Source organism: Mustela erminea, chromosome 2 (genome assembly GCF_009829155.1).
Source record: "Mustela erminea isolate mMusErm1 chromosome 2, mMusErm1.Pri, whole genome shotgun sequence".
NCBI classification, from domain to species: domain Eukaryota; kingdom Metazoa; phylum Chordata; class Mammalia; order Carnivora; family Mustelidae; genus Mustela; species Mustela erminea.
The window spans coordinates 160317132-160389220 of NC_045615.1; the positions used below are offsets into that span (position 1 = coordinate 160317132).

General features: G+C 40.2%; 1 protein-coding gene and 1 long non-coding RNA gene across 2 annotated transcripts; one reads left to right on the top strand and one right to left on the bottom strand.

Moving 5' to 3' along the window:
* Positions 1–17194: 17194 nt before the first annotated feature.
* LOC116585240 lies at positions 17195–34138 on the bottom strand. The gene is made up of 4 exons (XR_004283510.1): positions 33073–34138; positions 20754–20893; positions 17592–17666; positions 17195–17269 (listed from the first exon to the last, which is right to left on the bottom strand). It is a non-coding gene; the product is annotated as an uncharacterized LOC116585240 (long non-coding RNA).
* Positions 34139–47545: 13407 nt separating this feature from the next.
* CXCL13 (C-X-C motif chemokine ligand 13) lies at positions 47546–55659 on the top strand. Its single transcript, XM_032334672.1, has 4 exons — positions 47546–47639; positions 49221–49353; positions 53684–53761; positions 54051–55659. Exons 1-4 carry the CDS (start codon positions 47576–47578, stop codon positions 54103–54105), a joined length of 330 nt encoding a protein of 109 aa, XP_032190563.1. The 5' UTR covers positions 47546–47575; the 3' UTR covers positions 54106–55659.
* Positions 55660–72089: the final 16430 nt, after the last annotated feature.

Here is a 72089-nt window from a genome sequence, read left to right on the forward strand (position 1 = left end):
GTGAAATTCTGTCTAGGGCAAAGACATTGGAGAATCACTGCAACAGACCCCTCCCCCAGAAGATAACAAAAAACATCCAGCCAAGACCAAGGTCACCTATCAATGAGATCTGCAAAACTTCAGAGCTATGGGAATACAGCACATGAAATTCATGGATTTTTCCATGATTGTTTAGTCTTTCAAAGTTAAATTTAAAAATCTTCTTAAATTGTCATTGTTATAGTCATATTCTATCCCATCATTGTATTTAACTTAATTTTTTTATACATATAGGTTTTTCCTTTCTTTAAAATTTTGGTATGCAGTTTCTACTAACAGACCAAAATATACCCTAAATCAAGTACATGGCTTTGGTCTAGTCTCTAGTGATCAACCTGATCACATTTTTTCCTCTTTTAACTTTTTTTTTAACCAACTTCTTATCTTATGAATTCCTTTATTAGAATCTTTGTGAACTTTCATCTTTACAGTCATATTCCATCCCTTCATCATGTTTACCCTTATTTTTCTATATATACGTTTTTCTTTCTTTAAAATTTTGTGAGGCAGTTTCTTTTAACAGACAAAAATATACCCAAAATGAACTGTGTGGCTCTGTTTTTTCATCAGTCTAATAATATATACATATTTTTTTCTTTTCTTTTTTTCCTCCATTCTTTTCCCCCAGTTTTGGGTCTCTTCTCATTTGGTTAGTGTATATTTTTCTGGGGTCCTTACTACACTTTTCGTATTTTGTTCTCTCATTCATCTATTCTTATCTGGATAAAATCACAAGGTGGAAAAACCTTAAAAAAAAGAAAACAAGAGGCAGTATCTATGGCTAGGGACCTAATCAATATGGACATTAATAAGATGTCAGAACTATAGTGCAGAATGATGATTATCAAAAAAGCATGGAAGATGCTAAAGAATCCTTTACTGGGGAAATAAAAGCCTTTTCTGGAGAAATAAAAGAACTAAAATCTAACCAAATCAAAATTTAAAAAGCTATTAATAAGGAGCAATAAAAAAAATGGAGGCTCTTACTGCTAGGATAAATGAGGCAGAAGAGAGAATTAGTAATATAGAAGACCACATGATGGAGACTGAAGAAGCCGAGCAAAAGAGAGACAAACAACTACTGGACCACAGGGGATAATGTGAGAGATAAGTCATACCATAAGATGAAACAATGTTAGAATAATTGGGATTCCAGAAGAAGAAGAAAGAGAGAGGGGGGCAGGAGGTATATTGGAGCAAATTATAGCATGGAATTTCCCTAATTTGGTGAAGGCAACAAGCATCAAAACCCAGGAGACACAGAGAATGCCCCTCAAAAATCAATAAAAATAGGTCTACATCCTGTCATCTAATAGTAAAACTTCAAAATCTCAGTGACAAAGGGGAAATCCTGAAGGCAGCTTGGGAAAAGAGGTCTGGAACATACAATAATAGAAATATTAGATTGCTAGCAGACCTATCCACAAAGACCTGGCAGACCAGAAAGGACTAGCATGTTATATTCAGAGCTCTAAATGAGAAAAATATGCAGCCAAGAATATTATATCTAGCTAGACTGGAACTAAAAACAGAAGGAGAGATAAAAACTTTAAGGACAAACAAAAACTAGAAGAATTTGCAAATACCAATCCAGCCCTGCAGGAAATATTGAAAGGGGTCCTCTAAGCAAAGAGAGAACTTAAACTAACATAGACCAGAAGGGAAGAGAGACAATATAGAGAGTAACAGTCAGCTTATAGGCAATACAATGGCACTAAATTTGTATCTTTCAATAGTTACCCTGACTGTAAATGGGTTAAATTTCTCAATCAAAAGTCACAGCATAGCAGAATGGATTAAAAAAAAAAAAAAAAGACCTACTGATATACTGTCTGCAAGAAACTCATTTTGACCCAAAGACACCTCCAGACTGAAAGTGAGGGGGTGGAAAACAATTTACCATGCTAATGGACATCAAAAGAGAGCTCAGGTGGCAATCCTTTTATCAGATAAATTAGATTTTAAGCTAAAGACTATAAGAGATGAGGAAGGACAGTATATTATACCTAAAGGGTCCGTCCAACAAGAAGATCTTACAATTTTAAATATCTATGCCCCTAACATGGAAGGAAACAGTCAACTATATAAACTAATTAATAACAAAATCAAAGAAACACAACAATAATACAATACTAGTAGGGGGGTTTAACACCCCACTCACTGAAATGGACAGATCACCTAAGCAAAAGATCAACAAGGAAATAAAGGCTTTAAATGACACACTGGACCAGATGGACATCACAGATATATTCTGAACATTCCATCCCAAAGCAACAAAATGCACATTCTTCTCTTGTGCACAGGGAATATTCTCCAGAATAGAGCACATCCTGGGTCACAAATCAGGTCTCAACTGGTACCAAAAGACTGGGATCACTTCCTGCATATTTTCAGACCACGATGCTTTAAAACTAGAACTCAACCACAGGACGGAAGTTGGAAAGAACTCAAGTACATGCAGGCTAAAGAGCATCCTACTAAAGAATGAATGGGACAACCAGGAAATTCAAGAAGAATTTTAAAATCTCATAGAAATAAATGAAAATGAAAACAAAACTGTTCAAAATCCTTGGGACACAGCAAAGGGGACCCTGAGAGGAAAGTATATAGCAATACATGCCTTTCTCAAGAAACAAGAAATAAGAAAGTCCTCAAGTACATAACCTAACCCTACACCTTATTGGAGCTGGAGAAAAAACAGCACAGAAAGCCTAAACCCAGCAGGAGAAGAGAAATCATAAAGATCAGGGCAGAAATCAATGATATAGGAACCAAAAAACACTAGTTAAACAAAACTAGGAACTGGTTCTTTGAAAGAATAAATAAGATAGATAAACTCCTGGCCAGATTTATCAAAAAGAAAATAGAAAGGACCCAAATTGATAAAATCATGATGAAAGAGAAGAAATCACAACCAATGCTGAAGAATTACAAACAATAATAAGAACATATTATGAGCAACTCCACACCAGCAAATTTGACAATCTGGAAGAAATTGATACATTCCTAGAGACATATAAGCAATCAAAACTGAACCAGGAAGAAATAGAAAACCTGAACAGACCCATAACCAGTAAGGAGATTGAAGCTGTCATCAAAAACCTCCAAACAAGAGCCCAGGACCAGACGGCTTCCCAGGGGAATTCTACCAAACATTTAAAGAAGAATTAACACCTATTCTTCTGAAACTGTTCCAAAAATTGGAAATGGAAGGAAAACTTCCAAACTCATTTTATGAGGCCAGTATTACCTTGATCCCAAAACCAGACAAGGATCCCATCAAACAAGAGAATTACAGACCAATATCTTTGACGAACACAGATGTGAAAATTCTCTCCAAAATACTAGCCAATAGGATCCAACAGTATATTAAAAGGATTATTCACCACAACCAAGTGGGATTCATTCAAGGGCTGCAAGGTTGGTTCAACATCTGCAAATCAATCAATGTGATACAATACATTCATAAAAGAAAGAACAAGAACCACTTGATACTCTCAATAGATGAAGAAAAAGCAAAGAAAAAGCATTTGACTAAGGACAGCATCCTTTCTTGATCAAAACACTTCACAGTGTAGGGATAGAGAGTACATACCTCAATATCATCAAAGCCATCTATGAAAATCCTACAGTGAATATCATTCACAATGGGGAAAAACAGAGCTTTCCCCCTGAAGTCAGGAACATGGCAGGGATGTCTACTATTACCACTGCTATTCAACATAGTACTAGAAGTCCTAGCCTCAGCAATCAGACAATAAAATGAAATAAAATGCATCTGAATAAGCAAAGAAGAAGATGATATGATACTTTTTGTGACAATCATCTTCGAAGATGATATGATACTTTTTGTGACAATCCAAAGACTCCACCCCAAAACTGCTAGGACTCATAAAGGAATTCAGTAAAGTGTCAGAGTATAAAATCAATGTATAGAAATCATACATTGATTTTATACTCGGGTCACTATACACCAACAGCAAGGCAGAAGAAAGAGAAATTAAGGAGTCAATCCCATTTACAATTGCACCCAAAACCATAAGATACCTTGGAATAAACCTAACCAAAGAGGCAAAGAACCTGTACTCAGAAAATTATAAAGTACTCATGAAAGAATTTGAGGCAGACACACACGAAAAAGGAAAAAACGTTCCATGCTCATGGATTGGAAGAACAAATATTGTGAAAATGTCGATGCTACCTAAAGCAATCTATACATTTAATGCAATCCCTATGAAAATGGCATTAATTTTTTAAAAGATGGAACAAATAATCCTAAAATTTATATGGAACCAGAAAAGACCCTGAATAGCCAAAGTTGGTGGCATCACAATTCCAGACTTCAAGCTCTATTACAAATCATCAAGACAGTATGGTACTGGCACAAAGACAAACACATAGATCAATGGAACAGAATAGAGAGCCCAGAGATCCACCCTCAACTCTCTATGGTCAACTAATCTTTGACAAAGCAGGAAAGAATGTCCAATGGAAAGAAGTCTCTTCAACAAATGGTGTTGGGAAAATTGGACAGCCACATGCAGAAGAATGAAACTGGACTATTTTCTTACACTACACAAAAAAAATAGACTCAAAGTAGATGAAAGACCTCAGTTTGAGACAGGAATACATCAAAATTCTTGAGGAGAACACAGGCAGCAACCTCTTCAATCTCAGCCACAGCAACTTCTTCCTAGAAACATCACAAAGAGAAGGAAGGCAGGGCAAAAATGAACTACTGGGACTTCATCAAGATGAAAAGCTTTTGCACAGCAAAGGAAACAGTCAACAAAACCAAAAGACAACTGACAGAATGGGAGAAGATATTTGCAAAAATGTATCACATAAAGAGTTAGTATCCAAAATCTATAAAGAACTTATCAAATTTAACACCCAAAGAACAAATAATACAATTAAGAAATGGACAGAAAATATGAACATACATTTCTGCAAAGAAGACATCCAAAGGGCCAATAGACAGATGAAAAATTGCTCCATGTCCCTCGGAATCAAGGAAATACAAATCAAAACCACCTTAAGATTACCACCTCACACCAGTCAGAATGGCTCAAATTAACCAGTCAGGAAATGACAGATTTTGGCAAGGATGCAGAGACAGGGGAACCTTCCTGTGCTGTTGGTGGGAATGCAAACTGGTGTAGCCATGCTGGAAAACAGTATGGAGGTTCCTCAAAAAGTTGAAAACAGAGCTATCCTTCGACTCAGCAATTGTACTACTAGGTATTTACCCTAAAGATATAAATGTAGTGATCCGAAGGGGCATGTGCACCTGAATGTTTAGAGCAGCAATGTCCGCAATAGCCAAACTATGGAAAGAACCTAGATGTCCATCAACAGATGAGTGCATAAAGAAGAATGTACACACACACACACACACACTAGAATACTATGTAGCCATCAAAAACCCTGAAATATTGCCATTTTCAATGACGTGGATGGAACTACAGGGTATTATGCTAAGCAAAATAAGTCAATCAGTGAAAGACAATTATATTATCTCTCTGATATGAGGAATTTGAGAGGCAGGGTGAGGGGTTATGGGGGGCAGAGAGAGAACAAATGAAACAAGATGGGACCAGGGAGAGAGAAAAACCATAAGAGACTCAATCTCAGGAAACAAACTGAGGGTTGCTGGGGGGTGGGGGTGGGGAAGGGATAGGGTGACTGGGTTATGGACATTGGGGACAGTATGTACTACGTTGAGTGCTGTGAATTGTGTGAGATTGATTATTAACAGACCTATACCCCTGAAGCAAATAATACATTAATTGTTAATAAAAATTTTTTAAATGATGTATTTGCTAATACAAAATGGGACTGTGTCTTACTTTTTGCTGAGAGCTAAAAAAGCACCCAACAATGAGATCCAAAATGAGGTTCTGTCTGCCTATGCAGAATTTGCAAAGGAGTTGGTTATAGACAAGTTTTTCCCCTTGGCAACATGCAGGCCTTGTATATATATAAGTGAGAGTTAAGAATTTGGTAAAAAAAAGAAAATTGGAAACTAAAACAAAAAGATTTCTTTGGAGATGGTCATTAGTGTGCTGCCCTATCTCGTGAAAATGGCAGGAAGCTTTGATGAACTCTGCATTTGATCTATATCCCCTGTAGTTTTTTGCACAGAGTGAAATACTCCTGAAGGATCTAAAGGCAAGAAGCTGTGGTTAATTAGCCAGAGGCAAGAGAGCTCAATGAAGCTTTGGGAGCCAGGGGCACTTCCTTTCATAGCTTAGTGTTCCTTGTGGTCCATGATCAAGAAAAAGCTTGGAGCTATTTCAAATTCTGCCCCAAGGACTGCCCTAGAAGGGTGGTTACTTCAACTGAGAGATGGAACATCCAATTTCTGGGGTTTGAGTGAGGATATACAAGCAGTTATCCAGAAGAAAATGTACCACCTATGTCAGAGGAGGTTCTTTTCAATATCCTGGGGGTGGTCTCCAAATAACCCCCAAAGACATTATTGAACGTATATCTGCCATGGCCTGAGGAAACCCAAGTAAGACTACCTGAGTGCCAGCTGAGTCCATTCCTCCTGCTAAGCACATCCGAGTCCCCATCTTCACCTTAGGCTCTAGCCCTATAGGAGCCTGAGGCAGCGGGGTGAGTGGGAAAATAGGGGCAGCGACCTGGGGAGGGAGATGGAGAAGCTGCCCATAACTCTGGAGCAAGCTTATGCTGGAGGAAGGGGAATATTTAACTTTAAAGTAAATTTTGAGGAGGGCATGTATTGCATGGAGCACTGGGTGTGGTGCATAAACAATGAATCTCAGAACACTGAAAAATTTTAAATTTAAAAATAAATAAAAGTACCTGAATGTAAATTAGAAACATCTTCACACACACACACACACACACACACACACACACACACACACATACAAACACACAACATACACACAGACAAGGAAATTTGAGTTTTGACAGGGTATAAATACTGCAACTAGCTTTTATTTCTCTGGAAGTGACCAGAGGACTTCACTATTTGGGATTTACCAGAGAAGTCACGAGGATGTCCCAGATTTCTTCCAAGGGGCAAGGAAGAACTTGTTCTACAGAGCAAGACAGAACAGGTAGTGGGGAGAATAGAATAATAACCTCTGATCACAGCCTTGAGACCCCCTGTTCAACTCAGTGTCTCACGTGACTTGTTCTTCCCTCAGACCAAGCTCTGTTTAAGGACAAGGACTATCCTATCCAATTTTGTTTCTTAAAAAGTTCTTAGTGTACAGGCAATTGGTAAAAGTCTAGGAGTTAAAATATGGACAGTAGAAATTGTTATACTTTAGTACATATTTAATCCTTTACATCTAGACCTTAAATCAGTTCCCTACTTAATCAATTCCAAAGCATTATAAAACAAGTACCTGTACTGCATGCTGAAGAGAGGAAATAGTTTATCAAAAGAGTAATTACTAAACAATATTCACTGGCGAGATTGTGTTACTTTACATTTTTAGTACCATTTTCTCCAACTGTTAATCAATCCCTTTATATTTTCCAGATGTAGTGCTGATAGGATTTTAACTTCTAGCCCAACATTGTAAGATAAGCAATTAATTTTGGAACATCCCTTAAATGTATTTCCCTCTGAGATAACAGACAGGCCTATCAAGGGAATCCAAAGTGCTTTTCATAGCATGAGAAATTTTAGGCTCGGTTCAACTCCAAGGATTCTTTATCTCTAACTTCAGACTGAGGTAGAATGCTATAAATATTCTATATGCACATATGTGCATACACACTACTCTAAGCATTTTGGGGTCCCAGTATTCTCCCTTGTGAAGATTGGCCCAGTCTATTAAGTTCCTCAGGTCCAAAGTATTTTATCTAATTATCTCTGGTTATTCTGGGTTTATTGCTCTTATTCAAAGGAGTGAAAGACTATGAACAAATTGATTCTGTTAATGATGTGAGAGGTTGATTGCGTCAGCCCACAAACTCTACTACCTGTTTAATATCCAGAGCTGTTGTCTATCATTCCTTTTAGCACGGGGCAACCCTGCTTTGGAATTTGTTTTTAAGTATTAACGGCTAAGGAATGCATGTGGTGAAGGTCCACTTCCAGTTAAGACATGAAAGCCTTCTTGCCTGGGTGATCACAATGTGTTCAGAGAACCAACCATTCAGTACACTTTTCTTTGACCAAGACTTTAAAAGCTGACTCAACTTCATCTGTGAATTTTATTTTTAGGCTTAGATTCTTCAGTGTCGAGAAGGGGAATAGTTGGCTAACTATTGTTTCTTCATTATTTTCTCATTAGTTTTATCTCAAACAAGCTCCTTCTATCAACTCAGGGTAGGGTAACATTAATTTTAGTGACAAAATTTGTAGGTCATTTTATAGAAATTAGAAAACGCAAAGAATCAAACAGTAATTCCTATAATTCTATCATTACATATTGCTGCTGTTACTACTTGTATTAGTTTCCTAGGGCTGAAATAACAGAAATTTATTTTTTCACAGTTCTAGAGGCAAGAAGTCCAAGATCAAGGTGTTAACAGGGTTGCGGTTTCTTCTGAGCCTCTCTCTCTTTGGTTTGTAAATAGTCATCTTATGCTTGGGTCTTCTCATGGTTTTCCCTCTGTTTTTATCTGTGTCTCAATTTTCTCTTCTTATAAAGATAGCAGTCAGATTAGATTAGGGTTCATGCTAATGACGTCACTTAACTTTAATACCTCTCTAAAGAACTTAACCTCCAAATACAGTCACATTCTAACGGCCTTAGGGTTAGGACTTCAACATATAAATTGGGGCGGGGTGGGGAGGACACAATTCAGTCCATAACACTACTTTAGACTATGTTCTCATATGCCTTAATCATACGTAAACATTTTTTACTTATGAATTGGATTGTGTATCAGATAACATATAATAACATACTAAATAAAATTTTTTTCTATGTTAAATATACGGTTACTATGCTTAGCAGCTGAATGCCGACTCACCCTAAAATGGACCTTCGTACTTACTGAGCATTTCACATGGTAAATTATGATGCATGTCTTAGCTTAATCCTAATGATGGTGATAGTGATGATAATAGATGAATTTAAAAAGAAAATGACAGAAAATACATTCAGGAGGGGGGAAGCCTGTGGTAACTGGAAATCTGGATAAAATAACATGGAAATGTTCCCATTCATTCACCAAATCACAATTTATTACACAGTTGGCATTTAGCCCAGGGGCCAGGACTTCAAGTGAGAAAAGATACAAAACCCCTGGCCTAATGGAGGTTACACAACATATAAGTGAAAACAGTGACAAGCAAACAGGTAAGCAAAATTGCGAACTGGGATAAACATAAAAGGAAGGAAACCCAAACGTCAGAGAGACCGGCAGAGGGAGCATACTAAGGAATTCAGTGGAGACTTTCCTGAAGAAGTTACCTTTAAGCAGAGATTCAGCTTTGAGAACAGCCAGCCACACGGAGAACAAAGCAGATTGATTACAGAGCTATTGTGTTTTCTGGCCGCATAAGAAAAGTTTGGCATTCTTGAAATGCTAATTTAGAAGGCTGGTGGGGCTGCAGGAAGGTGAGCAAATTGGTTTCCTTTTGTGAACATCAGGGACTGCAACTTTGGCAAACAAGTCCCCTAAGGGTGAAAGGGAGGGTCAGTAGATAGACTTCACCCACATTAAACACTTAAAAATACACCCGTAACACATTTCACCAAGGAAACAGACGGTAAGCATATAAGAAGATATCCCATATCATTAGTCAATAGGGAAGTGCAAATTAAAATCACAAAGACATGCCACCACATACCTATTGTTCAGCTAAAATTAAAAAAAGCAATAATTCCAAATGTAGTGAAGACTTGGGAAGACTGCACGACTCATGCATTGCCGGAAGGAACATAACATGATACAGCCAATAGAGAAAACAACTTGGCAGTTTTTTTTTTTTTAATGAAATATGCAACTAGCATACAAGCCAACAGTTACACTCCTAAGCATTTATCCCAGACAACTGTTTACAAAAACCTGAGTATTGTATTTATAAAAGCTTTATTTATAATAGCACAAAACTGGAAACAACCCAGTTGTTCTACAATAGGTGAATGATTAAACAGAGGTACAACCATACCATGGAGTACTATCCAATGATAAGAAGGACAAATTATTGATATGCTCAATAACCTGGATGAGTATTCAGAGAATTATGCTGTGTGAATAAAGCCAATCCCAAAGCTTACATACTATATGATTCCACTTATGTAACATTCCTGAAATGACTAAATTATAGAAAGGAAGAACAAATTAGTGGTTATCAGGAGGTAAGGAAGGAGTGGCATAGAAGAAAGTGTGTGTGGCTACAAAAGGGCAATATATGGGATCCTTCTGGTAAGAAAATATTCTATATATTGACTGTATCTATGTCAATATCCTGGTTATAATATTGCACTATAGTTTTGCAAGACGTTACCATTGAGAGAAACTGAGAACAAGTCTCTATTACCCTTTTTAAAAAATTATGACTGCTTTCACATTTTTTATTGTGTTATGTTGGTCACCATAAAATTACTCTTACAGCTGCATGTAATTTTAAAAATTAATTTGAAATATATATCTCTGAGAATAAAGGGGAATTTGAGTTGGGATCTATTTCAAATTTTTCATAAATGACAAAGGTCCAAGGAGTGTAGACCTTAAATGTATCACTTCTCATTTCCTGCAAAAGTTTCCATACCTACAAAGTAAGGGGTTCAGGTATAAATAGGTTCAAAGGTCCTTTTTTATTTCTATAATTCCATAAGACAGTGAGGTATACACATTTGTGGAACCTTGTTTTCAGTGTTACCATATTTATCAATGACCATGTGAAAATGTTATGGAAACAGCACAGCCGCCTTTCTAGCATCACTCCAGAAGTAGACCCTGCCTTTCTACCCTACTAAAAACTGTTTTGCATACTACAGTAAGATTAATGGAGTTTTAGAGGGGGAAACACTGAGCAATGTTTCTGCTGCCTAAAGAGATCTCCCCATGCATATTATCTAATGATATCCTCTTTCATAGAAAGAGTGAGGAGCAGGGAGTAAAGAAGTTCTTTGAGACGACACACACACTCTGGTGAAGAAAATACATTTACACAAGAGGAACTGGGGACATTTTAGGAACTCTGTTCTGGATCTGATTATTTATTTTTTTAAGTCCTGGGGGTACTCTGAATATCAGTTGTATGACATAATCTTTTTTCCCACATTTTCATAAATTCTACAATATATTTCTTTCTGTTTTAGGCAAGCCTTTCCAATTGAGCCACACCTCTATAAACTTAGTTCTCAAGCCTCAATCTTGTGACCCACCGCATTTTCCAAAGATGATTCTCCCGTCTACATGCTTTTCTTAGTATGACCTGGACATTTCTCCCATCATGTGTTGGCATCTGTATTATATCACTTCCCCTTTATCTGGGCAGAGCTTTGTGGCTGTCTTGACCAATAGAGTATGATGAGAGTGGCACTATACAACTCCCAATGCTAAAACTATTTTTTAAAAAGCTATGCATTTCCATCTGTTTTTTGGGGGAGACAATCACTATTGGAACCCAACTATTATACTGTGAAGAAGCCCAGACTCGCCCAGGTGTAGAGGTTATATGGAGATGTTTTGGCCAAATGTTCAGTTGAGGTCCCAGCCAATAACTAACACCCGTTGCTAGACATGTGAATGAACAGGTTTTTAGGTAATAAACTCCAGGCTGTGATGCCAGCTTTAGCCTTTGGGTCCAAGATAAGACACTAAACATAGGGGGGCAAAAACAAGCCATCCAACCACGCTTTTTTTGAATTCCTGACCCACAAAATATGTGAGCCTAATAAAGTGGCTATTTAATACCACTAAATTTGGGGTAGTTTGTTAAGCAGGTATAAATAACTATACAGCTTGTTAGAATACATACCCTGGTTCACCTTCTCCCTAGCCTTCTGTTGGTGCTCCTACTGATCCAAACCAACTGGAATACAGAGAGTAAGGAGTCCATTGATGCAACCCATGGAAGGAAGCAGGTGGAGTGTAAAATCTGGAGAAATTGGCAGATACCCAGTAGAGCTGGGAATCTCATTTATATTCTGCTTTATTTCAGTGATAATATAAAGTAAACAGGATGAAAGCTAAAATGCCTAAATTTGGTACAAGATAGAACAAATAGTAAACAGGAATAATTTAACCATTTTTTTTTTTTAATCCATAAAACGAGGGATTTGAAGAGGTTTCTAATTCCCTTTTGGCTCTGGCATTTATCATGAAGAAGTACTAGAGCTTAATCACTAAAAGCATAGATTCTGGTTACATACTATCCAAAACCATCCACAGATTAAGTATAATCCCTACCAAAATTCCAATGACATTTTTTTCATAGAAAAAAAATCCTAAAATTCATATGAAACTACAAAAGACGATTAATAGCAAAAGTAATTCTGAGAAGGAACATAAAGTTGGATGCATCATACTATATTTAACTTATAATAAAAAGCTTTGATAATCAAAATAGTATAGTATTGGCATAAAAATAGACATATAGGCCATTGAAACAGAATTAAGAAGCCAGAAATAAACCCTCACAAAACAATCAACTAACATTTGACAGGGAAGCCAAGAATACTCAATGAGGAAATACAGTCTCTTCAATAGATAGTGTTGGTAAGCAAGAAAAACACATGCAGAAGGAAGAAAATGTATCCCTGTCTTAACCTAATCACAAAAACTAACTCAAAGTAATTAAAGATGTAATCACAAAACTCCTAGAAACCTCAAAAACTCCTGAAACCACAAAACTCCTAGAAGAAGACGTAGGGAAAAAGTTCAATACCCTAGGTCTTGACAATAATTTTTTTATATGATCAAAAGCATAAGCAACAAAAGCAAATATTAATAAGGAGGACTAGTAGGGCAATTTCTGGGTTGTACAATAGCTCCATTTTTAAATTCTTGAGATTTACCCCAAGGATACAAATGTAGTGATCTGACGGGGCACCTGTATCTCAATGTTTATAGCAGCAATGTCCACAATAGCCAAACTGTGGAAAGAACCCAGAAGTCAATCTACAGAGATGAATGGATATCTATAAATGAATGAAATTATACACACACACCACACAGCTTCTTCATCCATATATATAATGGAATATTACTCACCAATCAAAAAGGATGATATCTTACCCTTTACATTAACATGGATGGAACTGGAGGGTATTATGCTGAGTGAAACAAGTCCTACAGAAAAGACAATTATCAGATGGTTTCACTCACAAATGGGATATAAGAAGCAGTGCAGAGATTTTGAACAGCTGTGTTTTCATTTTCACTTGTTCCCATGGATTTTTAAAATTCTTCTTTAATTTCCTGACTAACCTATTCATTCTTTAGTAGGATGCTCTTTAGCCTCCATATATTTGAGTTCTTTCCAACTTTCTTCTTGTGACTGAATTCCACTTTCAAAGCACTGTGGTCTGAAAATATGGAGAGAATGATCCCAATCTTTTGATACTGGTTGAGACCTGATTTGTGACCCAGGATTTGGTCTATTCCAGAGAATGTTCCATGTGCCCTAGAGAAGAATGTGTGTTCTATTGCTTTGGGATGGAATGTTCTTCAACAAATAGTGTTGGGAAAATTAGACAGCCACATGCAGAAGAATGAGACTGGGCCATTTCCTTAAACTATGCACAAAAATAGACTCAAAATGGATGAAAGACCTCAATGTGAGAGAGGAATCCATCAAAAATCCTTAAGGAGAACACAGGCAGCAACCTCTTCGACCTCAGCTGCAGCAACTTCTTCCTAGAAACATCACCAAAGGCAAGGGAAGCAAGGGCAAAAATAAACTATTGGGTTTTCATCAAGAACAAAAGCTTTCGCACAGCAGAGGAAACAGTCAACAAAACCAAAAGACAACTGACAGACTGAGTGAAGATATTTGCAAACATCGTATCAGATAAAGGGCTAGTATCCAAAATCTATAAAGAGCTTAGCAAACTCAACAACCAAAGAACAAATAATCCAATCAAGAAATGGGCAGAAGACAACAGATATTTCTGCAAAGAAGACATCCAGATGGCCAATAGACACATGAAAAAGTGCTCCACATCACTTGGCATCAGGAAAATACAAATCAAAACCACAATGAGATATGACCTCACACCACTCAGAGTGGCTAAAATTAACCAGATGTTGGCAAGGATGCAAAGAAAGGGGAACCCTCCTACCCTGTTGGTGGGAATACAAGCTGATGCAGCCACTCTGGAAAACAACATTGAGGTTCCTCAAAAAGTTGAAAATAGAGCTACCCTTCGATCCAGCAATTGCACTCCTGGGTATCTACCCTAAAGATACAAATGTAGTGATCTGAAGGGGCACGTGCACCTGAATGTTTATAGCAGCAATGTCCACAATAGCCAAACTATAGAAAGAACCTAGATGTCCATCAGCAGATGAATGGATAAAGAATGGTACATATACAGTGGAATACTATGCAGCCATCAAAAGAAATGAAATCTTATCATATGATCTCTCTGATATGAGGAATTTGAGAGGCAGAGTGGGGGGTTTGAGGGTAGGGAAGGAAAAAATGAAACAAGATGGGATCAGGATGGAGACGAACCATAAGAGACTCTTAATCTTACAAAACACTGAGGATTGTTGGAGGTGGGCGAGGGTAAGGATAGGGTGGTTGGGTTTTGAACATTGGGGAAGGTATCTGCTATGAATGCTGTGAAATGTGTAGGTCTCATGATTCACAGACCTGTACCCCTGGGGCAAATAATACATGGTATGTTAATAAAAATAATTTTAAAAAAAGAAATTAAAAACAGAGCTACTCTATGACCCTGCAATTGAACTACTGGGTATTTACTCCAAAGATACAGATGTAGTGAAAAGAAGGGCCATCTGTACCCCAATGTTCATAGAAGCAATGGCCACAACTGCCAAACCATGGAAAGAGGCAAGATGCCCTTCAACAGACGAATGGATAAGGAAGATGTGGTCCATATACACTATGGAGTATGATGCCTCCATCAGAAAGGATGAATACCCAACTTTTGCATCAACATGAACTGGACTGGAGATTATGCTGAGTGAAGTAAGTCAAGCAGAGAAAGTCACTTATCATGGTTTCACTTACTTGTGGAGCATAAGGAATAACACGGAGGATATTAGGAGAAGGAAAGGAAACGTGAATTGGGGGAAATCGAAGGGGGAGACAAAACATGAGAGACTGTGGACTCTGCAAAACAAACTGAATATTTTGGAAGGGAGGGTGGGGGTATGGGTGAGCCTTTATTTAGGAGGGCACATATTGCATGGAGTACTGGGTGCAGTGCATAAACAATGAATCTTGGAACACTGAAAAAAATATAATTAAACTTTAAAAATAAAGGATATATAGATTTCTTCATTTATTTTAGAGGGACAGAGCAAGTGAGTGAACAGGGTTGGGAGGAAGAGGGTATGGGCAAAGGTAAAGGGAGAATCTTAAGCAGACTCCCCACTGAGCACAGAGCTCAACATGAGGCTTGGTCCCTGGGATCATGATCTGAGCTGAAATCAAGAGTCTGGTGCTTAATGAGCTGAGCCACCCAGGTGCCCCTCCTTTCATGAATTTGCTAATCATCAATTCTTTTTAGATATCCTGAAATCATCATTTTATGTATAAGAAACTAGAGATTTAAGGTGAATAAGGTGAATGGTGTTTCTGAGTCCCACAGCTAGCACTGGTTGAAATATGTATGTGAACCCGGATCTGACTCCACATTTCATAATTTTAATGATTATACTATTAGCCACCTGCTCTTTTACCTCCATTACCCTCAGCTGAGAGTCAGTAAGTACATTGTGTGCCACTGTTACTAACCAAGCCCTATTAATGACAACACATACTCCTAGAAGGTGCCTTTTTTGGTAAAGATTATTTTTCAGAGGGGAGAGAAAAAAAAAAAAGAGCACAAGCAGGCAGAGTGGCAGGCAGAGTAGGCAGAGGGAGAAGCAGGCTCCTGCTGAGCAAGGAACCTGATGTGGGACTGTATCCCAGGACCCTGGGATCATGGCTTGAGCTGAAAACAGACGCTTAACAAATTGAGCCACCCAGGCATCCCAGCAGTGCCCTTATTGAGGCATATTTTATAAAATCATTTCTCTAAAGTTATGACTACTTCCCTATGCCCTCCCACAATAGTCAAAGGAAGACTTAACCTGTCTTCTAAAAGCTCACCTGAAATCCTCCCCTTCCAACAGTATTTTCCCCAGATATTGCAGACCAAAATAAACTCCCTGTGCCTGACAAATCTCTCCCACTAAGGAGGATAATTCACATCTTTACTGTTCAGTATCTTCATTTATGGGTCTATCTGTTCCCCTTGACAAACTAACAGCACATAACTTGCTTTTACGTTTCTGCCCTTCCTAATATATTGCACATAGGAGACATATCAAAGCACATCACATTAATTTTGTATTAGTGCCATGTGTCATGAATTACTTAGAAATGGGTTTTGGGATCTCTTCTTTTTCCTCATTCTCTAGTAATGATGCAATTTTTGCCTTTTCTTAGGTTTCCCACAGTGCCAAAATCCTTATCTATTCTATATAATTTTCATTCTGCCCTTTGTCTCTTGTGTAACTCTGCTCTGGGAACCCCAGGCAGTTAAGTTTATTAGCAGTGATTAACACAGCTGGTTATTTTCCAAATAAGGCTAACGTACAACACTCCTGTGAATGTGTTCAAACTTTTTTTTTTTAACTATGATTAAACTCAACAGATCCAGAGAAAATGTTTTATGACTTACTGTATATAGTTGTGAAAGAGAAATTTTAGAATGGTTTAAAATCTTGCTGTGTGAAGAATGGTCCATGGGCCAGCAGCATCAATATCACCTGGGAGCTTGTTAGAAATGCAGAATCTCCTTCCCCATAAGTTATGTGGAGTCAGAGTCTCTTCTTCTAGCAAGATTTTCAAGTGATTGCAATGAATATTTAGTTTTGAGAAATACCGATTTAAAAAAAAAAAACAATTAAATGGCACTGTATATATAAATGGCAATGTCTGTTGCCTTACAAAATTCTAATAATCCCAGCAACACTTAAGGTAGGTAAATGGTGATATTTCTATGTTAACTTACCACAAACCATTCTTCTAATAAGTTGTGCTGATTTCAAGATCTCAAGACCTAAACTTGTTTGCTCTGAAGACTCTCTTTCCAACGTTCTATTGCAGATACAACAGACAATATGAGCATCTTCCCATCCCTAAGACCATACCATCCCAGAATGCACCGGCTGGATTTAGCCCTGCCCCCTCTCAGCGGTTCTCAATCAGTGATTGATGGCTGTTGGTGTCTAAGTTCCCCACCTCCTTGAGCCCCCAGGTGAGATAATTCTGGGGTGTGTGCTTTAATATCTCAGAGTTTCTTTGCAGGATTAATTTCCAATTGACCACTGTGATAGATGGCTTAATAATTCATCATTTGAGGCCAACTTTCCTACTTTCCCTGAGCTTCCCAACAAACCACCAATCATTAAATCCTTACTTCAGGTTCCATCTCTGGAAGGAATCAGCACAAAGATAGCAGAAAAGTCAGCTTGGTTTTCCGGAAAGATTCCTCCTACAACAAAAGCAACACTGAGAAGTGAATAACCTGCTTTCATATAGTGAATATAACATCATGAGTTACAGTGAAATTTTTTATAAGACTGGTGACAACTGAAAGATGAGACCCTGTGATCTCTATTAAAATAAAAATATCATTGGGGGATCCAAGAAAAAAAATTAACTCCTTCCCCGGTAGAGAGAGAGAAAGAGATGTGATTTCCTTCTAAAGGAATCTGTTACATGAATCTTTAGACAGACTCTCTTTTGTTTACAACTATTATCTGTGGGAAGATTAAACAAATGTCTTTGGAACATACTTACTTTCTGTCCCTATAACCTTCACACATAAAAGTAAGGGAAATTTTAACTGAACAAACGTGAGTTCACCCCTTGGTGAGTCAGACACTGCACCAAGTTGTCACACAAAGAAAACTTTATATGCAACGAATAAGATCCCAGGGATGCTTTCCAAAGCCATGACTCCTGAGAGAGGGTGAGTGGATGACTTTTGTTTATGATGAGGATGAATATTTTTTAAATTTAAATTCAAGTAGCCAGCATATGGTATATCACTAGTTTTTGGTATAATAGTCAATGATTCTGTAGTTGTGTATAACGCTCAGTGCTCATCACACCATGTGCTCTCTTTAATGCCCATCTCCCAGTGACCCCATCCCCACACACCTCCCTTTCCACAACCCTCAGTTTTTATTCCCCTAGAGTCAAGGGTCTCTCCTGGTTTGGCTCCTTCTCTGATTTCTTCCCATGCAGTTTCCTCTCCCTTCCCCTCTGATCCTCTCTGCTATTTCTTAGAATGTCTGTGCTTCCCAGAGCAATCTAAACATTCAATGCAATTCCTATCAAAATACCATTGACATGTTTCACAGAGCTAGAACAAATAATCCTAAAATTTGTATGGAACTAGAAAAGACTCCAAATAGCCAGAAGAATATTGAAAAAGAAAACTGAAGCTGGTGGCATCACAATTCTGGACTCCAAACTATATAACAAAGCTGTGATCATCAAGACAGCATGGTACTGGCACAAAAACATACACAAAAATCAATGGAACAGAAGAGAGAACCCAGAAGTAGACCCTCAACTCTATGGTCAACTAATCTTTGATAAATCAGGAAAGAATATCCAATGGAAAAAGGTCTCTTCAATAAATGGTGCTGGGAATATTGGACAGCCACATGCAGAAGAATGAAATTGGACCATTGCCTTATACCATACACAAAAATAGACTCAAAATGGATGAAAGACCTCATTGTGAGAAAGGAGAGGAGATCATAGGCTGTAACCTCTTTAACCTCAGCCACAGCAACTTCTTTTTTTTTTAATTTAATTTTATTTTTTTCAGTGTTCCAAAATTCATTGTTTATGCACCACACCCATTGCTCCATGCAATACATGCCCTCCTTAATACCCACCACCACGCCAACCTAACCCCCAACTCCCCTCCTCTAACCAAAGAGCCACAGCAGCTTCTTGCTAGACATGTCCCCAAAGGCAAGGGAAACAAAAGCAAAAATGAAATATTGGGACTTCATCAAGATAAAAAGCTTCTGCATAGCAAGGGAAACAGTCAACAAAATTAAAAGGCAACCAATGGAATGGGAGAAGATATTTGCAAATGACATAACAGATAAAGGGCTGGTATCCAAGATCTATAGGATGAATATTTTAGATAGGGAAGCCTTGTCATCCTATGTAGAGGCAGACATAAGACTGAACATGCACCTTAAGGAAACATGCCTATACATACATAGTATATCATGTAGGAGGCTGAGACGCCTCCTTGGATGGAAATTTAACTATTATAATGAGGTAAAGGCAATGGCCAGTCATGGGGGGTGGGGTCACTCCACAGTCCATTTGTGCAGGCCTTTGAGAAGAGATGGGGGGTTAGCGCAAAGGATGTGGGCCGTTGCCATGACCTGAGGGATAGCTTCAGGTTTCATTTGCCTGAGTTAAGAGGTAAGCCAGAAAGAAGAGCTTAAGGAAAATATAAGACAAATATTAGTGAGTACAAGCAGCTAAATAGCAAAGTTAGGTCTTGGGGTATAGCAGGTGACAAATATCTCACTGTGTAAATGGAATATCCAATCTTGATTGTGACATAAATAAAGCAAAGGTTTTAAATATGTTTGTGCTCAGGGCCAGTTTCATGATTCTGCACTTATTTTAATGCTTTTCTGTCCCTACCTTGAAATTCTTAATAATTGTGAACAAGGCACCTACATCTTCATTTTGCAATGGGTCCTGAAAATTATGTAGCCAGTCCTGTTTGTACTCATTTGAAATCATTTGAAATACAGATTTTCAAGATACAAGAAGGAGAAATCAAACTAAAAGAACTATAGGAGTTGAAAAAATTGTCTTTGGGAAAACTAAAACCAACACAGTTGAAGTTTCTAGAAACTTCTGGGTGTAGCGCTTATGGTTTGCTGCACAGAGAAGGAAAGCAATGGTACCCGGAAATGACGTGGTACTTCTCAAACTGACATATGCATATGTGTGATTGCAGAGGACAGATGTTAGATTTGGAGTCAGCAAGGAAAATGGAGATGACCCAGAAAATTACGAGCAAAAGGAGAAAGCTGTTTGAGCTAGCTGTTCTGCATCAGACAAGGGAACAGACTGTTCCTAATGACATCTTGTATTTACCAAACATTACCGTATCTGTCACAGTTTTAAGGGACTTACAGTCATTATCTTGCTTAATCCTTACAGGACCCCTGTGAGGCAGGTGCTATTATTGTCCCTCTGTCACCGGTGAGGAAATTTGGGACAAAATGAGAGTAAGTGAGTGCCTAGGCTCTTGCACCTCGCAAGTCCTGGAGCCTGGCTTTGAACTCTGGCAAACTCTAGAGCCCAAATTCTTAATTACAGACTGCAGAGAGCCCCCATGCCCAGTGAAATGTCTTCGTATTTGCAGAGGTGAATGAAGGAGATACAGTGCTGAAGGGCCCCCAGTGGAGAAGTGAAAGGGGAAAGGCCAAGTCCCAAGTGGTGCAATCCTTAGTGCTGCAAAGTTCCCCATTCCCCCAGGGGTGGGGGATGGGGTGGGGGCTGCAGAACATAAACAGCCACAGACCTTGAGGAGCCCAAGCGGGGTTTTCCTGGATCCATTTTGCTTCACAAGCACATTTTCCATGGATTTTCACCAGGCTTAGTCGGGTTGTCAGTGGTCTTCAAACTGTTCCACTGAGTTCAGCTGGCAGAATCAAAGGTCTTCTGGGGAGAGAGAGGAGGGGCTTGGGTTCCTGCTGATTAAGACTTGGACAGTTATACTTCCACCTAGTTTAGTCTAAATCACAGGAATGATGAGTAAGAATCTGCAACACAAAACAAGTTTCTGCAGGTAGAAATTAAAGTTTAAAAACCATTGCTCTGGCTGTTACTTCAAAACAACTGGGGGGAAAATGGATTAGCTGTAGGTTGACCGCATGTCCCTCCTCCTCCCCAAACACAACTCATGTTCAACCTGGGTCGGCAGACAAAAGTTGATATTGGTATTTGGTGTTTGTGGAACCCTGGGCAGAACATATTTGGATCTTCTCTGTACCAAAAGCTCACTGTGTGTTTGTTCCTGGCTTAAGAAAGTTTACTTGAGGGGTACCTGTGTGCCTCAGTCAGTTAAGTGTCTGCCTTCAGCCCAGGTCATGATCTTAGGGTCCTGGGACCAAGCTGGAGTCAGGCTCTCTGCTCAGCAGGGAGTCTACTTCTCCCTCTGCCCGCCCCCCCCAAGCCATCTCTGTCTCTCTCTCAAATAAATAAAATCTTAAAAAAAAAAAAGTTTCTCTTAATTGTTTGCACAAGGTCCTTAAAAATATATGTATATATATAAAATAGTCAAATAACTGTTGGATATTGTAGGAAAGGAGAGGAAGGAAGAGTTAGTTCCAGGTGTGGAATGAAAGGAATGTCATTTAAGTGCTTCTGAGAGGGCCTTATATGGAGATTGATCTCTCTCTCTCTCTCAGTCCCCACCTCCACCCGCCCTCTAAAACAAAACAAAAGAAATGAAATCCACTGAGTGAATATGTCATTAGTTTCCCAAGAGAAGATGAAAATAACTGCTTCATAGAAACAGGAACAAACCCCATGATGTACCTTGAAAAGCCTTCTTTGAGGGCAGGAACTTGGTTTTTAAATATTTTCCGGGAGGTCTCTCATATCCCACACTCTTCAACATCTGGGCCTGTGTCAAACTCTATAGACCTTTGTTTATGATCCCGACAGACTTCTGTGTGATTCACCTCATGTTTGAGGATGACCGTGCACCATCCGTACTGATATAATTCTGAAAGAATGTTCTCCATAAGCAGTGTTGGTGGACAGCCCAATGTGTATAGGCCTCGGGATAATCCAAGTACTTACTATAAAATAAATATATTTAAAATTTTCTAAAATATCCAGAGCTGGAAATGTATGGCCCTACCTCTTGAACAAACTGGTGGTCGCCTGAAGGGAGGTGGGAGGGAATAGCAAAATACGGAAAGGGAATGCAGAGGTATAAGCTTCCGATTATGAAATACACAAGTCACAGAGATGCAAAGTATATGACTCTGACTATTTCTATAGTCAATAATAGTGTAATAACACGATGACAGATGGTGACTACACTTATGGTGAGCACTGAGTAATGTACACAATTGTTGAATCCCTGTGTCTACCTCTGAAACTAATATAACCTTGTGCAGTAATTATGCTTCAATAAAAGAGATAAACAGGTTACAAAAACAAACCATTGCAGAAAACTTTGACTTTCTATTTGGCATTGTTCCTTCAAATAACAGGGATTAGAGAAGAGACCGAGTTTAAGACAGTGAAACTAGTAGTTAAAACTACTGCTATGTTTTTATTCACTGAACCATACCTTTCTTTTCCCCTTTTTAAGAAAATTATTGTTATGATAAAATATAAATACTGGGAAATTTACCATACACCTTGCTTTAAATTATAAAAATAAATTTTTAGAATGTGAAATGTGAAAATCGAGATCTTTGAAGGGTCTTTTTCAATTTATAACTTCTGTTTTTCCTACAAGCACATAAACTACTGAAATATTTCAGAACATCCTGTCCCTCCCTCTCCTAATTTTAGAGCATGTTCCCTTGTCTCCTTTTATACTAAATCAGCATCTTAAATAGCAACGAGTAAAATTTATCAACCAGTCATCTGCGAACTCAAAAACACAACTGTAAGCATGGTTTTAGGTGTTCGACAAGTTGTTACCTCTTGAGTTAGGTTGCAAATTATGATATTAAAGAAAATTCAGGATTCCAGGATAATGTCCCAAATTTTCATATTAAGAATAGTAACCACTCTCCCACAAATATTTCTTGGCATGGTTTATAATCCATTCAGAGCTTTTCACAAGATGGAGGGATGCTCTTTTCTCCTCTGTATCAGGAACTATCGAACCACTAAAGCAGCATATAGTTAAGGTGGGCTGCCCCATAAAACATAAGCAGAAGTGTTAGATGGCTGTCTCTGGGCATTCCTTAAAGGACAGTGAGAGGCAGCTTTTGAACTTATTTCATCATCTTTTCTTCCATCTGCTGCCTCCACCGAGAATGTGAGGCCAGAGCGGCAGCACTGCAGGGTCCACACTCTGGGAGACAGTGGGGCAGGAAGGGAATGCACTGAGTGGCAGACCCTGAAGAACATCTCCACGCGGCATAGGAAGGCCTTCGTCCAAACCCATGCCTAGCAGAAGATGCACATCAGCACTCTTAATTGTGGCTTTCAGATGCCCATCGGATCCTACGTGTACCCTCTCGAAATACTTTTTGTTTGGAAGGCTCTTCACGAATCTCTGCCTGGGTGGGATTTTGGAAAGCTAGAGTGGGGCCGCCTCTGTGATGAGGCTGGTGTTACTGGTGTCACCCCATCACAGATGAGCGTCCTCTGCCCATCCAAGGTCATCCCTGGGTCCAAGTGCATGCTCAAACTGGTGAAACGACCATCATCAGACCTAATTATATTCTCACTGGAAAGTCATGGTGTGCTGTGCTGCTGGAAGCCCCCAGGAGTCTTGCCATCTTTGTTAGCTGTGTGTCCAACTCGTGCCCCATACTTTAAACGGGCTTCTTTTCTCTTGTGGTTTTCTTGAAAATTCCATAGTCCTGTCCCCTGGTAGGCTGTTGATGATCTTCTTTTCCCCATGAGTGCTAACCCCTTGAAATTCGACCTGCTAGCTCCCTCAGGAACGGTATACTCAGCTGCCCTGAAAATGCTCTGCTTCTTTGCAGAGAATGACGGTCTTCTTCTTTGGATGATTGTCTTTATTATAATCAGATAACCATAGAGGTCTTGGGTCCAGGCACCCAGGATCCTTGGATTATTCTCTCTCTTTCATGCTTATTCTGGCAATGCTAGTAACTAGAATTAAGGATTTACTCAAGGATCACACACCAAAGAACAGCTGTGTAACCCAGCATGACACTTTTATCTTTTAGCAATAGGCAGGCACAGGCACAATCTGACACAGCCGAGCTTATGCATACCAGCGACCTCTCAGCCCTGGTGCAGACGATCAAAATCAAAGCTTTCCCACAGACTGATCCTTGAGGTGTCCACACATGCAGCTCAGAATACCTTCAGGACTTTGTTCTGGCTTTGTCTTTCCTTCATTTCCAGAGGATGGTTTTCAAATCTTACGGGCTCTTCCCTCCTCACCTTGGTATTGGACTTCCTTTCACTGAGATTAAAGGCCTTCCAAATTCTTCATATTCCTAATTCTTCCCTTGAAAAATACCACTGCCTAGTGTCCCAACATAACATGCAATTCCGTTTAAATGAAATGTCCAGAATAGGCGAGTCTACAGAGACAGAAAGTAGATCAGTGATTGCCTTGGGGTGAGGAAGGAGGCAGATAGAGGAGTCATAACTAAAGGGTCCAAGATCTCTTTTTGATGATGAAAATGCGTTAGAGCTCTCTGTGGTAATGGTTGCATGTGTCTGTGAATTTGCTAAAAACAACTAAAACTTTACTAACGTTTACTAATGTTTTCATTACTCTACTAAAACTCTTTTATTAAAGGTCATTAGTGAATCATGCACTTTAAATGGGCGAGCTGTATTTGTGAATTTTATCTCAGTAAAACTGTTAAACACCATGCCAGCAACGATGGTCTAGAGAAACAGGTACTAAAACAGGCTTTCGAATGGTTGCTGCTTGATTAAATATTGGTATTTTTATTTACTTCTGCTTAAGTCAGTCATCAAAACTTTAAAAATAAAGGGATCTCACATAAAAATCCAGCTTCTTGAGATCAGGATCTCCAGTATGAGCAGCTCCATATCCCCGCATGGGGACAAGTGCCTGGCTCTTAGCTGCTCAGGTCCCCTGGGAGGAAACTCCAGTCCTCGGAGGCACCTCATCCCACTGACTTGTTCATTACGTTATTTACTGAGCACCTATTAGGCATCACGGACCTTTCCTCTCAGGACAGAAGCCTCACAAACCTCTATAATCTCTTTTTACCACCTTCTTTCTTTTCAGCCTAGAGACTTTTCCTGCCATCTATCAGCATAAACGACTTCACGCAGCTGAACAGTCTTTGGTTGATCGTGCGACTTTCTCAAGTCAGCTGTTTTATCTTCCCCTTTATTTTCACCTACAAACTTGTCAGGTCTAACTTATATTCGCTGCCATTTCTTTACCTCCTACTCCTTTGCTGACGATTTTGGTTTTCGTTACTCTAACCGAAACTCAGTTATTAAAGGTCATTAGAAAAGAGCAGTAAATCATCGAGTCTAATGCTCTTTTCTTAATTCTCACTTTCTTCAATGATTTGCCATTCTTCTGCCCAGAAAATATAGAAAAATAGAAAAGGAAAGAAATCATCATCTACTCCCCTAACACAGCAATTTTAAAACCCCAAGAAAATGAGTTTTCTTTTATTTTCCCCAGACAGAACTCTTCTGACATTTCATGGATCTTCGCTCAAAGACTACCCCCTTCCCTGTATGTATCGAGCTGCCCCCCTCATTCAACAAATAATTAACTCAAGCAGGCTGTTATGTTCAGAGGAAATTATACTTAGATACTGAAATTGTCTTTACCAATACTTTATTTAACCCAGGTTCACTGTAGGAATTATAATTTATAATAATAATATTTCATGAACCAATAGGACACAGGATCATGTTTCTTCATAAGCTAAAAAGAAATGAAATGCTCCAAACCAATGATAGACTAAGTACACTGTTCTTCCAGATAAGGGGGAGATAAAAGAAACAAAGTCCAAATTTAGGTGAGGTGTACCTTTCTACAAGCTGGTTCTTGGAAGAGTCAGCTTAGCCAACCAAGAGGTGATGTCCTGCAGTCAGCACAAAGCAAAAGTCCCGTATTGCTAGAGCCCATTGCTAAGGGAATGAAGTGTCTGGTGTTGGCAGACGAGATGATCTCCTTCATCATGCTGCCTCATGGTTTTCACCACTGACAGCAAAGAGCTTCTTTGCCACAGTAGGAGCTATTGCCTTAAGGTCTCCAGAGAGCTACTGAGATACCCAAACGGGAGCCTGGCCCAGACCAGTCACTCTTGGTAAGTCCCCACAAATTCTCAGTATTTAAAGTTTAAATGACTATTACATCATAGCCACTCTTCCACATGTTCTTACTGATAAGTCCCCAGAGGCACTGACAACAGCTACTGAGCGCTCATCAAGAACAGATGACCACAACACCCCGACACAGCTTGTTCAATGTAGACACGTTCACCTCTAGATCAAAACAACTTCACTTAAGTCACAAACAAGTGGATTTGGAATCATAACAACCCAATATATAACATGAGCCCTGGGGCAAAAAAGACACTCTCCTCATAGAATTTATAGTCCGGTGGAGTATTACATGAATGTATAATGTTCAACTGGGCAGAACTCCAAAAGAAATCACATGGTTCTTAGAAACCACAAAGACAAAGGAAGGTGACATAGGTGGAACGGGTGGTGGGATCAGGGAAGGTGTCCATGGGCAAGTCATGTTTGTCCCGTTAACTTCGATGAATCCTTTGCTTCTCCCCTCATAGCAAATGAGTGGGCGGGGGAGAGGGATGGAGAGAGGGAGGAGGCATTCCAGGCAGAAAAATATGTCCAGCATATAGGCAGGACAAAGAGAATACAGGGTGAGGCTAGAGAGATTGGACAGGATCTTCTAAGTCATCGTAAGAGTTCTGTTATTTATCCTAAAAGTAATAGTAAGGCATTGAAAGTTACATACAAGGGAGAGGACATAACCACATCAATTTTTTTAAATGGTTCTGTTGCACTGTGTGGAGGATTAGTACAAGAGCCATAGAAGAGAGAAGTCACAGTTAGTAGGCTATTGACAAGGGTAGGTGAGAATTAATGGTCGCCAGAATCCACAGAGAGTTCAATAAACAGAAGAAGAAGGCATGTGGACTTTTGAGATACCTCCAACTTTCAGAAAAATCTCGAGACTTTGTCACCATGCCCTCCAGACTCAAGACAAAAGTATTCATATCTAGGTCATGCTGAGGATACTGTTGCTCATGGTGTTGTCAGGGTTGGAGGTGTTCTTACGTAAGGAACAAAGGCTTAAAACACTTTCTTTCAGTTAAACAGAATAATCTGACTGTGACAGGCTCCCTCCGCACTCCTTCCTGAGGTCAGAAGACCATGAAAGGCTACAGATAGACTGGGGAGCTTGTTAGAAAAGCTACCTGAAGCCTTGAGCTAGAAGAACAAAAGTTTCTCTTGTGGTTCACTCTTGGTCCATCTGGACCACCTGGCTAGGTTTAGGCCCAAACCTCAGTCCTTTGAGAACTGGAAAGAGCTCAACGCAAAGGCAAAATCCCACAGAGACACCTTTCCATTCTTTACCTGCGGACACATTCTTCTCCTTGCTCCCTTGTTCCTGCCCGCTTTATGGTCTGACAAATATCATCTCCGTGTGACCACGGCTGAGCCCATTACTACAGACGGCGATGAAAAGATAGGAGAGTAACGGATGCGGAAATAGTTTCCCCCATGAACCCCTCAAGCTTTCCAGAATAAACTACTCCTTCCCTTTCGCTTCATTTGCATTTCAATTAGGACTTTCTCGACAGCACTTCTTGTGGGGTACTGAGGGGTCCTTTCCCTGGATCCCAGATGCGCTTGCAGTGAGGATATAAAAAGCTGTAAGGCTTTGTTGTTACTTCACCAGATTAAATTATGATGTTGCACTGACTAGGCCTCTGACTGGCAGAGAAAGCACTAGATGCTCATCCCCATCGAGGCTCTTCTCAGGCCGTATGGGGAGAACCTGGTGGAAGTAAGGAAGGCACTGAGGATAACTGTCTGTCTGAAATGTACTCTTCAAAGACGAGGTGGGTTTATTTGGTGTTTGCTGTGACTGTTTATCTGCTCTGTTTTGTTCATTAGTGCAGGTTTTTGTTGCTGTTGTCTTAGATTTCAATAGGCCCACCTGAAGGAGTTTGTGGTTCACCCTCTCCCTTCATTCCAACTTTCCTCCTTTAAAATTAAGTAAGTGGCAGCCATGGTAGGAACTAGAAAAATGAGCCAACGTTGCCACTGAAATTATTCTAGCTAAGGTCCAAAAATGAAGGGGCAAGGGGGTTTCATGACGGAGGTGCATCCCATGTCACTGATTGAAGACACTACATTTGAGCTTAGGGCCAACACACAGATGAATGGCATTGTTCCAAGGCCTACAATAGCATTTAAACATTATTCCTCAGAATAAATGATGACCAAAATAAATGGATACCCAGGATTCGTATCCCAACCACTGGCTAATACTTACCTATCCAGCTCTTTTGACCATTCAATACTTTTCAAATCACCTTGGTCTACTTGTCATTCCACCAACATGCCCTGTCTCGGTAGATGGTGGATGAAACCAGTGTGGGTTCAGAATAAGAAAGAAGGCCATTCCAGACCTTTTGTTATTTTATGTTAACATTGTTCCAACAGGTAGAGAAAAGAGAAAATATTCTTTCTTTGGTTGCTACCTGAAATCAAAATAATCTCAGAATTTGACAGAAAGAAAAGAAGATCTTTCCAGAGCCTTCTAAAAACCTGAATTATCTTTAGAAGATACATTCTTTCCAACAGTGTTGGAAAATTCACTGAAGAGAAGTGATGGTTCAGTTGGACTTTCTGGGGCACAAGAATGCCAAGGAATCACCTGAGAGAGAAGGAGAATTATTCCAGCCCACAATATCCAGCGCACTGACTAACTGAAGAATTCGTGGAGAGGGTATAACTGCTGAAAGGAGAAGGACTTCCAGCCCTTCGGCAAGTGAGGAGACAAGTAGGACATCCTGACCTACTGGCTTTACTCTAGGCTTTGCTTAATGGCAAGAGTAAGGAGATAGAGCAGACATTGCAACCCGAGCATTTAAAATTCAATTAGAGGGCGCCTGGGTGGCTCAGTGGGTTAAAGCCCCTGCCTTCGGCTCAGGTCATGGTCCCAGGGTCCTGGAATCGAGGCCCACATTGGGCTCTCTGCTCAGCAGGGAGCCTATTTCCTCCTCTCTCTCTGCCTGCCTCTCTGCCTACTTGTGATCGCTGTCTGTCAAATAAATAAATAAATAAATTTAAAAAAAATAATAAAATTCAATTAGATCCCAAAGTTGCTTTAATGACAGCTATAACTTATACCTTTCCAGAACCTACTCTATGCTCTAGAGGCTCTTCCTTCTCCAAAGACTGCAAAGTGAAGACACAGAGCTGGCTGAGCACACTGTGTCGCAGTATGCCCAAGTCTCCCTGCACGCTCTTCTAGAGGAGTGCTCGGAATCCCTCCTACGGGCCACCATCTTGCAGCATCACTGCATCTCGGAACCCCTCCCCTGTCAGGCCACTGAAAGCAGAGGATATACCAAAGCTGGTGGTTTCTTATTTAATAAAAGTCTCAATCTTAGTATTTTGGTTATTTAAAATCTCTCTTGCTTATATGGAGTACCTTAAAAATCAAATGAAGAAACAAAACAGACTTTTTTTTTTTTTTTTTTTTTTTTTTTTTTAGAGAGAGAGACAAAAGGAGAGTGTATGGGGTGGGGCGTGGGCAGAGGGAGAGGGAATGAGAGAATCTTAAGCCGAGTCTATGCTCAGCTCTGAGCCTGACATGGGGCTCAATCTCATGACCCTGAGATCATGACCTGGGACAAAATCAAGGGTCAAATGCTTAACCAACTGGACCACCCAGGCATCCACAAAACAGACTCTTAACTACAGAGAATAAACGTGGTTGCCAGAAGGGAGAGGGGTGGGGGGTTTGGGAAAATTGGTGAGGAAGATTAAAAGGTACAAACTTACAGCTATAAAATAAATAAATCATGGAGATGAAAAGTACAGTACAGGGAATCTAGTCAACAATATTATAATAACATTGTATAGTGATGGTGACTGTAATTATCATGGTGAGCACTAGGTTATATATAGAATTATCAAGTTACTATGTTGTACACCTGAAACTAATATAATAGTGTATATCAATGATACTTCAACAATAAAAAATAAATTAGATACATAAATAAAGTAATGGGATAAAATTTCTCTCCAAGTGTGGACACTCAGGGGCATGGGAACAGAGATAATGCAGATCAGGAACATTTAAGGACAAATTAACTTTCAAAAATGTTTACTTAACTTGTGATAAATTTCAAGGTCTGCAGAGCGGTTTGGTGCTGATGCCATTGGCTGGGAAGCTAGAGTACTGATTCCTAACCTTCCTCAGCTACATCATATGAGCTTTTCTCTTAATACAAAAATTGTAATTACATAGTCTGGTGAGCAGAGCCTTTGACACTCTACCTCCTTTCTATTCCTATACATGGGGTCAGGGAAAGAGGAGCTGCTCCATCCAGTGAATACCAAATCTGCCGCATTTTAAACCTAGTCCATGACTAATGACTCCTAATTTTTAGGTAACCATACTCACTTGAAGAATACTTTTTTAGAAGTAGGTTTTTGGGGTAAAATAACTGGCCATGTATAGTTTGAATGCCATGAAACTTTTGAAAAACTCTAATAAATCTACAGTTGACTGAGAACCTTGCCACCTGCACAGGGCACACAGTGAGTTTTATCATGAGAAATGAATTCGACACCTGCTGGTTTCCCTGAGGCCTTAGATGCCACTCACACTCGGGGCTTCCCAGAGTCTGAGCCCCAGGCTATTTAACAAGGACCTGTCGAAACAAGGTTAGAAAAATACTATATGTTAATAAAAGAAAATTTAAAAACGAGGTTATAAAAAGAGTGTATTTTAAATGTTTACATTTAATAAGATGTGAAATATATAAACTTAGAACAATTGTACTATTACAACTTATAACATTAATTTTGGCCATTTAGTATTATAATGAGACAATTTTATAGTCTTTGGTCTCCATGACAGTATGTAAAACCTCATTTGACGTTAAGGGTAAAGTTTAAATCTGATACACTTCCTGACATGAGGCCTGGGCCTACACCAATGGCCATCCCGGGCTAGACTTTGCTTTTCCTCGTTCAAAGGGACACATTGAAATCATATATTTTTAAATTTTTTAAAGGAATAAGATTATTAAATTTGGCAAGAGAGGGCTATTCTTTAAACCAGGATGGTGGCAGGATCCTTTTCTTTTTTCATCTTTGCTAAGGTTTGTGATATGTCTGGCCATGCAGTAATATGGAACGTCATGACCTGGTTTTCCTACATGTCTGACTGTGTATCTCATGCCACAGTAGCTGAGTATGAGCTTAAGAGAAGGTAACAGGTGATATGCATACGTGATCTCAAACTCCCCTGTGTCCAGGCAACACCAGGTGTCCTGTGCAAGAAATGCTGACAATGACCCACACAAAGTGGCTCACCAGAGCTGCATGTTCGGGACAGGATCTCTGACGGTGGGGCAATCGCTTTTCACTCTTTGCTTAGCAGCCAGATTTTTCTGGTTTCAGGGAAATAATTCTTTTTTCCAAGTGTAAATAGAGGACTGAGGCGTTAGCTGCACGGGAGCTTACTGCTGGTCAGGGACACTGTAAGGGATAATGTTAGGGCACAGGGGAAGGTCCTGGGGGGGAGAAAAAAGAGAATCTAGACACCAATTAAAGATGGAAAGAGAATGAAGGATGGTGGTTAGACACCACAGCTCCCACGTACGAACTGCAGACCCCAGGGCAGCAAGTGGGGCTGATATGTGAAGGGGCGGGGGGACTCTGCGTCTCCAACAGGTGACAGATAATGGGAAACCGCACTGGTTCCTAGCAGCTTGAGGTTTCTTCTTCTGAGTCACTGCAATCAGCAGCCTAGTATTGAAAGTCTGAGCAGGCTTCCCTGCCTGGCTCTTTAAAAGTAAATGCAGCCTAGACTTCCCTGATTCTCAAGCTAGTCAACAGTGCACAGAACAAATCCGGTAAATCTGCTGCCTTAACTTGCCGAACCCGTCAAAACAAGAAAAGGATGCTGTGTTGGAACATTCCCCTTTATTAACAAAAATTTCTAGTTTCATTTCCCACTACTTCCATCCCCCGCCCCATTCATTCACTTATGCATTCAGTCCGCAGAGGAACCAGGAGGTCCCATGAGCTTTCATTGAACAGCTTCAAGTCACAGTGTGAGGAATACAAAACCGGAAGGTTTGACCTCCTCCTGCAGGAATTCACAGTCTAGCTAAGGATAATGTATAAAAATTATGTGTAAAAACACATGGTTGCATTCCTTAGGGTTGAATGCAATAATGCAGGGGCACTTCTTACGACAGTGGCTCAGAGGAGGGAGAGAGGAATCTGCTTCGTTGGAATCTTCACAAAGGCTGTTATCTGTGCCGGGCACTGGGTTAAATACTTTAACTCCTTCAGCTCATCTATTCTCCAATGACCACCACTTCTTTTTAATTAACATATAATATGTTATTTGCTTCAGGGGTTCAGGTCTGCGAATCATCAGTCTTACAGAATTCACAGCACTCCCCATAGCACCTACCCTCCCCCAAGTCCACAACCCAGCCACCCTATCACTAGCCCCAGCCCCCAGCAACTCTCAGTTTGTTTCCTGAGATTGAGAGTCTCTTACGGTTTGTCTCCCTCCGCAGTCCCGTCTTGTTTTCCAATGACCATCACTTCAAAGATTAGAAAACTAGAAAAAAAAATGTTTTCTAATCTTTAACTTGTTTACAAGAAAACAAGTAACACACCCAAGGCTACGAATGGAAAAAGGGGCAGAACCAGGATTCCAGTTTCAGGTCTCTTATACTCCTCGGCCAGCTACTGATTGCAAGGACAGTGAGCACGAAACTGTCCAGTACATGTGGCATGGAGCCGTGAAAGGGAGGGCGGCAGTGCAGACAGGCTTAAGCCAAGGACAGCTTCTGCTCCTGACTGTAGAGGGCACTAGATAGAGGAGCCAGCCCTCCCGACTGGCACAAACTCTTAACAGCATTCGTTACCTCTTTTTTACATCCGTTTCTGCTGCTTTCAAGGATGCTTGTGCCCACCTTCTCAGCCTCCTTACCGTTCCTAGAAGCCTTTGGAACAATTCGGGGCCCTAGCATCCGTGGCCAAGGGGATTTCTGTCTTGCTTCCTTTGTATGATGTTTATTTCCTCTTTTCACCCTCGGTAGATTCAGGAAAGAGAAACAGTCTCTTTGGTTAAATGTTGCTACTCCTACATTAATTTTCCAAGAGGGCTGCTCCCCTCTATTTCCACCACTGTAGTCTTCATAGAAAAAGTTCCAGTGAACAAGCATATGTTACCATGCATTTGGGTACACACGTTCTTCTGCTGTTTCTTAAACCCACTCCCATCCTCTAGGGGGGGTCTAAGAAAACAATTCAGAAAACTGGATCACTACCACTGGGGTGGCTGAAGAAGATTGGTCCCAAACCTCAGTGATTCTGGCCTCAAACCTGCTGCCCACCTCTGAGAATCCCTGTCCCAGCAACTAAGCTTCATGCTCCAGTCAGCTTGGTTCAGCCCGAGAGCCGGTTCAGCTGTATTCATTACCGACAACACGGATGTCTCCTGAGAGAGCACACCAGGAGGATTATTTAAAATCAGTGATCTCTTATTGTCCTTGGCATGTGTAGACCTCACAAATGGAATTTCTCCCCAAAACTACCTACTTGGATATTCTGTCCTTTAAATTATGAGTTCACTCTGGCCCCAAAAGGGATCTAGGTCTCACCTCCGTTCTCTTCCTCTGCCCCCACTGACTCTCTTTCTCCAGGTCTTTTCCTAGGCTTTACTCACCGCCAACCTACCTGTCTCAAACAGAGAGAAGTGAGAGCCAAAATGAGCAGTCCCATAGAAATCACTGCTCACTACCCTTAAAACCACTAAATGAAGTAATGTATGCAAGTTAAACCCAAGGAGATGAGGTTAGAAAGTTCCCTTTTACGACTACCAGAAATGAAACTTATCCCCCATGGTTGAAGCAATTTCCTCTGAGCCACTTCTATTTTCAGTCTGCCTAAGTTTCTATTTAAGGCTCCCATGGCTGGAAAGGCTACAGATTATTATGGATCATATACATTTTGTAATTTACAGAAGTGCCCGCAGGGGCCTTGCTTTGATGGTAGGAGGGGTGGAGGAAATTGTTGAAAGTTCTATCAAAGTTCTTCTTCCTGACCCCAGGGCCGAACAGCAAGCCCTTGGCATGGAGGTGACATTGGGCAAATGTTTGAGGAAGATCGTTTGCTTTACTAGAGTCACTGAGAGACTTTGAAAGATGTTCATGTTTTCAGCTGAAACTGTGGAAAGGCTCAGATTCTCTAATTGTTCCTTTTCCATCAATTCAACCTTGGAAGTTTGGAGGAGGTTCATTCAGTACAATAGACAAAGCATAACACACTGCGTGTGCCTGTATCAAAAGGCTGATGCCACTCTGCTTCACCCTTCTGTCCCCTCAACACCTGCACAGACAGTCCTCACACTCACATCTCCCGTCCGCCAAAAGTTCACAGCCCGTGTAAATTTTCTCCATGACCGAAGTACGGAGAAGATGGTTTTTACGAACGTGTGATCACAGCTCCTTGGGGGTTGCAGGGAACTTCCAAGTCAGAGACCTTTGCATTGAGTGGCTCCAGGAGATGTAAGATATATTTTGAATTCAGAAGAAAATAACCTTCAAATTTATATATAGATTGCTATCCCCTTACTATGCATGTCTGAAATGTCCTTTTGAGGATGTGTCTTCTTTGTCTTTAGAATCCAGTTTCCACAGAAGAAAGGAACAGTCAAAGGTAAAACAGAGCCTTTTCCTTCCAGCAGAGCAGTGTGTGGGCCAAGGTCAAAAGTGCTTATTCAAGCCGCCATCCCACTTCAAAGAAGCTGATGGTTGTGGGGGAATCACAGAGGCAATTTACGGGAAGTTTGAACTCTTTACTCATTTCAGCCAATACGAGTGTTACTCCTTTTTCTTAAAAAGATAAAATAAAATAAATGGCTTTAAATAGAATTGTATTTGGCATAATAATTTAATAAGTTAAACACAGTACCAAAATGTTAATCATGAGCTTACCTCCAAAAGACCTAAAGAATGCACTGTCCATGGTTACAAGTCACATTGTAATTCCTGCCTAAAACCGAACAGCTAAGACCAGATCTGTTGGCACAGCAGTTATCCCCTCTCCTACAAAGATGTCCCACACTAATTCTGTGGGACAGGATCGGGGCATTCTAAATTCAGGGGGTTTAGAATGAGTGCAATTCTCTTCTCCAAACTCAAGTGTAGGGCTGGTGCTTTTGTTTTGTGACTATAAAGATCTTGTTGTTTTGTTTTGTTTTTTTAAAGATGTTATTCCTTTGTCAGAGAGAGAGAGCACAAGCGGGGGGAACAGCAGGCAGAGGGAGAAGCAGGCTCCCCGCTGAGCAAGGAGCCTGGTGGGGCATGTGGCCCACTGAGCCACCCAGGCATCCTGAAAGAGCTTGTTAAAAACTTTACATGCCACGTGAATTTTTTCTGTAAGAAAGCCTACACTATTTATGGCTCGTATCACCATACTAAAATGGCTCTCGAACTTTACCAAGACTCAGAAGTCCCTGAGGAGGTTTTTATTTTCAACTGAGATATAATTGACATATAACATTGTATAAGCTTAGAGCATACAATGTGGGGCACCTGGGTGGCTCAGTTAAGTGTCCGCCTTCAGCTCAGCTGGTGATCTTGGCGTCCTGGGATGGAGCCTGCGTGGGGCTGCTTGTTCAGTGGGAAGCCTGCTTCCTCTCTCCTTCTGCCTTTCCCCTTGTCCGTGCTCTCTCTCAAATAAGTAGATAAAATCTTTTAAAAATTTTTTTATTATTATTTTTAAAGATTTTTGTTTATTTACTTGACAGAGATCACAAGTAGGCAGAGAGGCAGGCAGAGAGAGAGGAGGAAGCAGGGTCCCTGCTGAGCAGAGAGCCTGATGCGGGGCTCAATCCCAGAACCCCGGGATCACGACCTGAGCTGAAGGCAGAGGCCTTAACCCACTGAGCCATCCAGGTACCCCCAATAAAATCTTTAAAAAAAATAAAATAAAGTGTACAATGTGTTGATTTGATCCACTTATATATTGCAAAATGATTACCATAGCTTTAGGTATACCTCCAACACATCACGTAATAATCGTTTCTTTTTTTTTAGTGATGCGAACATTTTTTTTTTTTAAGATCTAGTCTCTTAGCAGCTTTCAAGTATAAACACAATACTGTTAACTATTATTAATATGTTATGCATTATTAGGTCTCCAGAACCGGGGGAGCTTATTAACCATGCAGCTTTTCTAGTCTGATCCCCGTAAATTTGGGTCCAGTAAGTTGGACTCTCGAATCCACAGGGGTATAGGTCCCCCAAATGGTCCTGACACACAGAGAACCCAGGCCATACGTCACACAGCCCTGCACCGGCTTTCTACCCATGTCATTTGTCACTCTGTCCTTCATGCCAGCAAAGTGCCTGACAACTCGTGTCCCCCAAGACACACAATAGGATATTTCCCCAAAACAAAAAATTTGTAATGCTGGGCAGCTAAATTTGTATTATGGTATGGTTGGCTCCACTTTAAGTAACCCAGAAAGGTTAATAACCTACAAACAAGTGGGCAAAGTTGTCATTTTAACTCAGGTCTTTCTTCCCTCTAGACCCTCTCTTTAGGCACTATTCTTTCATCATTTCCTTGGGTTCGGATGGTCTCAGGCACTCTTTGTCAAGCCAACAAGATACATTTTTGACCAGAGATTAGCAGAAACTGAAAGCTTGCACCATTTCCCTGATTGTGTTTTGAATCACTTGCTAATAAAACAAAACTAAGTACATCTTCAGCATTTTAAGAGCCAGTTAAGCTTGAAAGGGTAGAGAGAATCACCTCCAATTTACAGTAAGAAGGAACAATAACCATTGCCTCACGTCATCTTGTCATGTCCCGTAAGTACCCCCATTGGGAGTCATACCAGAGGTGGAGATCTGTCACTGTGTTGTCATGAGGATAAATGAACATTCCCCTGAGACCCAGGTTTCCAAAGCCAAGCTGATAAATTCATGTGGCTTTGAGGAAGTCAATCTCGGGAACTAAAATCAATGTAAATACATCAATGAAGTGATGAAGTTAGTAAAATACCTTCAATTTCAAAATCATGTTGTAGTTTGTGAAACACTTTCACATACATACATTTCTCTTATCACCCTCATGTAGACAGACTTTATTCCCTTTCTGCAACTGAGAAAATTTGGAACTCAGAGTTTAAGTAGTCAACTCCAGAAAACAATGAGCTTCCAAATCTAGATCTCCTGATCCCAGTGAAAACATTGATTTCCAGTGAAACCATTTGAAGGCAAACGTTGTTCTTGTATAAAGGAACACACGCCACAGTGGTATGGCAGCCAAAAAGCTCTGATTTCACCTAGTAGAGGGGAAAGAACACCAAGGCTGCCCCAGACACGGCAGCAGACACAGGAGCCTACTACAGTGAGCCAAAGAAGGAAAGATCTTAGACAATGGGCTTCAGGTCCACGGAGGCCCAGACTCTCCTTCTGCCTAGAAACCCTGATATGCAGAGCTACTCCAATGCCTTAAGCTCAGGGAAAAGGACCTGGTAGTACTACTTCTATGGAGGACAAGATTGTGAAAGCCAGTTTGTCTCCTCCACAAACGGGGTAACGGGCAAAATGTTGAGACAGGGGCCAGCTCAAGGATTCCACCGAGACTTGCACTGATGAGCAAAATCACCCATTTTGTCATTAGAGTAGCGAGCAGTGGCAGAGCTCAGAAACTTCCTTCTGGACATCCACCCATGGAGAGCAGCATAGCTCACCCATGCTTCTGCTCAGATGAGTGTCAAGGCACAAAAGAAACACTCCACGTCATGGATCCCAGGGACAGGGCTCTGGCTCTGTTGACGGGCAGCTGGGCAGGGCCCATGGCGTGCTAAGGCCAGTGAGCTCTTGACTGTTCATGAATCGCCAACTCCACATTCTCTGACCTTATATGGGTAGCAAATGCCACAAGTCAGAAATGACTATTTCCCGAAAGCTGGTTTTAAAACATTTACCAGCACATTTTTTTAACCAATGAAACGAAGCCTTTTTGCACATCACTGGGGAAGATTGGTCCATGGACATGACTCTCAAATTTCTGTTCACCTAATTCAGTCTGGGCAACTGCTCCTTTTGAGTTTTCTTCTGAGATCTCTTCCACTTCATAATTAAGATGAAAAATTGTACTAGAACTTTTCAATCACCTTGAGTAAAAGTAATGCTAGTTTGGGGGCACCTTGGTGGCTCAGTTGGTTAAGAATCTGCCTTTAGCTCAGGTCATGATCTCAGAATCCAGGGTTTGAGCCTTGTGTTGTTCTCCCTGCTCAGTGGGGAGTCTGTTTCTCCCTCTCCCTCTGCCTCCTCCCCCATGCCCTGCTTTTGTAATCTCTCTCAAATAAATAAATAAAAGCCTTTAAAAAAAATAATGCTAGTTTGTGTTTTTAAACTGTAGGCCAGCACAGGTTGCCCTTAGAAACTCAAGTGCATGCAGTGAAGGTGTTAAATTTTAGGGTGACTTTCACACAGCATGGGCCATACCTTTTTTTATTGCACATTGCATAATGCCTGACATATAGTAGACACTCAATTGTTTGTTCATTTGAAGGCATGAACAGAGCAAAGATAGTGATTTAGTTCACACATGGATCCTAAATAAAACTGAACCATAGAAGGAGGTCTAATAAGCTTTTCTTTGTTCATGACTCACAGGAATGCTGCATAAAAGTGTGAAAGCCACAGCTTTTGACTATAAATGTAGCCATGTATGTACTGATATTACACTTCTAAAACTTTGACCTGAAGTCTATGTGCCTTCCACCCATCACCCCCAAGAAGTACCCTAGTGGTTTCTGGGAGATGTATAACAATACTGTCCGTGATTTTTTGTTCTGGCTTTCTTGCCAGGACCCGTCACAGCTGTCCTGCAGAGCCTTCTGAGGATGCTGCTCTGCCAGCCTGAACCTTCAGAGACTCAGAGCTTTACTGCTATCTTCAGCACAGTGAGCAGAAATGGCCTCTATCCGGTTCTATGTCCCACTTCCTAAGACAAAGTCTTCTGGACTCCAAATAAGCATGTTTCTGTCCAGAGATGTTATCACACAGTGTGTGCTCGATTTGGCATTCCAACAATCTATTCATGGTCCCAAATAGTCTTTTAGCTTGGGTGGGGATGGGGAATTGACTATCCCATGCTACTTCTTTATGGATTTTGTCATACTAAAAAGATAAATAAATAAAAAGCCTTCACTGAACTAGAACAGATAATCTTAAAATTTGTATGGAACCACAAAATATTCTGAATAGCCAAAGCAATCTTGAAAAAAAGAACAAAAATATTCCACTGGGTAGAGAGGTTAGAAATAAACCCATGCTGGGGCACCTGGGTGGCTCAGTGGGTTAAGCCTCCGCCTTCGGCTCAGGTCATGATCTCAGGGTTCTGGGATCGAGCCCCGAATCGGGCTCTCTGCTCAGTGGGGAGCCTGCTTCCTCCTCTCTCTCTGCCTGTCTCTCTGTCTACATGTAATGTCTGCCTTCAAATAAATAAACAAAATCTTAAAAAAAAAATAAAGAAAGAAAGAAACCCATGCTTATGTGGTCAACTAAGCTACATAAAGGAAGCAAGAATTTACAATGAAGAAAAGAAGTCTCTTCATTAAATAGTCCCGGGGAAACTGAACAGCTACATGCAAAAGAATGAAACCGAACCACTTTCTCACACCATACACAAAAATGAACTCAAAACGGATTAAAGATCTAATAAGAGACCTAGAACTATAAAACTCCTAAAAGAAAACCTGGGCTGTAATCTCTTTGACACCAGCCTTAGCAGCGTTTTTCTAGTTCTGTCTCCTGTGGCAAGGGAAACAAAAGCAAAAATAAACTACTGGGATTACACCAAAACAGAAAGCTTTTGCTCAGTGAAGAAAACCATCAGCAAAATGAAAAGGCAACGCACTAAATGGGAGAAGATATTCCAAATGATATATCTGATAAGAGACTAATATCCAAAATATGTAAAGAACTTATAAAACTCAATACCAAGAAACAAATAATCTTATTAAAAATGGAGAGGAGACCTGAATAGACATTTTTCCATACAGATGGGCCACAGACACTTGAAAAGACGCTAAATATCATTAATCATTAGGGAACTGCAAATCAAAACCACAGTGAGATATCATGTCACACCTGTCAGAATGGCTGGGTACCCAAAGGACAAGAAAGTAAGCATTGACAGGGATGTACAGAAAAGGGAAAGCTTGAGCTCTATTGGTGGGAATGCAAGCCAGAGCAGCCGCTGTGGAGAACAGTGGGACATTCCTCAAAAAATTAAAAATGTAAATAATATATGATCCAGTAATTCAACTACTAGGAATTTTCCCAAAGAAAATGAAACTATGAATCCCCAAAGCTAGACATATCCCTATGTTTCTTGCAGTGTTATTTAAATAGCCAATACACAGAAGCAATCCAAGTGTCCATCCATAGATCGATAAAGAAGGTACACATGCACACACACACACACACACACACACAATGGAATATTACACAGCCATTAAAAATGAGATTTTTGCAATTTGCAACAACATGGATGGACCTAGAGGGTATTACGCTAAGTGAAAGATGTCCTAGACGGCAGGAAAACAATCATCAATATAGTAGAGTCAAGGGTATTGGGGAAATTTTTCTTCATTATATACCAAAAAGTTGGGAGTCCACAAAAACATGTTCTACTTAGAAGGAGGTAGGGTAGTGCCCAATTCTAAGCTTCAAAAATATCTATGTTCCATTTCTAGCCCATCTGTTTCGATTTATTGAGAATAAATAGAAATAAAGCTATTGTAGTAGAACGAGAGGAAAACATTTCAAATATTCAGATGCTGCCAATGAGGAAGGGAATATTAATTTAGAACACAAAATTGGAGTCTCTACCGAAGATGTTAAACCTGCGGACTTCAGACCCCTACGGAAGGCAGGGTGATGGCAGCATCCTCCAATCAACCTGAAAAGTTGAGTGAGGAGCAAGGGAGTGAGGAAAGATAAAACTGGAGTGAAGGCCAGGATCTCAGTAAGGACTTAGTCACGTAAGGACAATGAGAAGCTTTTGGAGCAGACAATGAGATGATCGGGTTTGTGCTCTGAGAAGATGACTGACCGGCGGCAGCGTGAGAACAGAGGTAGCAGCGACGGGAGCGAGCGGCGGGCAGCCCCCCTGCCACGGTCCGACAACCGGCGATGGTGGCGTGGCACAGGAGGGAGCCGTGAGAGCGAAGAACAGTGGACAAAGCCAAGGCGCTTTAACATACACAAGTGGCAGCTCCTGGAGAACACGATTAAGGGAAATAAAGGAAGGAAGACTTACTGGCTTCTGAGCAATGGGGCGGGTGATGAGCTCTTTCACTGAGACTGGGGATACTGCAGGTAGAGCAGATTTTGGAGAAACTAAGTTCGGTTTTGAATATGATGGGTTGAAGAGACCTAAGAGGCCTCAATGAAGAAATGACCAGTAGGCTGTTGGATAGACACCAATGTGAGTGGACTTACCTCTAAATCTGAAGCAGGGAAAAGACGTGCTTGCGGAGGGAGAGGGCATCCAACGAGAAGAGGAGCTTAAGGTAGGTCTGGTTGGACAAAGGGAAGACGTCGGCAAAGCAATGTGAGGCCAAGAGGACTGCGTGGGGGCACCTAAGGTCTGAGGGTCAGAGGTTACAAAAAGAATGGAGTGATATGCCAAAAACTGTCAAAGGTAAACAGGGGTGCTCTTGCTGGAAAATTCGAGCGCTGACTTTTATTGCTAATATGCAGGGCTCCAAGCAGGGATATAACATAAAGATCTGCTCAGTGACAAAAGCAAGTGATGAAATAATATGTATATTACGGAATTCGAGTGGAAGAAACAAGGCGACTGTTTGTTAATGTTCACAGCGCTGTGCTTCGAAAGGCTGGAAAATCGGACTGTGCTTCGGCATTGGTATGTGGTAGTCTCACTGCTTTCTGAAAACCTTCTGGTGGTAGAAGGTTCACACCCAGCTCTGCGGAGGCCTGATGGGCTTGCCTGCCAGGGAACTGAAGCATCTGATTTTGCAACCTTGGGGCCAGGAATTTGGATTTGGCCCAGAATTTGTTAGGTTATTTCAGATTTTTAGGGGTTTTTCTTCCCTCTGATTAACATGTAAGCCTAATCAAAAAATCTCAAAACTCCAAATATATCGTAAAAAACCAATAAACCAAATCAAGGAAATGACTTGAACGTTGAAATAATCATGGGACGCAGCCCTGCTCTGAGCACTGCAGTCTCCACCGGAGGCCAGGCCCCCCCCTTCCTGCAGGCCGTCTCTGTAAATCACGCGGCCACCTAGCAGTCTTCTGGCAAATCGCCGTCCTAATAGGTAGGAAAGGCGTTCTGGGTTGGGGGCGGGGGGCGCTGTTTTTTGTTTTCTTACCAAATAGGAAAGGAGTTTGGGGCACATTTTAGCTTCATCTGGGATTCAGTATTTTTGAGTTGAACTTGAACAAAACTTGCAATGTAAATTTAACTACCTTGGAAAAATACCTTTTCTGCAGATATGGGTCTTAAAACCATGCGAACCACAGACTTTTTCAAGCAATTCAGTTGTGATTAAATTGATGGCAAAAGGTAAGACACCCTCTTTGTAACACTTCAGTAAATTTGTAACTAATACAAACCTCCATGGGTATCTCCTTAGGGAAGTTAGATCAACATTTTTGTTGAAAGTGGATAAAAATAAAGCGAGGGTGATCAGTCTCAAAAAGGAACAGCTTTTTGACCAGAGGACCTTTGAACTCAAGGAATCATAAACGTCCAGTGCAAGCCTAAATAACATTTTAACTCATGTCAAGAGCTTGACTTACAAACTAAGCCAAAGTTGCTTCTTTAAAAAAATGAGTAAGATCCAGAGACCCACTGTACAACACTGTACTTAGAGTCAAAAGTACTGTATGGGACACGTAAAAATTTGTTAAGAGGGTAGATCTCATGTTGTATTCTTAGCACAATAAAATAAAATAAAATAAAAATTAAATAAAATAGAAAAAGGAAAAACTAATACATTTTTGTGTTTTCACAAAAGTAAAAAAAAAAAAAAAAAAAAATCTAACATTTATTGAGTGTTTGCCATTTGCCCAAACACTGGGAATGCAGAGCCCTTTCCTGGCACTGGGTTCCCTATAGAACTCTCTAAGAAGGTATTACAGTAATTAATGCTACTAATACATGAGGAGCCGAGCTCTTGAGGACCATAACAGGGCAAATAATTGCTGGAGGGGGATATAAACCTAGATGGTCTGATTTCAGAACCTGAGCTCTTACCTGCCAGCAATCTATTGGAAGCAAGTAGATACAGATTTTCAGCAGGTTGGAACATTTGTTAATGGAATGCAGTAAGTCTATTTTCTACTTGAGTTGCTTTTTAAATGGCATAACAGAAAATGTTCTCAATTTGGTCAAAGTGACCTTTGTCTTACCTTCTGTTTTATTACAAACTACTTAAAATTATAAGAATCTTATCCTTTGAACATTTTTAACTCTATGATAGGTCCTCTGTTCAATACCTATCGGCTAGCTGGATCGGTAGATACTTTGGCCAGTTTCGCCACCTCTCTGTTTGAGTGACATTTCACTTTTGATATCTTGAGAGAGAACATCTTTCCATTGATGTCCCTCTGCATCGAGCTGCCAGTGGGCACGTTTCTCTTGTACACGCTGACTAAGGGATCTGTGCATCATACCCTATGCAGATGACTTGGGCAAACATTTCTCTGAAGACAATTTTGAATATGCATGTGGTTCATGCTCTGCTACCAGTGGTTCTCAGACTTTAAGGTGCATTTAAATCACCTAGGAATCTTCCTAAAATGACCTGAGATCCTGCATTTTCAACAACCTCTCAGATGAAACTGATGGTGCTAGTCCCTACACCATGAGTACTGAGGTGCGCAAAAATAGTTTTTCTTGGATGTGGGGAGAAAACCTGGTCTATTTCCAAAGTCACAGGGAAAAACCCTCCCCATAATTTTCTCATTTTTCCTGTTTTTATATATCTGATCCTAAAAATCAGGTTATAAATCAAGTTGTGTGTTTTCATATTTTTTAAAGATTTTATTTATTGTTTGATTTGAGAGAAAGAGAACACACATGGTGGGGAGAGGGAGAGAGCAGAGGGAAAGGGGGAGGGGCGAAGGGCAGAAGGAGATGGGGGCAGGGAGCGGGGGAGGCAGGCTCCCTGAAGGAGCCCCACTCTGGGGGCTCATCCCAGGACCCTGGGATCGTAACCTGAGCCAAAGGCACACGCTAAACCAACTAAGCCAGCCAGGCACCCCATGTGTTTTTATGTTTTTAAACAAAGTTATCTATAAGAGTTATTTTAAAAATAAAATCAGCTTGGGCCCTAAATCCATCCATTCATTTTTTTTTTTCTTGAAATCAGACTCTGCAGTTTTTACCCCCGCTATAAAAGAGATCATGGGGAGTCATACTTGAAACTTCTAGCTACCAGAGAGCTGCCCAACCTCCAATTCTACCTTGGGGATGGCAGGGTTAAGACTCCTTTCGTCAGGATAAGCAAATCCAGAATTCAGGGCATTAAAAGGACCAAAAGCAAACTTTAGAATTGCTCTGGAATTAGCTCCTTGACCCAGTGGTCCTATGTTTAGCAAGAGCCGATGGAGGAATTTCCTATATTCACTCGGAGTCCTCTTTCGGGTACCTCTGCCACTATGCTCTTCCTGTTGTCATCAGCGTCACTCATTTTGCTCTAACAAGGAAATATACAGTACATATAGCAGAGGCAAATGTAAAACTGCTACACTTGGTTCCCAAGTTCAAATCGCACACGATGCAATGAATGAAACATAGAAATTGGCCATTTTCAAAAGAAACAAATTTCATTGCTTACGTACTAAATATAATTGGCCAGAATAATGTTATCCAGTCTAGGAATACATCAATAGAAAAATAGTCCCTAGGACAAAAGAGGCAATGGGCTTCCTCTAGTTGGCATTGGCAAAGCCTTACTTGGGGTACTACGGTGTTTAGATGTGTGTGTGCATGAGTTTGTGTGTATGTGTGTGTGAGTCAGCGAAAGTATGGGAGGGCAAAAAGGGAGCAGTCATGACTTAGGAGAAACAATGAAAAAGACCCAACAGATTTCAAAAAGATAAACCATATAGTGGTTTATCTTTTTGAAGATAAGAAATGGAAAGAAGAAGTTGAGAGAACTTCAACCTGCATTATAAGTTAAAGGACTTAGAGATATTTACCTTTGAGATGTGTACATGTGGGTTTTAGAGTGGAAATTAGTTAAGACCTTGTTGATGATGGATGGACAGATGGATAGTTAGATGGACAGATGGATGAATGGACAAACAGGCAGGTTATCTCTTGAATATATTATATGTGTCAGGCACTCTACCAAGAACTCTACATGTATTGTATGATTTCATTCTCCAAACAATTCTTTAAAGTTAGTATCATCCCCATGTGAAAACTGGTAAATATAAGGCACAGATAAATTAAGTGACCTGTCCAAAGTCAGTGACTGGGAGACTCCATAGTTCGTGCTTTTAACCTCTAACGAGAGAACCACGGAGTTCCACTGCTCAGATCGCCCTTAAAGAAATAACATGCTGGCCAGCCTTGAGAAATATAGTTAGCTGACAGCCTCCAGCTGTTAACGTCCCCGGGATCTGTTTGCACATTCTACCAGACACCATTCTGTTCCAGAGAAGTCGCAATGACTGAGCAGGGCAGGGGTGGTAGGGCCTGGATATTTCTGCCCATTTTGGGGCTCTTGTAATAGTCTTTTCTCAGGATATCTCCAATAGGTTGTCACAGACTTTGTGGGATCAGCACTGTAGGCTGAGGCTCTCCCTGCCCACCTGTGCACCCCCCCTATTTTATCTATGACAGGAGTCACTCCGAAAAGAAGTTTCTTTTACTCTAACATCATTTCAGCATCTGCTTCCTGAGGGACCCAACTAGCACTCACTGTGTCTTCAAATATTTGGGGTGCTATCATATGAAAGAGCATTTAGATTGTTTTCATATGGTGAAAAGGGGTTAAAGTAGGAGAAACCGACTGAACTATTAAGGAAGTAGCTTTCACAAATGCATGCGGAGAACCTTCTAACTAGATTGGTGTGGTGCAAACATTGGGATAGACTGCCTCAACACTGATGAGTTCAGTCACTGCAGTCATTGAGGCCAAGAGAACTGCTTATTGTAAGGCTGTGTGACATCACCACAACCCCCACCCCATACACCACAGAGCATCTGAGATGCTAAACATCTACAATGCTAAGTGAGTAGCAAAAATCAAATTGTTTAGGAAGCCACACCAGGAAGCCCAAACTTCTGATTTTTCAGTGGTTCAGTGGGTCTGGTTTCCTAAATCCACACCTGTACACTCCTAGGACAGCCCAGTGGTAGTCCAGGCCAGACCCCCATTACCCACGTCCCCTTCTCTCCTTCCTTCCTTTCCTCCTTCCTTCCTCTTCTTTCTTTCTTTCTTTCTTTCCAATCAGAGAGCTCCTAGCAAGGGAGCTAAGGCTATGGGCTCATTGTCCTCATGGTCTATTTTGCAGGATCAAAACCAAACTGCCCATATGCTTTGTTAAGCAAACTGTGATATTCTCTTTGGCGTCTGATGAAATTTCATGACACCCTCCACTAACACCTGGCTTTCACGCTCAAGAACCTGTATCCCAGAGACGGAAAGACCCTCTTCCTCAAAGCTGTTGCCCCCTTTCTTCATCAAGACACCGGCACACGAGTGAGGGGACACACACTTGCTCCTTCCCGGATTTCCATAATGGTCGAATTACATACATAATTACAGATTTCAGATAATAAAATAAAAGGTGTGAAATTCTGATAGGAAAACAGTAACCTAGTCAGCATGGGAATCTGTATATAAGGAGATACTTACCGAGCACCCGCCAAAGGCTAGATAGCCTCTCTTACAGGGCACAAGGGTGTGCTCGACAGGGTCCCTCATTTCCAGGAGCAGTATTCAATGTCATTGAGAAGCCTGCTGACCCTCCACTAAGAGAAGCAATCGAAGCCATGTTCCCAGATAGCGATCCTAAAGAGAATGCTGGGGAACCACCAGTCTGATGTCTTTTCCCTTTCTCTCCACCCCAAATTTCTGCAGTATCCCTACCAGTTACAGTCTGCATTTTCAAGAAATATTTCATTATAGTTATAGTGCTCTGAAGCCGATTCGTAAAATTTGCAAGGGGAGTTCAAAAAAAGCAAGCTCAGCAGTATTTGGGGACTTTTAAAAATGATGACACAGCTGACCTATTGGAGACAAAGACAGTGGGAGGGCTCTCACTGGCATAAATAAATAGGAGTCTCTGTGCTCAGAACCCACAGTTCAGACCCAGAGCTGAAGTCTGAACTCCACCTTGAGGCAGAATGATGTTCACCCTGGGATCTCTGCTGTTCATGCTACTGGTCTGCAGCCTCCCTCCTGTCCATGGTGAGAACTTTCACATACTTTGTTACTGTGCTTTGTGCAGAAATAGTCTTCAGCTGTTTCTTTCTTTGCAGTTAGAATATGGGGAGCGATAGGACTGGTCGGGGGTGGGGGGACTACTCAACTGCTCCTAAATTTCTAAAAGTAAGGTGCTTAGAGATTTAACTCTTAGAGGCTAGAAGCAGGTATGTCGTTAAGATTCTTAACCACAGACGGAGATACTGAAGTCCCGCGTCCATGTGGCTTCTACTTGGTTTGTCTATTCCTGGTCCTTTTCAGACTCAGCTCTAGTAACTAACTCTTCCCATGTACATCTTCTTTGCTCCGCCTTTCAATTCTACCCCTGCTGACTAAACCTTTTATAGGTTTAAAGATAATTGATCTCAACAGGTTGGTCTCCTACAGGGAATGTTTGGCATAATTTTATACGGCTAGCTCTGACGTGAACAATTGGAAGCACAACACGGGGACTGAAGTACATGCTTTCTGCAAAGAAGCAGACTTCCAAGTCCAAATGGGAAGACTATGTTTGTATAAGTAGATAAATACCTAGTTGAAGTGATAAGTTTTTATACAGCTGAAGAAAGCCGAAGCATGTGCAGAATGATATGCTCTGCCCAGGTGTAAAAAACAAATTTTGTTTTTAAAGTGCAAGGAATTGTTTTCCAGTTGTTATTTTCTTCACGTGCTATTTTTATTCTTCAAGACCTTCACCTCTCTCTTCCTCCATAAAGCTTTCCCATCGCCCTGCCAAGGTCCTCTGTTCTCATCATGCAGTTTGGATCTTGGGTGTGAAATACAACATTCTGTGACACCTTAGTCTTTGTTCATGGGTTTCCTCCACCAAATTATAAATGCCTTGATAGCCAGATCCCTTTTCTTTCAAATGCTTGTCAAACATGGTGGTAGCCACTGGATTTAAAGAAGGTAGAATTCATTAAAATACATGAAATAGATTACTTATAAAAGTATTTAGTATAAATCACTGGTGTTGTTGAATAAAAATAGTCTTGAATTTTAATTATTGGCCTTTGGTGGGTAATGATTTGCAACTGATACAGAGGACCTACATATTACACAAAAACAAAAGCTCTCTTCCATCGTATTTCTTTGGAGAGACAAGGGAGGAGGTGATTTGAGCATGATAAGAACCATCCTGTTACAGCTTATTATTGCTCTGGGGACACTGTAAGGAATTCATATCTTTGGTTTTTATGTGTTTGGAGTGAAGATCAGTTGACTTAACACTGTATTAATTATAACAGTGTTGTAAGTCCCCAGAGTGGTGGTTCTCAAATTTTATTATACAGACAATCACCTGAGCACCAATATAACACTATCGCAAATTTCAATAGGTGTTGTGTTTTTAGAAAGCTGATTTTATTTTATTTTTTGTTTAAGGTTTTGGTAGAAAATATTTGAAAATAAGCCAAGACAAGCAGAAATACACAAACCAAAAGCATCTGGGTGAAAGCGTTGACTTGAAATTTTTAAATCTTCAAATGTACCATATGAAAGATTAGTAATTAAATTCAAGTTATGCATTATATGCCAAGGGATTAAGATAACTGCTTGTGTTTCCAGGTGTTCTGGAGGCCTACAATACAAACTTAAAGTGTAAATGCATCCAAGAGACTTCGGCCTTTGTCCCGGTCAACCACATTGACAAGCTTCAGGTCTTCCCTCCTGGGAATGGGTGCCCAAACAAAGAAGTCATGTAAGTTGCAGGAGAAAAAGTTACCTGATTCTTTTCTCCCCATGAAAATCAGATCAAATGTTGCCATAGAGTATATTTTTAGTATCGTTGACATACAATGTTGCATTACTTTCAGGTATACAGCATAGTATTCTTATTCAAGAATCTCAAAGTGATTTACTTTGAGAGTTGCTTACAACTCTCAAGCTAATAATGAGACTCAGTAATATTTGTTAAATGTCTATTTTGCCTCAGCCCTGAGCTAAGTGCCTTATGCACATTCACTCATCTTATTCGTTTAAGAGCCCTATTAAGTTATGACTACTGTTATCACTCCTCTACGGATGCAGAAACGGAGGCTTAGGAAGGTTCACTGACTGCCCTGAGGCGTACCAGTGGAAAGAGAAAGAACCAGGACTCCACCCAGGTGTTTCCCCACCAAACCTCTTTTCTTTTCCACCAAATTCGAAGTGACTGCAAAAGCAGGCACTTTGCTCCCCAGAACTTAAAGAGCAAGAAAATAAGTATTCACAACAGTCCTTGGCCCGAACGTCTGTTTTTATGGAACTGTCCTTTAGCTTTAAGATCAACATAAAGAGTTAGGCTAAGGGGACAGTAGTGGCTGCAAGAAATTCAATAGGTATTTTCTTTTACTGAAGTGTCTTTTCTGTGACCCTTCCTTTTCAGTACATTTAGAGAAATCTGCTCATGCTTCTATCCTAGCATTTTCCAGAGCACATCAAATGAGAATTTACACATTCATGTGAAGCTCATAGTACAGTGTCTGGCACAGTAATAAATACAGTAGATGTTCAGTAAAAGTTAGCTGGGATTAATGTACATTGCTATGTTGAAATAATCAGGTTTGTGGTTCTCTCTCTCTCTTTCTTTCACTCCCACCAGAAAATAAGTTCTTTATAGACAGGGATCAGATTTGTTTCTGTACTCCCAAAGCTTTATCCCTTACCTGGCATAGAATAGAGGTACAACCGATGTTGGATTGCTACATTTAATATTTTAAATAGAGCTCATAGATCTTTTGTGTTTAATTACTTGAAACTTTGGTTTCTCCTTCTTCGATCTATCTTTATGAACCAAGCTCCCACAATACCTTGAAGTATTAGGTGCAGCCTCTTGCTCAGGGTATTCCTGACTTCATTTTCATTAGCAGCCCTTCCCTTGGACTTCTTTAGACTTTAGAAATGTTTGTTAGCAGCAACTTTTGTTTGTCGCACTTCGCTGTGTGCTTTGGGTTTGTCGCACTGGCTGGATTCAGCTTGTAAAAAGGAAATATGGGATATTAAAAATACGTACGAAAATCTTTCATTAAAAAGGCATTACACTTTCACTAATGTCTTCACCAATGAAGGTTCTAACTAAACCACAATTATTGTCCTCAAACTCAGAGAAGTCAGTAAGCACTGGGTGGTATATGCAACTGATGAATTGTTGAACCCCACATCTGAAGCTAATGACGTACTATATGTTGGCTTATTGAATTTAAGTAAAAAAAAACAAAAACACAAAACAAAAAAAACCCTTAGAGATGGCAAGTCTAGTCATGACCTACTGGGGAGCAGTTCCTCTGCCTGTGTAGAAAACTGAGACTCTCTCTCTCTCTCTCTCTTTTTAACTTTACTTTTTCAGTGCTCCAAGATTCATTGTTTATGCACCACACCCAGTGCTCCGCGAAATACGTGTGCTCCTTAATACTCACCACCAGGCTCACCTAACCCTCCACCTCCCACCCCTCCAAAACCCTCAGTTTCTTTCTCAGAGTCCACAGTCTCTCATGCTTCATCTCCTCCTCCAGTTTCCCCCAACTCCCTTCTCCTCTCCGTCTCCCCATGTCCTCAGTGTTATTCCTTATGCTCCACAAGCAGGTGAAACCATATGATAATTGACTCTCTCTGCTTGACTTATTTCACTCAGCATCATCTCCTCCAGCTTTGTTCATGTTGATACAAAAGTTGTGTATTCATCCCTTCTGATGGAGGCATAATATTCCATTATATTTATGGACCATATCTTCTTTATCCATTCATCTGTTAAAGAGCAGCATCTTGGCTCTTTCCACAGTTTGGCGACCGTGGTCATTGCTGCTATGAACATTGGTGTACAGATGGCCTTTCTTTTCACTATATCTGTATCTTTGGGGTAAATACCCAGTAGTGCAATTGCAGGGTCATAGGGTAGCTCTATTTTTAATGTTTAAAATTTTTATTTATTTTTTAATTTCTTTTCAGTGTTCCAGAATTCATTGTTTTTTTTTTGTATTAGATTTTTCTTTATTTTTTCAACAGATAGAGATCACAAGTAGGCAGAGAGGCAGGCAGAGAGAGAGATGGGGAGGCAGGCACCCTGCTGTGCAGAGAGTCTGATGTGGGGCTCAATCCCAGGATCCTGAGATCATGACCTGAGCTGAAGGCAGAGGCTTAACCCACTGAGCCACCTAGGCGCCCCGCAGAATTCATTGTTTATGTACCACATCCTTTAATTTCTTAAGGAATCTCCACACTGTTTTACAAAGTGGCTACACCAACTTGCATTCCCACCGACAGTATAAAAGGGTTCCTTTTTCTCCACATCCTCTCCAACACTTGTTGTTTCTCATCTTTTTAATTTTGGCCATTCTAACTGGTGTAAGGTGGTATCTCAATGTGATTTTGATTTGAATCTCCCTGATGGCTGATGATGATGAACATTTTTTCATGTGTCTGTCAGCCATTTGTATGTCTTCTTTGGAGAATTGTCTGTTCATATCTTCTGCCCATTTTTTGACATGATTATCTGTTTTATGTTTGTTGAGTTTGAGCAGTTCTGTATAGATCTTGGATATCAGCCCTTTGTCTGTAGTGTCATTTGCGAATATCTTCTTGCCTTGTGGGTTGCCTCTTTGTTTTGTTGACTGTTTCCTTTGCTGTGCAGAAGCTTTTGATCTTGATGAAGTCCCAAAAGTTTATTTTCGCTTTTATTTCCTCTGCCTTTGGAGACATGTCTTGAAAGAGGCTGCTGTGGCCAATGGCAAAGAGGTTACTGCCTATGTTCTCTCTTTTTTTAATTACATTTCCTCTACCATGAGTCATCTCTCACCTCTCAACCTGAGGAAGTCTTGCACCCTAATTTCTTCTTTGTCAACTTCAATCATTTTGAAGTGACAAGAATTTGATTTTATATCTTCTCCCCAAATTTCTTTGTTTCTGAATTTTAATCAGATATAGGAATAAAGCTGGAAATTATGAGAAATTCATAGCAATTGGGATAAAAATCCAGATGGTCAGAAATCTATTTTCCATCATGAACTCAAAAACCAAATCAGAAGGTTCTGCCCAAGAAGCCAACAGTCCTATGACCTCGGACCTCTCTAAGATTCATTTACAAGAGTAGTTTCAAAGCTAGATGGCTGGATCCTTGCTATCTGTTATTTCCTAACTAAGGTAAATGTGAAGAAATTGCTTTGTTCAAAGTCCACCCCAAGAGAGAGCTGAGTGTCCCAGTTTGCTGTCATCTGGGAACCTCATGTCTTCCAGCAAATGGAAAACATTTGACACTGCCCAGCATTTGATAACCATTCAGATCCTGCCCATGTAGAGTAGTGGCCATCTGATGGTGGGAAACATTCATTTGGATGCCGCTCTACCATTGCATTTGTTGTATAGTCTTAGACAAGTTATTTAAATTCCCTAAGCCTCAGGTTCCTCATCTGAATATAAGAACTAATAGTTCTCTAGCATAGGATTTGTGTGAACTTGAGGTAATTCATGCTATCTGCTGAGTATAGTGATTGACACATTACAAGGGCTCGATTGATACTAGCTAGTAATTATTATTGCCGCTTTTGCTGTTGTTGAATCTCTTAAAGCAGTGACAGCCTCACTAACTAGAGGTTCAACAAAATGCAGACATCACTCTCCCACATTAAATTTCATTGAATTTTTTACAAATAAAATTTTCTAAGAGAGTGTTTTATGGCGTTTATTTCGTTCTCCCAAGCTCAGTGGACAAATACATTTTAAAGGCATTGTGATATAGATTTCGAAGTGAGCCAACCTTGGGGTCATTTATTTGGTCCACCTCCAACTCATGGAGAGACTGTCAACAGAGCATTAACCCCTGACGCTTGAGAGTCTATAAACCTTATCTCTAGCTCCACTGGCTCATACACGACTTTTCTGCAGATGTTTCCCTTCTTCCTCAGACCTCACACTACAAATCACCTACTTCAGATCCGAAACTGCCCACCTCCAATTTCACTTCACCGAGGAATATTTTTATACCCAGTTCTCCTTAAGCACAGGATTGACTAAAGTGTAACACTGCTTGACTTTCATTTTTGTTTCTTTTTCCCTAGAGTTTGGAAGAAGAATAAGTCGGTCGTATGCTTGAACCCTCATTCCAAATGGACACAAAAATTAATAAAAATATTACAGTAAGTCAGGCATAACAAGAGTTTCCAGATTCCAATTTGTACAGAAGGGGTTCCTTTTAATGGGTAGTCAAAATGGAGACCATTTTAAATTTATGAGAAATTCTTAAGACAAATATTCATTCTTCATTATTATTACTTTTCAAATGGGTGAGATTGACTTATTTCAGTAGCTCAATAAACTTAATTGGAAGCCAGTATGTACAATATTCCTTGTTTGACATCTTTAAGGGAAAGCCAATTTCTAGTAAGTCTCTAAACATGACTCTCTTGTTTATTTTTTTAATTATAGAAGAAATGCTGCTTCAACTCGACCAGCTCCAGTGCTTAGAAGAAGGATGAAGTGATATCAATATCTGTACTAAGGACACCTGTATTCCTCCCTGAACCTGTTCTGGGTTTTAGTCTTGTATTTGGATGAATCTTTCCAAGAAAAGGAACATCCCCACATAAGCAAGCATGAGAGTATATGTAAAAATAACCCTAGAGCAGCTTATGGGGCCAAGTTGGGCTTTTTGAAAAATAAGGTACCCTGTATACTTGGGCTTTGCATTCTCATTCATCACAAAGGAAATTTCTTCGAGGATAGTTACTTAGTAATAAATCACATAGGTTTCTTTTAATAGTGTTATTAAAATAATAGCAATAGCAATAGTACTATTGCTTAGTGCTAAATTTTCCTAGAAAATAAGGTAATATGAGTTTAAATCTCAAGTCTAAACATGTGGCTTGAGTTAGGAAGGAAATGATGGAATTCATTTCAATCATTTTATACCGTAAGAAAAGCAGACTTCCATAAAAGACTTGAAACCTGCCTGAGAAACCCACGGAACTTTATGCGACAGAGGGCTCTCATAGTTGATATCTTCCATGTAAAAGCTCTGTATTGACAGAAATGGGTTCCTACTTTTAATAGTTCTTTTATAAGATTTACTGTCATATGCAAAAACTAATAACATTCAATGATCCCCAGACTTAAATTCATAGAATACTCAGGAAAAGCATTTAAAAGCTGGTGTTCAGATGTTCTCTCTTTTATACATTTGCTTTGACAAATACTTTTTACTCACATCTTTTGCATACTTTTATTTTCTTGCTCTCTGGTACCTGATTCTATAATGTTTCTTATTAATCTAATGCTTTTCAATAAACCTAAGTCAACATTTTACTTAATTATGAGCAACTCATTCTTAACAGAGCATTTGCTCAAATTTAGACATTCTCTGACTCATCACAATGAAAAGTAGGATTTCATCATACTGATTTTTATTTGTATGCTTGCCTTTTACAGATCTAAATTATGTGGCAGTGGGTGAGTGAAGCTGTTCCTAACATTAACACAGTGAGAAAATGCTTGACTATGAGAGTCTCTTTTCCTTGGTGTACTCATCATTATTTCTTCCAGAAATCTTCAAACTCAACAAAACCTATTTTCATAGTCCCATTATATTGATTCTTAAAATCTCCAATGTTTCCTTTGACAAAATTTTGCATGGGTTTGACAAACAGAAGAAGAAGGTCCTTAAATCTCCATCCTTCCCTTCCCTGGATGCAGCCTGACCCTCCTTGCAGGCTAAGCTCCACTCTCCTACTGTCCCTCAGTCCCCTTGACACATGAGGGGCCCCGTTCCAACACACCCAGGTTTGAAGCTGTATCTGGCTCCTGATTTCATTTTCTCTTTTTATTTTTTATTTATTTTTATTAAAAAGATTTCTTGGATGGAAGTAAAGAGAACCTATTCATCCTATATTTTCTGTTGTCTACAATTCAGTGTTTATTTCTTTATCGCACACACAAGGGATTATAAAATGCCATCAAAATCCTGGATTCCGGGGCGCCTGGGTGGCTCAGTGGGTTAAGCCGCTGCCTTCGGCTCAGGTCATGATCTCAGGGTCCTGGGATCGAGCCCCGCATCAGGCTCTCTGCTCAGCAGGGAGCCTGCTTCCTCCTCTCTCTCTCTCTGCCTGCCTCTCTGCCTACTTGTGATCTCTCTCTGTCAAATAAATAAATAAAATCTTAAAAAAAAAAATCCTGGATTCCAGCCTTTTTCAGATTTCTACTTCTAGAGGTCAGGAATCATGTCACTCTTTAGTTTTATTTTGGTCTTCTTTGAGAATGCAGCTAGATAAATATTTAAGATCTTCAAATAGGAAATATTACCATTTCACTGAAGAAAGGTACTATTATCTTGATATCCATTAAGAACCCTCATTTTATAGTGGTAGAATTTGTTAGTTACACGGGGGTTAAGTAACTTGCTCAAGGCCATACAGCTACTGACAAGCCAAAATTCAAACCCAGGCAGAGTTCACACTATTTTTTTTCAGTGCTCCAAGATGCGTTGTTTATGTACCACAGCCCAGGCTCCATGCAATACCTGCCCTCCTTAATACCCACCACCAAGCTCACCCCTCCCCCAATCCCATCCCCTCTAAAACCCTCAGTTTGTTTCTCAAAGTCCACGGTCTCTCATGGTTCGTCTCCCCTCCAGTTTCCCCCAATTCATCTTTCCTTTCCTTCTCCAAAGTTCATAGCAGCAATGTCCACAATTGCCAAACTGTGGAAAGAGCCAAGAGGCCCTTCAACAGACGAAGAGTTCACGCTTCTAATCACCACACTACGCTGACTCTCTATGGAGTAGACATCACCAGCCGCATTTTACAAAAGCAGAAGCTGAGGCAGTAAGACATTTACTTGCCCCAAATAATGTAACTAGTAAGATACAAAATCAGAATTCAAACCCAGGGCCTCCTGACTCCGTAGAAAATGGTCTTAATCATGACACTGTATTGCATAAAGTTCACTTGGCCCTAAATGTATTCCTTACCTCAGCCCTTTTGTCTACCCTCCCTTTCAGGGCCAGTTAAAGCTTGAGAAGGTTCAAGCTATTCCAGCGTTGAAAGGGCAACGTGAAGACAGTCGGCAAATGCAGGATGAGAAGCAAAACAACAGGGCCGGGGGTTCTGAAACTTGGTTTTCTTGCTACACAGGTACCTGCTTCTCAAAGTCACATGGCTTTAGAGGTAGTCAGCCTAATTTGGAGCAGGGAATCTTAATCCACGTTTAAATGCAGGATGACTTGTTGAGCCAGTTGGCGGAGTGTCTGAGGAAAAGTGATGTTTAGCTGATCTGAGTGGGTTTGGGTTCCGAAGGGGAGAAGAGTGGAACAGGAAGACGGACTTCAGGTAATTCAAGGCTACATACGTACAAATACACACATACAAATTAACTAAAATCCGAGGTAAAACAGAACTGAAGAGAAAACACAGGTAATGCTGACCAAAGCAGGATGTTCAACTCTGGGAAATGGAATGCAGGACCTAGACGGCCAAACTAGGCGGGGAGCTCTTAGCAATGGAATGCAGGGAGCCTCCAACAAAGTTGAGTTGAGCCTCAATTGCTCTGCTAACTCCTATCTGACCATAGAGGCCCAAGGAGGAAAGGATTGTTTCTCAAAGGTAATCCTATTCATGAGGGCCCCCCCCTTAGAAACCCATCTGATGCTAATTATCCCCCAAAGTTCCCACCTCCTAATACACTGGAGGGCAAACTTTCAACACATGAATTTTGGGGGAGATACAAACATTCAGTTCCCAAGCTCTGTTCTGTTCCTATAATTTTGCCTTTTCTAGAACATCATATAAATGGAATTATACAGTATGCAGCCTTTTTGCCTGGCTACTTTAACTTTGCATAAGATTTTAATAACACAATTCATCGTGTTATTGAATGCATCAATGGTTTATTTTTCATTGTTGCTGACTCCTATTCCATTGTATGGATACACCACAGGTGATTCATTCGCCAGTTGACGGACATTCGAGTTGTTTCCAGTTTCCGACTATTGTGACTCTAACTGTTTTCAACATTCACACACAAGTCTTTGTGGGAACATATGATTTTGTTTCTCTTGAGTAAATACCTAGTGAGATTGCTGGGTCATAAGGCAGATGCATATTTAACTTTATTAGAAGCTGCTAGACTGTTTTCCAAAGTGGCTCCACTACTTTGCTTTCCCACCAGCAATATATGAGAATTTCAGTTCACATCTTTGCCTGCACTTGTTATTATTAGTCTTTTAAACTTTAGATATTTTAGGAAATGTTTACTCTCTTGTGATCTTCATTTGTATGAAATGGCTAACGATGAGCAATTTTTAATGTGTGTATTCTAGATCCATACATTTAGATTAGGTACCTTACATGAAAGTCTTTCCCCATTGAGTTACACTGGCAAAATTATCAAAAAGAAACTGACTATGAATGTAGGTTTCTACTTCCAGACTTCTGTTTCATGATCTATATGTCTACCTTCATTCCAGTACCATATGGTCTTGATTAGCGGAGCTTAATAGTAAGTCTTAAAATTCAGTAGCAGGACTCTTCCTACTTTGTTCTTTTTCAAAACTATTTTGAACCCATATCCTTTGCTGTTCCATATGAATTTTAGAATCACTTTGTCAGGGTGCCTAGGTGCTCAGTTGGTTAAGCAACTGCCTTCTGCTGAAGTCATGCTCCCAGAGTCGCTGGACTGAATCCTACATCAGGCTCCCAGCTCCGTGGGGAGTCTGCTTCTCCCTTTGACCTTCTACCCTCTCATGCTCTCTCTCTCTCTCTGTCTCTCTCAAATAAATAAATAAAACCTTAAAAAAAAAAAAAAAGAAGAATCACCTCGTCACCTTTCTACCTCCCCCCCCAAATGATTTTGACTGGGATCGTATTGAGTCTTATAGATCACATTGGAGAGAATTTGCATCTTAATGATACTAAGTCTTCTAGTCATGAACACATTTATATAAAACAAATTTTTCAGCAATGTACTGTAGATGTCCACATTCAGATCCTGTAGTCCCCACAAACCATACCGTGAGCTGTGACCGGTGAAGGACAGTCATATGAAGGAGTAAGACAAACAGAAGGGTTCCTTATTTATCATCTTTATCATTTGGGAAGTGGTCAGATGTGACTTGTAGCCTAACTTTAATTGGACAGTACTTCTCCCTCCTTCACAGAAAAGTAGTAAATCACTTAAAGTGATAAGATGGGACACCTTCTGGGGCCCCTAGGTGCCTCAGTCATTAAGCATCTGCCTTTGTTTCAGGTCATGATCCCAGGGTCCTGGGGTCAAGCCCCACATCAGGCTCCCTGCTCAGTGGGAAGCCTGTTTCTCACTTTTCCACGTCCCCTGCTTGGGTTCCCACTCTCACTGTCTCTCTTTCTCTCTCTGTGTCAAATAAATAAATAAAATCTTTTTAAAAATGCTTTAAAAGAAGATGGGACACCTTCTATATCCTCCACCAGATGCGCAAGTCTACCCAAATCTCCTCCCTTGTCAATTCCCTTCTGCTACACCAGAACAGGCGCCGATCCCTCTACTTGTGTTTTAAATCTCAGCCCCTCTTACCATCTCAGGAGCACAACTATCCTTTTGTTCTCTATAATCCGCCACTTCCAATTTGTTCCATCCCCACACCATTAAACATTTTTGTCTCTCCCGTCTCAAAAACAAAAACGAACAAAAAACTCTTCCCAGTCCTCTTCTGACTACTGTCCCCCTTTTCTTTACCTCCATCACAGCCCAACATCTTGAGTTGTCTATACTCAACATCTCCATTTTTCCAGGTCTCTGTGTTGTACTTTCCAGATGAGGCTTTCACTCCCTCACTATTCCTAAAACAATGAATCTAGGAACACTGAAAAAATTAAATTAAAATAAAAGTAAATTTAAAAAATGTAAAAAATAAAATAAAGTTTTTATAATGTTTTCAAAGTAAAAAAAAAAAAAAAAAATTCTCAGTAAGGTGATCAGTGACCACTGTAGCCATATCATTCAGCTATTTCCACCAAAGTGGTATGTCGTTCAGTGGCTAACAACAAAAGCATTTATTTCTTGTTCATGTGTGTTGAGCTGAGTTGAGGTTCAGCTGACAAGAAGAGTTTAGGATTGATTCAGGCTATTTATTTAGTTCAGGTCTGTTCCATATGTCTCTTATTTGGGAGGACCAGTTGATACTCAGGGCATATTCTTCTCATGGTGATGGCAGATGCAGAAGGCAGGTGAGCAAAAATATGTTATGCCTCCGTGGTTGAGGCTCAGAATTATCAACCACTTTCTTCCACTCATCTTTTACTGGCCAAGGCAATATGTCCTTGCCCAATATCAGTAGGACAGAAAGTTTATTTCACCATTAGTGGAACTGCAAAACCATATGGCAAAGGTTAATACAGGGAGGGGTAAAGAATTGGGAACAATATTAAATCTGCCACAGCTGGCAAGTACAGTGATCAGTGTTTCATACTCATCTGGTGGAACTCAATTTTTCGGGAAAGAAGGGCTAGTGGATTTATAGTCTCTCCCCTTGTCACTGAGAACAACAAACTTCTGGATTTCCTCCGACATTTCTGGCCACTCCTTCTGTCTTATTTTCAGGCTCAGCCTTCTCTCTCTAGCCACTCAATAACAGAGAAGGGGACTTTGTTCCTCTTTTATTACCATATATTTTCTCTCCAAGAGATATCTAAGAACAAATTTTTATTACCATGTAAATACTAATGACTCCCTATTTTTCATCCCTGGCTCTCCTCTGAATTTCATTCCATTCTACCCAAATGACTCTGCTAATCTCCAGTTTGTGTCTTGCAAAGGTACCTCAAAAACCCAATGTCAAGGGCTAAGATTCATGGTTCAATTCCAGCACTACCTACCTCAATTAGCGCTCCACAATTGTCTAAATGTGCAAGATGCAAAACTAGGACTCATTTAAGAATTTATTTTCAGTCACTACTAGCTCCATATCCAATCCATAACAAAACCCTGTTGACCTATTTCTGTAAATATTCCCCTAATCTGTCCACACCCTCCATTTTTACCAGTACCTTATGCCAAAATGCCATCAATTCTCACCTGAACCAATTAAATAACTTAAAATTGTGTGTATCCTCCACCCCCTTTGATACTTCTCTATAATGTGCTAGGGTGATCCTTACAATATGCATATCAGATGATGTCACTCCTGTTTCATTTCTAAGTTCAAGGGTCACTTCCCAGGAAAGTCTTTCATGTCCCTGCAGCCTTGGTCAGATCTTTTGTGATATGCTCTCATAGCATATCTCTTTTCCTTAAGAACATTTACCTTAGTCACTAATAATACATTGTTAGTGAGGCATAAATATACATCTCCCCATTAAGCTACAAACTCCACGTGATCAAGAACTATGTTTGATTTTGCTCAGATATATATCCTTAGCATCAATTATGGCCTGCAACATAGTAGGAGTTTAAGAAATATTTGTGAGGGGTGCCTGGGTGGCTCAGTGGGGGTCGCCTGGGTGGCTCAGTGGGTTAAAGCCTCTGCCTTCGGCTCAGGTCATAATCCCAGCGTCCTGGGATCAATCCCCAAATCGGGCTCTCTGCTCAGCGGAGAGCCTATTTCCCTTCCTCTCTCTCTGCCTGCCTCTCTGCCTACTTGTGATCTCTGTCTGTCAAATAAATAAATAAAAATATTTTAAAAAAAAATTTGTTGAATGAATGAGTAAATGAATGAATACCTTGTAACTGTCTCATTTATTATTATTTATAATACTACAAGAATAACTTTTCACATGTTCATCCTATTTCTCTAACTGGATTATAAATTTCTTGGAGACAGTGAATCCAATTTTTATTTCTTTGCCTCTCAGATAGCATCCCAGATATTAAGTAAGCACCTTTTGTGCAAAACAAAGAGCATCTTTTATAGCACATAATTTGTTTGGAATGTTTAGGAAATAATTTTTTACCATATTACCTAGAACATGACTAGGAAAAAGGAGGATCTAACCACATTTGTAACCACTATTGTGCATCTGAACAGATTTAAAACAATTGGTAATTGTCATTGAAATTAAACATAATTGTGTAATATTAAGATCTTCCAGGAAATTCTTATTAAATTATTAAATTTTGAATAACAAAACTATATCATGATATTAGAGCACCAGTATATTTCTAGGATACCACTGGAAAAAGCAAAATTAATAATGAATACATTCTCACTATAAATTTAAGATGACATATTTATTAAATTCTTTTTTTAATTAAATTTATTTATTTTCAGCATAACAGTATTCATTATTTTTTCACCACACCCAGTGCTCCATGCAATCCGTGCCCTCTATAATACCCATCACCTGGTTCCCCAACCTCCCAACCCCCCCTGCCACTTCAAACCCCTCAGATTGTTTTTCAGAGTCCATAGTCTCTCATGGTTCATATTTATTAAATTCTTATTTGCTGTATCATTTAGGATCCCATTAGGAAACCAAAATGCTCAGCTGGAACCTGAAGAGAATGCAATGAACTATTTCAGCAGTGTAGACAGGATTAAAGGAATCAATAAGGAATGTTGGGGCATCCAGGAACAGGAACCACCCTGTCTTTAACTCCACTCTAAACCAAGAGGTGGGAAGGAGAAGGCGGAAGAAAAGGAAGTGGTATCATGGAAGGCTTTTTGGAGAGCTGCAGCTTGGAAGCTAGATTGCCTGACAAAAACCACAAGCATGAAGGGATCAGTGCAAGAAGTGAGTATAAACAAGGAGCGGAAGAACAAGTTCTTCTACCTCTGATCCTCCCATCTTCCAATCTTCTCTTCATAGCACATACCCTCATTGACCAAGCACATCCAGCAGTGGTCAAATGAGGAAACCAAGGTTCAGAGAGACTAAAAAGTTAGCCCAGATTCACACAGCTACTAAATATCAGTACTGGTATTTGAATCTTAGCAGGTAGACTCTAAATACCATAATCTCATTTATTATTTTACATGTGAAATGGAGGACTGTCTCAATTACAATTCATTAAAAGAAAATATACTGAAGCCTATACATATATACCTTCATCATATACTCTGTTATAGAAAATAATTGCTCATTCTTATGTTAGATACCAATTTGACTTACAACCATTCTTTCTTTAATCTGAATGATAGTCTCTTCTTCGAAATATGAAAAATAAATAAATAAATAAATAAATATCTTATATTTTTAAATATAGAGGGCTAGAAGACTTAGCACCCCCTATTAAGTAAGTAATGGACTAACATCCTTCTTCCTCAAAGGTGGGTGCTGAAGAGGGCCACCTCTCCATCATTGCCTCCTTGGCCTCACCCTTTCTGTTTATCTCTGGGCAAGGCTCCCAGCAGAGCCTCCACCTCCATCTCTGAAACAGCCTCTGGTCTGGAGGCCCTTCTGTTTCTTGTCCACTCCTGAACAATTCCCTCCCCACCAATCCAGAATCTAGCCTAGGACACTCTGAGAGTACTTGAGTAACTTTACAGTGTTCTGTAGCTCTTTCAAAGAGATTCTTCAGCATCCCCTGATGATTATCCCCCAAAATACCATGACCAAATTGAATACAGTCCATGAGAGAGGAGACATTAACTCAGCACAAATTCCATGCTTCCTTCTCCATTCAGATTGTGACCCTTAGGAGTATCTCCCAGAAACAACACAGATAGGCATCTGGCAGGGATCACAGACATGGTCCTCCAAAAAGCAACATCAGCATCATTTGAAAGCATGTTAGAAATTCAGAATCTGAATCAGAACCTTCATTTTAACAAGACTCCCAGATGATTTGTATGCAGCTAATGCTGAGAGGCTCTTTTGCATTTCTTCCTGTCTACTCACTGCAGAAAGACAATGTGATCAAATTTGAGGGCTGAACCATAACACCCCCAAGCTAGGTCTGCAACCAGGATAAGAAGAATGAAAAGAGGAAAAGGCAGATGATCTTGGATCAAAATTTGTCCTACTAGTGATTAACTGAAATTAAATTAAATTCTGAATCTCACTAGTCTAACTTTTCAGATAAAAATAATATCTACCCTTTGGGGAACTAAGAATAAAAACATTTTCAGATCAGCTACATGTAACCTGGGATCATTTCTGGGATTCACAAATTCCAGGAAGTTGGGATTATTGTCCCATTTAGAATGTTATCCCACTAGCCTCCTACAAATAATCATGTTCAATGATTTGAGTTTAAGTCTCTGCTGGCATCCAGTGGCAGATGGTGAAATGTGGCAACATCAAACTCCCCAAACATGGGAATTTAGTGTTCTCTAGAACTGATCCAGGAAGATAGGGCTTAATACTAGCACAGGACTCATCATATTACCTCCAAAATAGACACTAAAGGGAGAAATAGAAGGAATGTGCTCACAAGTCCAGTATCAGCAGCGAAATGGTGCATATTTGGACTTACTGATCTGAGCAAGATAATATATAACAGGTCATTAGTTTCCAGGTGCTAAGCTGAAAAATATGTACTCAGTGGTCTAATCTGCAAATTTCAAATTAGATGTAAAATAATTGCTGAGAGTTCAGCGAAGTTGAGACCCAGTAATAAGACTTCATCTAGATAAAAAGCTTCCTCACAGCAAAGGAAACAATCAACAAAACTAAAAGGCAACCTTTGGAGTGGGAGAAGATATTTGCAAATGACATATCTGATAAAGAGTTAGCATACAAAATATATAGAGAACTTATCAAACTCAACACCTAAAAAACAAACAATCCAGTTTAAAAGGGGGCAGAAAGGATGAATAGACATTTTTCTAAAGAAAACATACAGATGACAAACAGACACATGAAAAGATGTTCAACATCACTCATCATCAGGGAAATGCAAATCAAAACTACAATGAGATAGCACCTCACACCAGTCGGAATGGCTAAAATGAGTGACACTTGAAATGATGTTGGCAAGGATGTGGAGAAAGGGGAACCTTCTTATGCTGTTGGTGGGCATGCAAACTGGTGCGGCTACTCTGGAAAACAGTACAGGGGTCCCTCAAAAAGTTAAAAATAGAACGACTCTGCAATCCAGCAATTGCACTACTGGGTACTTACCCAAAGGACACAAAAATACTAATTTGAGGGAGGAGAGGCAAGATGGCAGAGGAGTAGGTGACTGAAATGACAGCAGGTTGCAGGAGTTCAGCTAGATATCAAACCATTCGGACACCTACAAACTCAATAGGAGATCGAAGGGGAAAAGAACAGCAATTATAGGAACCGAAAATCAACCACTTTCTGAAAGGTGAACTTTCAGAGCAGAGAACTGAATCCCAAAGTGATGGGAAGATAGACCATGGGAGGAGAGAGGAGGAGACTGTCCCCAGCAAGTGGCAGAGCAGTGGAGCACAAAATCTGAAATCAGAAGTCTGCTCCATTGAGGGATATTGCTCCAGAGGCTAATCAGGGGTGGAGCCCTCTCAGGGTCAGTGTAGTCTCAGGACCCACAGGGTCACTGAAAGATCAAGGGTGTCTGAGTGTGGCAGAGATCCCAGGTAACAGAATAGGGAAGCCGACTCCAGAGACAGAACCGAGGAGTGAGCTATTAGCTCAGTGTTATCTTAAACTGTGATCTCCGGCACAGTCAGACCACTACTCTTTGATCAGGGACCCCACAAGCGGTAGATCCAGGGAGAATCACCGTCCTCCTCTGGAGGCAGGAATCTGCTGTGTTTGGAGACTCCAAATGGACTGTGCACCAGAGACAGAAACAGTCACAGGTTGGCTGAGCCCAGAGTGTGGCTGGAGACCAGGGAGATGGGAGTTATTGACCCCTTTTCTCTGAGGGTACACTGAGGAGTGGGGCCTTGAGCTCTCAGCTCCTCCAGGCTGGAGATTGGGAGGCTGCCATTTTCATTCCCATTCTCCAGAGCACTACAGAAAGTGCCCAGGAAACAAAAACTCCCAAGAGTGAACTTGAGCAGATTTCTTAGCCTGGCCCCTGGCAAGGGTGGTGCAATTCCGCCTCGGGCAAAGACATTTGAGAATCACTACAACAGGGCCCTCCCCCAGAAGATCAGCAAGAACATCCAGCCAAGACCAAGCTCACTGATCAAGAACAGTGAAACTCCAGAGCTAGGGAAAAGCAATGCATGGAATTCATGGCTTTTGCCCCATGATACTTCAGTATTGCAAAGTTAAATTAAATTTTTTAATTTTATTTTTTCTTATTCTATTTTTTTAATTTTTCCTCTTTCCTCTTTTAATGTTTAACTAGTTTATCTTAAAAATACCTTTCTTTAAAAAAATCTTTTTAAACCTTCATTATTATAGTCATGTTTTATCCTTCATTGATTTTAACCTTATTTTTTGTATACATATAGGGTTTTCTTTTCCTAAAAAATTTTGGATTACAATTTCTTCTAATGGATAAAAACATCTCCTAAATCTAGACTACTATTACTATCTACTATTATTACTACTACTATCTCCTAAATCTTGGACTACTCTCCAGTATAAGCACATTCTCTCCCCCCTCCTTTTTTTGTTTCTTCTTTATTTTTCCAACCAACTTATCTTATCAATTCCTTTTTTAGAATTCTTTTTTAAATTTTCATCTTTACAGTCATATAACATCCCTCCATCATATTTACCATTACTGATCTATATATATGTTTTTCTTTCTTTAAAATTTTGGGAGGTAGTTTCTTCTAAGAGACCAAAATACACCCAAAGTCAAGTGGGTGGCTCTGTTCTATTCACCAGTCTAATAATATACATATACACACATACATACATACATACATACATATATATATATATTTACTTTCTTCTTACGCCCTATATTCTACCCCCAATTTGAGGTCTCTTCTGATTTGGTTAGCATGCATTTTTGGAGGGTCTTTGATACCCTTTTAGTATTTTATTCTCTCATTCATATACTCTTATCTGCACAAAATTACAAGGCAGAAAAACTCAGCACAAAAAAAAAAAAAAAAGAAAAAGAAAAGGGAGCAGTACTGACAGCTAGAGGCCTAATCAATACAGACATTGGTAATGTGTCAAATCTAGAGTTCATTATTCTCTGTCATTTGGTCTTCTATATCACTAATTCTTTCTTCTGCCTCATTGATCCTAGCAGTGAGAGCCTCCATTTTTGATTGCACTTCATTAATAGCTTTTTTGATTTCAACTTGGTTAGATTTTAGTTCTTTTATTTCTCCAGAAAGGGCTTTTATATCTCTCGAGAGGGTTTCTCTAATATCTTCCATGCCTTTTTCGAGCCCGGCTAGAACCTTGAGAATTGTCATTCTGAACTCTAGATCTGACATATTACCAATGTCTGTATTGATTAGGTCCCTAGCCTTCGGTACTGCCTCTTGTTCTTTTTTTTTTGTGTAAAGAAGCTGAGCAAAAGAGGGACAAACAGCTACAGGAACACGAGGGGAGAATTCGAGAGATAAGTGACACCATAAGACGAAACAACATTAGAATAATTGGGATTCCAGAAGAAGAAGAAAGAGAGAGGGGAGCAGAAGGTATACTGGAGAGAATTATTGGGGAGAATTTCCCCAATATGGCAAAGGGAACGAGCATTAAAATTCAGGAGGTTCAGAGAACGCCCCTCCAAATCAATAAGAATAGGCCCACACCCCGTCACCTAATAGTAAAATTTACAAGTCTCAGTGACAAAGAGAAAATCCTGAAAGCAGCCCGGGAAAAGAAATCTGTAACATACAATGGTAAAAATATTAGATTGGCAGCTGACTTATCCACAGAGACCTGGCAGGCCAGAAAGAGCTGGCATGATATTTTCAGAGCACTAAACGAGAAAAACATGCAGCCAAGAATACTATATCCAGCCAGGCTATCATTGAAAATAGAAGGAGAGATTAAAAGCTTCCAGGACAAACAACAACTGAAAGAATTTGCAAACACCAAACCAGCTCTACAGGAAATCTTGAAAGGGGTCCTCTAAGCAAAGAGAGAGCCTACAAGTGGTAGATCAGAAAGGAACAGAGACCATATACAGTAACAGTCACCTTACAGGCAATACAATGGCACTAAATTCATATCTCTCAATAGTTACCCTGAATGTTAATGGGCTAAATGCCCCTGTCAAAAGACACAGGGTATCAGAATGGATAAAAAAACAAAACCCATCTATATGTTGCCTCCAAGAAACTCATTTTAAGCCCGAAGACACCTCCAGATTTAAAGTGAGGGGGTGGAAAAGAATTTACCATGCTAATGGACATCAGAAGAAAGCAGGAGTGGCAATCCTTATATCAGATCAATTAGATTTTAAGCCAAAGACTATAATAAGAGATGAGGAAGGACACTATATCATACTCAAAGGGTCTGTCCAACAAGAAGATTTAACAATTTTAAATATCTATGCCCCCAACGTGGGAGCAGCCAACTATATAAACCAATTAATAACAAAATCAAAGAAACACATCAACAATAATACAATAATAGTAGGGGACTTTAACACTCCCCTCACTGAAATGGACAGATCATCCAAGCAAAAGATCAGCAAGGAAATAAAGGCCTTAAACGACACACTGGACCAGATGGACATCACAGATATATTCAGAATATTTCATCCCAAAGCAACAGAATACACATTCTTCTCTAGTGCACATGGAACATTCTCCAGAATAGATCACATCCTCGGTCCTAAATCAGGACTCAACCGGTATCAAAAGATTGGGATCATTCCCTGCATATTTTCAGACCACAATGCTCTAAAGCTAGAACTCAACCACAAAAGGAAGTTTGGAAAGAACCCAAATACATGGAGACTAAACAGCATCCTTCTAAAGAATGAATGGGTCAACCGGGAAATTAAAGAAGAATTGAAAAAAATCATGGAAACAAATGATAATGAAAATACAACGGTTCAAAATCTGTGGGACACAACAAAGGCAGTCCTGAGAGGAAAATATATAGCGGTACAAGCCTTTCTCAAGAAACAAGAAAGGTCTCAGGTACACAACCTAACCCTACACCTAAAGGAGCTGGAGAAAGAACAAGAAAGAAACCCTAAGCCCAGCAGGAGAAGAGAAATCATAAAGATCAGAGCAGAAATCAATGAAATAGAAACCAAAAAAAGAATAGAACAAATCAACGAAACTAGGAGCTGGTTCTTTGAAAGAATTAATAAAATTGATAAACCCCTGGCCCGACTTATCAAAAAGAAAAGAGAAAGGACCCAAATAAATAAAATCATGAATGAAAGAGGAGAGATCACAACTAACACCAAAGAAATACAAACTATTATAAGAACATACTATGAGCAACTCTACGCCAATAAATTTGACAATCTGGAAGAAATGGATGCATTCCTAGAAACATATAAACTACCACAACTGAACCAGGAAGAAATAGAAAGCCTGAACAGACCCATAACCAGTAAGGAGATTGAAACAGTCATTAAAAATCTCCAAACAAACAAAAGCCCAGGGCCAGACGGCTTCCCGGGGGAATTCTACCAAACGTTTAAAGAAGAACTAATTCCTATTCTCCTGAAACTGTTCCAAAAAATAGAAATGGAAGGAAAACTTCCAAACTCATTTTATGAGGCCAGCATCACCTTGATCCTAAAACCAGACAAGGATCCCACCAAAAAAGAGAGCTATAGACCGATATCCTTGATGAACACAGATGCGAAAATACTCAACAAAATACTAGCCAATAGGATTCAACAGTACATTAAAAAGATTATTCACCACGACCAAGTGGGATTTATTCCAGGGCTGCAAGGTTGGTTCAACATCCGCAAATCAGTCAATGTGATACAACACATCAATAAAAGAAAGAACAAGAACCATATGATACTCTCAATAGATGCTGAAAAAGCATTTGACAAAGTACAGCATCCCTTCCTGATCAAAACTCTTCAAAGTGTAGGGATAGAGGGCACATACCTCAATATCATCAAAGCCATCTATGAAAAACCCACCACAAATATCATTCTCAATGGAGAAAAACTGAAAGATTTTCCGCTAAGGTCAGGAACACGGCAGGGATGTCCATTATCACCACTGCTATTCAACATAGTACTAGAGGTCCTAGCCTCAGCAATCAGACAACAAAAGGAAATTAAAGGCATCCAAATCGGCAAAGAAGAAGTCAAATTATCACTCTTCGCAGATGATATGATACTATATGTGGAAAACCCAAAAGACTCCACTCCAAAACTGCTAGAACTTATACAGGAATTCAGTAAAGTGTCAGGATATAAAATCAATGCACAGAAATCAGTTGCATTTCTCTACACCAACAGCAAGACAGAAGAAAGAGAAATTAAGGAGTCAATCCCATTTACAATTGCACCCAAAACCATAAGATACCTAGGAATAAACCTAACCAAAGAGACACAGAATCTATACTCAGAAAACTATAAAGTACTCATGAAAGAAATTGAGGAAGACACAAGGAAATGGAAAAATGTTCCATGCTCCTGGATTGGAAGAATAAATATTGTGAAAATGTCTATGCTACCTAAAGCAATCTACACATTTAATGCAATTCCTATCAAAGTACCATCCATCTTTTTCAAAGAAATGGAACAAATAATGCTAAAATTTATATGGAACCAGAAAAGACCTCGAATAGCCAAAGGGATATTGAAAAAGAAAGCCAATGTTGGTGGCATCACAATTCCGGACTTCAAGCTCTATTACAAAGCTGTCGTCATCAAGACAGCATGGTACTGGCACAAAAACAGACACATAGATCAATGGAACAGAATAGAGAGCCCAGAAATAGACCCTCAACTGTATGGTCAACTAATCTTCGACAAAGCAGGAAAGAATGTCCAATGGCAAAAAGACAGCCTCTTCAATAAATGGTGCTGGGAAAATTGGACAGCCACATGCAGAAAAATGAAATTGGACCATTTCCTTACACCACACACAAAAATAGACTCAAAATGGATGAAGGACCTCAGTGTGCGAAAGGAATCCATCAAAATCCTTGAGGAAAACACAGGCAGCAACCTCTTTGACCTCTGCCGCAGCAACATCTTCCTAGGAACAACGCAAAAGGCAAGGGAAGCAAGGGCAAAAATGAACTATTGGGATTTCATCAAGATCAAAAGCTTTTGCACAGCAAAGGAAACAGTTAACAAAATCAAAAGACAACTGACAGAATAGGAGAAGATATTTGCAAACGACATATCAGATAAAGGACTAGTGTCCAGAATCTATAAAGAACTTAGCAAACTCAACACCCAAAGAACAAATAATCCAATCAAGAAATGGGCAGAGGACATGAACAGACATTTCTGCAAAGAAGACATCCAGATGGCCAACAGACACATGAAAAAGTGCTCCATATCACTCGGCATCAGGGAAATACAAATCAAAACCACGATGAGATATCACCTCACACCAGTCAGAATGGCTAAAATCAACAAGTCAGGAAATGACAGATGCTGGCGAGGATGCGGAGAAAGGGGAACCCTCCTACACTGTTGGTGGGAATGCAAGCTAGTGCAGCCACTCTGGAAAACAGCATGGAGGTTCCTCAAAATGTTGAAAATAGAACTGCCCTATGACCCAGCAACTGCACTATTGGGTATTTACCCTAAGGATACAAACGTAGTGATCCAAAGGGGCACATGCACCCGAATGTTTATAGCAGCAATGTCCACAATAGCCAAACTATGGAAAGAACCTAGATGTCCATCAACAGATGAATGGATCAAGAAGATGTGGTATATATACACAATGGAATACTATGCAGCCATCAAAAGAAATGAAATCTTGCCATTTGCGACAACATGGATGGAACTAGAGCGTATCATGCTTAGCGAAATAAGTCAAGCAGAGAAAGACAACTATCATATGATCTCCCTGATATGAGGAAGTGGTGATGCAACATGGGGGCTTAAGTGGGTAGGAGAAGAATAAATGAAACAAGATGGGATTGGGAGGGAGACAAACCATAAGTGACTTTTAATCTCACAAAACAAACTGAGGGTTGCTGGGGGGAGGGGGTTTGGGAGAAGGGGGTGGGATTATGGACATTGGGGAGGGTATGTGCTTTGGTGAGTGCTGTGAAGTGTGTAAACCTGGTGATTCACAGACCTGTACCCCTGGGGATAGAGTATTATGCCTCCATCAGAAAGGATGAATACCCAACTTTTGTAGCAACATGGACGGGACTGGAAGAGATTATGCTGAGTGAAATAAGTCAAGCAGAGAGAGTCAATTATCATATGGTTTCACTTATTTGTGGAGCATAACAAATAGCATGGAGGACATGGGGACTTAGAGTGGAGAAGGGAGTTGGGGGAAATTGGAAGGGGAGGTGAACCATGAGAGACTATGGACTCTGAAAAACAATCTGAGGGTTTTGAAGGGACGGGGGGTGGGAGGTTGGGGTACCAGGTGGTGGGTATTATAGAGGGCACGGATTGCATGGAGCACGGGGTGTGGTGCAAAAATAATGAATACTGTTATGCTGGAAATAAAAAAAAAAATCTAGAGTTCAGAATGATGATTCTCAAGGTGCAAGCTGGGCTCAAAAAACACATGGAGGATAT

Coding starts and splice junctions, on each gene's coding strand:
- CXCL13 (XM_032334672.1), top strand. CDS start 47,576: ATGATGTTCACCCTGGGATCTCTGCTGTTCATGCTACTGGTCTGCAGC. Junction 49,354..53,683: donor TGCCCAAACAAAGAAGTCAT/GTAAGTTGCAGG, acceptor CTTTTTCCCTAG/AGTTTGGAAGAAGAATAAGT. Junction 53,762..54,050: donor AAATTAATAAAAATATTACA/GTAAGTCAGGCA, acceptor TTTTAATTATAG/AAGAAATGCTGCTTCAACTC.